This window comes from Dreissena polymorpha, chromosome 1 (genome assembly GCF_020536995.1).
Source record: "Dreissena polymorpha isolate Duluth1 chromosome 1, UMN_Dpol_1.0, whole genome shotgun sequence".
Classification (NCBI taxonomy): Eukaryota; Metazoa; Mollusca; class Bivalvia; order Myida; family Dreissenidae; genus Dreissena; species Dreissena polymorpha.
In genome coordinates this window covers 64,076,498-64,148,586 of record NC_068355.1, presented here as the reverse complement: position 1 = coordinate 64,148,586, position 72,089 = coordinate 64,076,498, and the positions used below count along the sequence as shown (strand labels likewise).

Sequence of the window (72,089 nt, the reverse complement as noted above, 5' to 3'; positions counted from 1 at the left end):
GTATGAAGGCCTGATATGAATGCAACTTTTGCATTATAACGGCAGCCGTTTATTGTAAAAGTTCGTGTCAGGTACATGGCATAATTATTTTCCTACCCAGGTCTCTCTGCAAGTTTTTACACATGCTCCATAATGCGAGTTAAATTAAAGATCAATTTGTGTATATTAAGTCGAACTATTAAAGGTCAATTTAATACATCAAAATGTAGATCCAGTAATAGTTCGTGTGCATGTTCTCCTCATTTTGTGTTGTTGTTTGTTACCTCCGTGCTTTGTAAGCCTTCACTAAATAATGAAAACAACACCATCATTTTTAATGACGTTAAAAAATATATTATTACGACAAAGCGATTCATTACTTAGCTAACTCTTCTTTTTTACATTTTGCTGGACAGGACTTAATACTATCTTTATAACTATCCTTTTTTGCATAAGATATATGTATATTTCCTATAAAATCATTAATTTTTTTTGTTTTATTATTATTATAACTAGAAGTATTTCTATTCGTTGTGAATACTGTTATTATTAGTAGTACTGCTGTCATCATATAATAAATATAATTATTGAGATTATGTTCTCAATTGTAAACTGTGTAAATGACATTATTAATATTTTATGTAAGTCTGTCACCATTACAACATGTTAGAACTTTGCAAGGGAAAGACCTCCGATAATGTTGAAGAACTTCAGGTCCAACCCTTTTACCATTATGTATGTATGGATCAATGTATATATTTGTACAATGTCAGTATTTGGAAATAAAATATGTTTAAAGTAAAGAACACTATAATTTAGAACTTAAACAAAAAATAATCGGTACGTTTTACTTATTTGTATGAGATTTTTTACAACAGAGATTGGCTATATATTTCCGAATGTTACACACTCAAGTACGACACAGACGATTTTGTTCAAGGTAATAGATTGTTCCTTCACTGCAGAATACCCCTACGTCAAGCATGATTCAGCATTCATCCCTACCGATTTGTTAATTTTAGTCTATAAACAACTCTTCTTTTTACACACTTTTACTAACGGCCATACAAACAGGCAAACCTCATCGGTCATGTTGGTTCAAACAGTATTGAAAGAAGCCATGCCAAATTTACATGGTCTGTGTCTCATAGTGCACACAGGAAATCCATTTACATACTATTGTCTTCGGTATTATGAATTGTATTGCTAATAAGAAGAATATGGACTATGATATTATTCTTCGAAAAAACAACGTGCTTCACCTATACAAATGGTTACATCAGACTGATTTTAAAGTATGAAGTGTATGAAAGTTTGTGCCGATATCTTAAGTTTTAAAAAATAAATCATTCAATACATCTGAAATCGTTGCCAAAATTTCAAGTTGCGTGCAGCATAAACGTGTAGATGAATGTGTTACACATCGATTTTGGCCAAGAACACATGCATATTAAATAAAGTAAATCTGATGTTTTTCAAATACCATAAGCGGCATAAACACTGCATTTTATGGACTAGTTCAAATTCGGAATAAACATTATTTTAACCAGTTATTTGAAAAAAGCAACCCTTACCGGTGTGTTTACACCCATTAAAGCTCAATTTTAAACCCCACAAAGTCACGATCCTGAACCCTGAATAACGCGCCTGTTTTATTTTTCAATAATTTCAAATTGGTTTATTTGCTTAATTTCTACATGTAATAATACCCTGTTTCTGAGTAACAAAATGTTATCCTTTAATAAACGCTGTTCATAGCACAAATAACAAACTATATGGATGCGCAGGCTGGCAATAAAAACTACTCTGTCCGCATATGAAATCTTAATCTGACCCATTTCCGTATGACACGGTTCTATTTTAAATCCTATTTAATCAGTAAACACAGTTTTGATAGTAGGGGTATACATATTCTGGTATAAAAGCGAGATTATACGATTTTGTGTATGTGTTAAATTGTAATATATTGATAAAATATGTTACAATGACACAAAAAAGGCAAGAAACAGTATACATTGAAGATGAATTTCATCAGATACAGCAAACACAAATAAGCGCCCCGAGCCGATTGTGACGAGTATTTTTCGTACATATTTTCCTACAATAACCGAAGCATTCGTCTTTTCTGTCTTCTCATCAACCTTTATATATATATATATATATATATATATATATATATATATATATATATATATATATATATAATAAATATTTGACAAAATCGTATAATCTCGTTTTAAAATACGCATAACATAAACCCATGTCGAAGTATTGTATGCACGAATTCATAAATTGAGTGTAATACACGTTTTGCTACTGCAAATTGCTTGTAAAATTAATATATCTATGTTGAGTAGACGTTTTACCCCAAGCTGTATGGCCCGGACGTTTCGCTCTACCAAATCTTCATTGTAATGCTAGTTGTATTTATGTTAATCAATTTGCGATAAAATACTAAACATTTATAACAAGCAAAAACTGTTTATATATGCTGAGGCTTGCTTGAGTAGTTAATGTAAATGATAAGAAACATTAAGGTTTAAGAATTAAAATGTCAATCCATAGTTATTATTGGACATTTTATTTCTTTCAACTCAATACTATAGTAAGACCGGGAGAGCCATCTTAATTAGGATACATAGGCGCTAGGATTAAAAGGAGATATTAAATTTGAGCATGTTATTAAATTCGACATAACATTAAACATAATAGAAAATGTCATATTTGTTTTTCTATTTAAGCTCTTGGGTTTGCATAACCCATGCTTGGAGATTTCAGAAGTGTCAAAGAAATTTTAGGAGGATTATTTTAGCAGCCAATCGCCATCATATGTATCATTTTATTTATGTATGCATAATATATTAAATTTAAAACTATGAATAAATTCTATTAGATGTGTGATATCATAGGTGGCTGTATTAAGTTGTAAAAAAACTTGTCAATTATAGGCCCAGACACAATTAGTCAACATTGCTACTCAATAACTGTGTTAAAGGGACTTTTTACGTTTTGGTAAATTGATAAAAAATTGAAGGTATGATACTTGCGAGTAAACATCAAATGAAAACAATTACTGTGCTTTAAATTATACTTTGTATGCATCTTTTGACGATTTAAAAACCTAAAAAATATACGCGTTACAAACGCGAAACGATTGAATAGTTCGAGAGTTCTGTTGTTATCGTTATTTTTGTGACACTACGGAATTTTATAAGGTATAAAATACACAACTAATTGTATGAGCACGGATGGTCGAGTGGTTTTGGCACCAGACGTTTGCTCCAAGGGTCAGTGCTTCGTGTAAAATTGAGGATAACTTTATTTTCTTTCTTTTATTCTATTCTTGTTTATTGTTATTTATTTAAACTTTTTTATTCCAGTGTTGACGTCTATCAATTTAAAGCATTTATTGAAAAAGTTCCAAACATGCCAATATCTATGAAAAGGTCCCATTAATAAAACTAATATCAGTCTGTTCAATATATCACTCAATTTATAACATGTAATTCATTTATCATAAACTGTTGAATAGATAACAATTAATGTAAAGCGTAAGTGAGTTAAACTATCAAATAAATGTTGTGTACATTGAAATATTTCATATAGTTTGATGGCGCACATAATGAGCTATGCCGTCCATTATCTTGCACAGCATGCTCTTACTTTTGAAACATTCTGTAATAGATATGATCCATCTAGCAGGGCGTGCACAAAAAATGAACCCGGGCTATGTTTAGCTGGCCTCTTTCTCCAACCCGGGCTACGTTAAGCTGGCCTCTTTCTCCAACCCGGGCTACGTTTAGCTGGCCTCTTTCTCCAAGATCAACTGGTAAATGAGCGTAATTATTTCGGTTTTTGCAATAGGTTGATGTTTGTAGACTAACGATAGTAATTAATGAGGCATAATATGTATTCTGTTGAAAAGGACATATTAAAGGGTAATTTCATTTGTTACACAGCTCAAGAGATACATAGTAATTGAGACTGCTATAGTGGACTAATTCATTCATAATTCAGTATGCGCATGCTGCTAATGTCTCCTGCGAGGAAATTCGACTTAGAGTCGCTTTCAAGGCGCGGTCTGACTCATGTCATGCACAATATGAATACCCGTTTTTTTGTCTAATGCAAGAGCGTTTAACAATGAACCGCTTTAATGGCGGTATATGACATCCCTGTTTCCGCCGTCCATTGTTCAGATCTTAGATTCAAGACCCCACTCCGTCCAGTAGGTCCAACTGTATTAAGAATGGTGTGGTAAATTCATACATTAAAAGTTAACAAACTGTTGGAAATATCTTACCGCTAATTAGAAAACGTTGGGCGGATAACAAAGTGGCATACATACAAAATGTATGTGTCAATCATAATAAATACACACATCTGGTTTAAAAATAGACATAACGACATCACATGTTTTAGCGTAATTTTGTTAAATCTACTGCTCAAGTAGCTTGCAATTTTTACACTTGACAATTCCATACACAAATTGCTGTTTTTACATGTGATTCCATATCAGTGTGTAATGTAGCAGGGTTAGGTATAAATGAGAACATGTACTGCCTTGCTATATAATCTAGATTTTATAGCGACGTTAAGTGTATGTATAATTTGGAACCGGGAGGTCCCGGGCTCATTTTTTTTCTGTGGTGGGGTATTTTTCTTACTGATTTAAAATTATAAAATAAAACTTTGAACCAAAAAATATTTGCCGGTTCTTTAATTTCCCTTGACATAAATAGTTTGTCAGAATTATTCATTTCTTCCTGATAAATTCCGTGCTGATTCAATAAAATCGAATTATACAGTCATTCTTATTTGAGTCCGTGCTTATTTAATTCGATGCCTTATATTAGCACCAATGTTTATCGATAGTTGTCGTAAGCTCCTCAGTGCAAGTTGGATAATACACCGTGTGATCATTCCCAGTCTAAAGCGATTCAGTAGTGCAATATATGACTCGTATAGTGGTGTAGTTTGAGCTTATATACGCTTAAAAACTATAACATATATAATCATATTTTCCGATAAACTAAATGCAACTTGTTACAACTGTCAAAAATAAAGAAATTCCACATTATGGATATTAACTCTCGACTTATATCTGGAAAGTATCAAAAGCTTTGCATTTTTGTAATGTTTAATTCTTTCAAGCTATATTGACACAAGGATAAAAGGAAACAGAATGCGGCTGTTCGTGTATTTTTTCATCCTCTGGGTTGTATGGTCTCTTCAATGTATTGGCGTTCGGAGCGATAATGATACACACACGGAATATGATTTGCACGAGCGACTGTTTGCCCTCTACAACTCGAACATAATGCCACGTAATGTGAAGTCATCGGACCCGTTTCAGGTCGGCATTGAGCTCTACATGATGTCGATTGAGGATATAAATGAACTTAAACAAACTATATCCATAATGGCATTTTTAGAAATAACCTGGAAGGACCGTTTCCTAGCATGGACACCCTTTGAGTATTCTAATATAACCTCGATTAATGTAAAGGTAAAAGACATTTGGACTCCGGATATAGTTCTTGAGAGCACACTTGATAAACAGACGGATTTGATAGATGAGGATGGGAATGCGATTATTTCATCTGATGGAAGTGTAATCATATGGCCGTACGACAGGTTCACTGTTTCTTGTAAAATATTTATTGTCCAATACCCTTTCGATGAGCAAATCTGTAAATTTGATTTTCTGTCGTGGACTAACCCGAGTTCGAATCTGGTGTTGAACAGTTCGTCAACGGAAACAAGCAAGAAGTATTATAAGGAAAGCGGCGAATGGGCGCTAAAACGCGGACTAGTTCTAAGCGAACGGAGGCCAACTGGCGATGACGCATGGGATCATGTTGTCTTTACGCTTGAGTTACAGCGAAAGTCTTTGTTTGTGGTACTGAACGTTATGCTTCCGATAGTATTCATTTCGTTTCTGAACACGTTCTGTTTCATGTTGCCGTCGGATGGCGGTGAGCGGATAACGTTCTGCATTTCTATATTCCTTACTCTGGCCGTATACATGACTATTATTAACGGGTCCCTCCCTAAAACATCGGACGAGGTGCCGATATTTGGCGTCTACATTTGTCTTCAACTAATCGGGTGCGGCCTGTCTATCATCGCTACGGTTCTGTCGCTGTACTGCTATCATGAAAGCGAAGACAGACCGGTATGCGCTTGCTTACAGGTTTTAGTAAGGGTATTGTGTATGCGCAGAGGTCATCAAAAATATCAGCAGCACGACATAAATAACGGAAAGGAAAACAATGTTGACGGAAAAATTATAAAGGAGGCTAATGATACAATCGACGACTGTGTTAAACGGAATAGCTTGACGCCCAATGTAAACGTTACGCTACAGCATTCGACTTCGATAACGTGGAGAATGGTTTCCTGTGCGCTGGACCGATTTTGTTTCATGGCCTCAATAGTTTGGCACGTAGTTCTTATTGGTGTTCTGCTATGCGTCATGTTTTTTATAAAAGCGCGGTCTATGAAATCATAGCTTCATGGCGAATTGTCGACGATACCTTCGGGAATTTAACGATTAATATTCATTAAGTGTTTCAGTAATTATTTTTGATGTAGTATTGTATAGTGTGGGTTGGTTGCTATTTAATAAAAGACAATTCATTATGGACTGATCGGGGAAATAATTAAGAGCTAGGTCCTTTTCCCCTAGATATGATAAAACATTTCAGAGGTCGTTATGTGACTAGACAAAGACAATTAATTTAATCATCAAATAGCATAACGGAATTTTAGAGAAATTAATTAATAGCGCGAATATTCAATTCCTGGGTTTGTTGTTTTAGTTTTTTTTCAGTAAATTGTCGGGCGGTTTATTTGACGCTATGAATCAATATATTAGTATTTATTTGTATATTCTTAAAACCTTTTTTACATACTGAGTGTACTTTACATTTGACAGGATTAAACTATGACACATTTTTGTATAAGAACAAGCAACAACAAGAATGCGAAGCGATATGTTTAGATATGTTTTCTGGTTAATCAAACGGTGACCTGTGGACACGGCGAAGTATGTCTTTTAAATTAAAGTTTGCTGGGTTATTACATGTTTTGACAAAGCGGGTTAAACTGCCTTTGCATACAATAGCAATTCTATATAAAGTGAGAAGACTGTCGATGGGCCGGACTTTGAAAAAGATATAGATGTGAATATTTTGGTTTATGTTGTATTTTAATGAACAATAATATGCGGCGTTCTGATGTTATTTAATGTATAAGATTTATATTGTAGAATTTTTATTCTAGCTAATATTCAATATTGCGTTTTGATATTCTGTAAGTAATAGATAAAATGCTTTTGTTTTTTTTTCGTGTTTTTTAATTATAGCACTTAAAATTATCCAATGTCCCATTTTTCCATTTACATATGAATTAATACAGGTATTTAAAGTGTCTAATTGCAGCATTTACTTATGAATGAATACAGATATTTAAAATCTCGTTTCTTATTTTTTTTACACACAATGATATTGTTCATAAATCAAATTCCAAGTATCAAACAATACATACATTTAAGTATACAGTTTTGCTCAGGTAAGCCATACTTTCGCATATACACAGTCTCAAGTAAAAGCTGTACTTTCAGCAAGGCAATATTGCTCTAGTAAAACAATAAATGACTGTTATTTTTAGATCATTATTTTGGCCGATGTTTATATAGTTAAAATCGGTAAAAACTGTCATTAGTTTAAACATTACAAATTGAAATTTTATTTTCATGAGATAGTTGTGTTTGTTGAGAAGTGTACACAGAAGGGATAAGTTTACTTGTAGCACTATTAAAATACAATTAAGCTAATTGTAGGTGTGTCGATCAACAAGAACAGGCACTTAATGGGTAATTGTTTATTCAATAGTGTTTGTTCTTTAGAACGTCAATTACAGTATTATGCAGCACTATTAAAATACAATTAAGCTAATTGTAGATTTGTCGATTAACAAAAAAAGGCACTTAAAGGGTAATTGTTTATTTAATATTGTTTGTTCTTTAAAACGTCAATTACAGTATTATGCGAATCCGACGAGAACTTACAAACGCAATTAATTACTTAAGTAATCAATATCGGGATCGGTGAAATCACTGAGCTCATCATTGTAAAGCAGAGGTTTTGGTTTGACGAGCGTTCTGATGCAGAAGGGTTGTCACATAAAGATCAAAATGAAGTCAATAATGCAACGTCCAAGACGTGAAAGGTATTTTAGCCGCTTTATACCCTGCATTACTTACACAACATTCTTCAATGCCGCCTCTTGCCCTGCCGTAGCAGTAATAATGTGATAAGCGTTTATTACGAATAAATACTCGCTCTTTACCTCAACTAAAACCACGGCACATTGTTCTAGCGAAAGCTGTTCGCCAGGTCATTTGTGATCGTTGCTGGGTGTTTGTACAAATATTTGACTTCTGCACACTTACAGACAAATACGTAAACTAGTTTTTTAAATCCATGTACGAGTATTCCTGGGATGAGTCTTACTGTGTATTGCAAAGGACATATCGTTTGAAGTAGTAAGCAATGAAAATGTTTTGCGATCTAAACGTGTCCCGTTTCTGACCTAATTACAAAGTTATCAAATTTTTAGCTGTATACTGAATGACGTTGAATGCTCGTATTGTGCAACATTTAACATAACTGAACTCTAGGGACGATATACCTAATATCCAGGGCGATTATTATCAGATCTAGTCAACAAAGAACATAGAAATATATTGGACACCGTTCCCTTTTATTTCATCATATCGCACATATTACATTGTTTCACGGTGTAGATGCATATTGGTGGCCTTTCTGTCAAAATGCTGCCTCTCTGTTCATTCTTTGCTGCCGCTCTGTCATAAACAAGACAAATGGGTGATCGTAATTCACAAAACAGGCAAGAAAATCTGAAATTAAAACCCGTAAACACATTTGTTCATAAAAAGAGGTGGTTCATGAGTTGAAGCATATATCCAGCGACAGGTTCACAGTATTCCGCAGGTCCAAACACTTATCACAAACTCTATCGAAGATGGAATGATGAAGAGGGTGGTGGAACAATCGTGCATACATGCCAATTTGATGACTTTTTAACATAGCTTTTCCGTAATATGTCAAATATTTTATGTTTTGATATCATCTTTATGATAAAATCTTTACGTTCAATGTTCGCTATATAGTAATTTTCATCAATTTTACAATGCCTACTTTCGCTTTCGTTGTGGCACGGAAAGCCTCTCGATCGACTCACTTTTCTGGAATGGGAAGTCTAGTCGTCCATATACATTTTTATTTTTTCTCATTAAAATAAGTTTAACACTTGTTAAACATATTGACAGTTAAAATGTAAAAGTTCGGAATATTAAATGTAAATATCAAAGGCGAAAGGGGACTTTAAACGTAACTATTTGGACTAACGCTATTTGCATATTAATGTACATGTATACATCCGTAAGTAATAAAGATCGCGTTAATCATGATGAATTGAAGAAACAATTAACACATATTGGTGGCAACGTGTTTACAGTACTTAAGGTTCATGGGGGGGGGGGGGGGGGATAAAATTCATTAAAACTTCGCTTTGGTTTTTCTTTATTCAATGTGGTACAATATGGTCAAACTATATATCATTTTAAAGCTTAAGACGGATAGAATAACATAAACACATTTTTGACATTCAATATTTGTGTGCTTTATTCATATTTTGGTTTAAGACCAATACATTTTTACACTAATTTACAAAATCTCAATCTAAAGTTAGGAAGGATATGCACTACCTTAAGTTGAATAAATACAAAGCTATATACATATACAAGGTCAAGTTAGCAACATTTCACAGAAAATTATTGTCATAAAACAACAAATGAGTTTTTATTCAACTGCCTTTTTTGGATAAATTTCCTAAACAAAGTTCTAAAAATAACTAAAACGTGACTACTTTTTAAAAATCCAGGTATGGTGGATAATAAGAGCCACAATTCTATTTCAAAGGCTTGACAATTTTGTTATTTACCTCTCAACAAATTGCAAATTTTAAACCATCTCAAATTGAAATAGATTGCAGACGACATATAAAATTCTAAAGGAATATAAAGAAATTGGCAAACTGATTGATTTTATATTTCGATTCCTTCTACCCATTTTGAAAGCGTGACCATCGCTGTGCTCCGTAGAAAAACGTGCAAAACAAATCGGTCGAAACCACGTGCAGTTGGGAGAAAACCGGGTATGTGTATACACATACCTGAGAAAACACATCTTATTTTGACAGTTGGGTGGCAACTAGTAAAACAACTATTAACATTAATCAGCAAGAGATCGCAATAAATAACAGAAATGACCACGTAGAGATAGCATCACTTACCCTATTTCAAATATTTTCCAGCTGAAAATTGTCCCCCACACGTCTTTTTTAGTTTATTTGTATTGTTTTTCTGGAGCCGAAGTGCATCTCACAGAATTTCCATCCAACTTCCGTTCCGATGTATTATTATATATTATCAATAGTATTATCAATAGAATAGTATACCGTGATGAATTGAACGGAGTTACGTATCGATCTTTCTGTCAGTCTGTAAGCGTACTATTTTATGCGCAATAATATAAGTATGTGATTCGACAACGATTGTAAACATTGGTGAAATGCTTCTTACATAGTTATTCTTTTGAGTGTTTATGAGGTCTGATCGTGCAGTTTTCAAACATCAACGGAAAGATTACAATCTAATGCATTTGTCATCGTCAACCGTTTGGAATGTCAATTAGGCGATGAGTGAGTTTTTAGCATGTTTCTCTCTATTTTATTAATTTAAAAATGGCTGCCCCCATGCTAATGCAATGACATGTGTTCGAGTTTTGATATTTCTAGATATGTAAACTTTTTTTACTATTTAAGCGTAACTTGCCCTCGTCAATGTCGATATTAATCACTAGTTATATAGTTTTCCGCCGAAATACGTGGAATAAGTATGATTCAGATTTTTGAAAATAGTGTATATTTTATTGTTAAAATCGCTTTGTATTTTGATTGATTTTGTGGATGTTATGATACGTTGATGTACAAAATTGGTAGCAGTTTGAAGGAAAAACATCCTTTAAAGCATATATGTATACATTGTCAATGTGGCACTCTTCCTTTAGTCAAATTTGAGTTCAATGCTAGGGGTCCCACATTTTTCAAAATGAAGCCTCTACATGAACCTTAATGAAAAACTCAAAGATTCGGTACACTGCCACGAGTTCATGGATTTTCTCGTGCAAGTCAAGTAACTTGTCGCCGGCTTGGCTCAGATTATCAAAAATATTGTTTTCGTCGTTTTAGCACGTGCGAATTAGACGAAAACTACTTTCCCTTGTCAATGTAGTTTCCGATAGGTGGCTCTGTAAGAGAGCGTTTTACTCGTGGCCGAGTAACTCTGTTCAGTCATTCAGCGTTGGGATTGACTAATCGATACATGTGTTAATTTTTTAATTTGTTTTGAATAACAGTAAGAGTAACATTACAAACGTTATTGTTTAAATGTGTAATCTACATGCATTTTACCTGAGCTAATTTTTTTAATTTAGGATTGTGTTTTTCACAACAGGCCATGCGTTTATCCACATTGCGTCCGCATTTATTGTATTCAATTTACACATGTATATTATTTATCCCACTGGGGGATTCGGTCTCCGGAAGAGACGATAGGCGGGGCTGCCTTTAAAGTTGCTTACGAGGAGGGACTCGTTTAGGCATACAGTATGCCTGGTGATGTAGCAGTCTACGTTGATAGGCGTGGCTGCCTTTATAGTTGCTTACGAGGAGGGACTCGTGTAGGCATACAGTATGCCTAGTGTCGTAGTAGTCTGTTGATAGGCGTGGCTGCCTTATAAGTTGCTTACGAGGAGGGGCTCGTGCCGGCATACAGTATGCCCGGCGTTATTGTAGACTATGTTGTATGTTGTAACAAAGCCTTTGTGTGTATTCATGTTTTTTATGTATGTTTGATGACTACGAAATAGTAATACACGGTATCAGTCAGTCGGTCATACCAATGACTTACCAAAAAATATGTTGTATTTTTGCTGTTTTTCCCTATCGGGAGCGTAGTTGTAAAGGGAAGGCCCATTTTATATTTGGTCCTTTATAATTTGCTTTTTACAAGTGGATGAACCAGTCAATAAGTATCATTCCGTCCATGTCCATTGACTCGGACTAGTTGCTTCCTGGTTCACTGAGCCCTGGTATCAAAATTTATTCAATTGTTATCTTTCTATTTTGCATATAGCCAAAAACACTAAATTATGTGCAGAAATATTTAAAAATGAAATGTTTACAGCAAAAAAGGGCACATATACAAGATTCAATTTTGTAAAAGTCGTCTAGCCTATAATACATTTGAATAAGAGACAAATGTATAGACATTAAATTACACTACCGTTTACTATATTTGTTTCATTTTAGTTATTCAATAATTTATTTTGAGTTTGATTTTAAAACTTATGTTTTAACAAATCAAACGCTACACAGTTTGTTTGCAATGTTGAAACTTTAAATAATGGAGTATTGACAACATAATTGATAAAATATGTGGTAAATTGTCATTAAGTAGATTATTCATATATGTTTAATCTTCCTTGACTTACTTTATATTATATATTTTGGGGAGTTCACAATGAAATATGTAGTGTCCAAAATGTAGAAAGTATAAGGTGTTTTGGTGCAAAAGTGTTTGCTTTTGTTCATATGCGCTAGTTACGACATTAACGGTGGTTGTACGTAGCGCAATAATAACGATTTTAATGAACGTCCATTGAGCTACAGGAAGTGTCAGATATTGCTTTTGAATAATTATGTTTATTACCAGTTGGGAACATTCGCACTGTTTTGATACTATGCTGCGAGCGATTGTAACCGAAAGCACATAAGTGTATGTGTGTTTGTACATCAATACAGCATCGTCCGTTGCGTTTACCAATTCAACTGCAAATGAATTCTAGAGCCATTCCATGACAGTACCCGTATTTTAACACAATTAATAGAAACGGTCGTGTGTTATTTGCATCCGTCAATTTTATTTGCAAATCAGAGCGTTATCTGCATAATTCAGCATTAAAAATACACGTAGTTTCGTTTTGTAAACTCAATTTATTTAATTTGCCGTTCAATCTATCACTAAAACCAATTTCTGATCACTCACTCCTTTGTGACTGAACGAGTTAATTGAATAATATTTCGAATGTGTTAGCCATAAAGGACCGGTATACTTCCCGCAAAATACGCAATTATACACAAAGAAAAAGTATACAAGTTTTTTTGTACATATTGATTCAAAAAACGTTCAAAACTTTTAAATAAAAAGTATTATTCATAAATAATTAGGTAGTTGAATTAACACTGCATCGACAGACACACATTGTGTAAAGGGTGATTGCCGTTGATATACAATAAATACGCTAAATGTATTCATTCATGTATAATAAAAACACATAACAATTATTAACATCATCACGTGCGTATCATTTCGTCATGATAAGCAGAGTTGTAAGATTACATGACATGCAGTTGCACGATGCATGTCCATGATTGAACATTGCTGTTTGTTTAATGTCGGTATCTGTTAAATTGCCGTTGTTTTCGACGATGTAAAGCCGATGTTCCTTTACAGTGTGCTTATCTTTTCAAGTGTGACATACATGCCCCTTGCGAAATTATATGTGTCTGTTACCACTTCTTCACTGATATTTTTTTCCAAATGCCATTTGCTAGATAGTGACTATGCGTATTTCTTACAAACTTGACCCAATAATGATTACCATTGATACATATTGTTTACTCAATATAGTCTTCAACAATAAAAACTGACTGATTGTCGACCGCACATAATGATGACCATGTATACCTCGTTCTTACTCAATATAGTCTTAAACAATTAAAAAACTGACTAATGTCGGCCATTTCTATAAACGAAGCGTCTTTGAAAATCACAGTAAATCGCATAGCCATTGATCTGTTTACATGTGTAAAGACCTTTGGTATGTTTGAAGTATACTGTAAAAGGAGATCATTCTGATTAATACTACACGCACCTAAATTAATATCAAACAGTAACACACACGTAAGTGGCAGTGTCTTCAATTATTGGCATGTGGCAATAAAACAACTATCGATGTAACAGGTAGTGAAACGCTCACTTAACCGGTTACATTTTAAGCAAAGATTAATTTTGAACAGTTTAATTACATTTAATTTTAATTGCATAAATATGTTAATTTGCGCTGATTATTTCGATATGTTATTATATAGACTATAGCTACCATTTGCATTGTGCCTTACGCGGTATTCAGTTTCAGGTACCTAAGTTTTATTGTAAACTTCCTAGCGGTATATGTATTGCGTTTTCGTAACATAAGTTAATACTCATTTGATTACACTTTAAAATGTCATAAACACAATACTGTAACCAACATCAAACATGGTGCCGCATTGTAAACAAGGTATTAACGTCAAAATAGGTTTAATAAATGCGATTTAGCCAATATGTGCAAAAAAAATTATGAAGCAAATTAGGAAACAGCTCTTTTTCAATAACACCACGCGCTAAGGACTAAGACAGTAGTTAAAACCTAACAACCACTTGGAATACATGTCAGACGCATCACATTAATATTTTCTGGACCATTATGCGAACAACCGAGAGAGGAAAACATTGCGTTTTTACTTCTGTTGGTGAAAACGTTTAAGAAATTACGCAAGCATTTGACATTACACAATTTGGCATTACACAATTTCAGTGTCTTATTTGCCGTGTCTCAGTGCAACAAGGAAAATCAGAAAGATGACACCATTAAACAATTCTAAATGATAAAACTTTAAGATGCTTCATGTCCGTTCCAGCAATTCACAGAATGAACTGATCGGTGGATAACAATCGTCACTTAAAAGTAAGATTAAATTGTTTAGACTTATGTCGTGTCGGGATGTTGTTTCTGTACGATTCTATGTTCATCTACATACATTAAGTTGTGTGCGAACATATTTACAATCTTATCTGATTACTTACTGACATGTAGGTAATGTATAAGACCAACGCAGGCTATTTTTTGTGACAAGATTGTAGTTATCAATTGCCTTATCCACCAAAACACAAGCGCGCTCCAAATATTTTTTAATGTGTTTATCAAGTCGAAAACAACCAAAGTTTATGTCAGTTGTGGTGGATAACATCAGTTTAAGGTCTTAGTTTACGCATTGTTTAAAATCTAGATTTGTACATGTTTTTGCAAAATGAAAGTTTTACATTTACATTTACATTTCATAAAATACCACAATTGTGCAAACAAGCGTAAAACAAAATGAGGATCCGATATTGACATATTTAAAACAAATCTACAACTACTTTTCTTAATACTACCTTGCACTACAGGACAGCTAAACCATTTTATATTAAAATTAAACACTTTTTTTAAATCAAAGCAGAACCTTTCCTTTTTTGATTAGTTTCTGTATTTTTAACATATGCAAATATTCATGTTATTCTTTCAGGTCTACCGGCGGGAAAGTTCATCAACATTGTGTTTGCTGCTGATATAGGCCAATCCAGGTGAAACACCTTGATGGTCACGTACAATTGTGTACAAACGTCAACATTTCTAAACGAAATCACGATAGACCCGCTTATGATAAGATTATAACCGATAAAGCTTTAACCGTTGGCTTGCATGAAGCTGCGAGCAAACGCGATCAAAACATCACAAGTTCAATTACCGTGACGAAATAAGCTCAGAGGATAGTCTGATATTAAAAGGTTACACATTGGTTATTCAAAAGTCTCTGTCAATTAACTAATGTAAAAGTTCATTCGTCACAGTTGGGAATAGAAACGTGTAAAGGTCCTGCCATTTGACCGATGATCTCACTAATTGCGCGAGATGCGAATTCCCAGTAACCATTCTCAGACAAAAAATCGTTACCGATCCGTTCCTCTGTAACTTATACATAATTATTCTTGTTAATGGTAACTTCTTAAATATTAATTTGATATTGATATTGACTATCTGCCAAACGATCGCAAACAGTGATAATGGAATAGCTATAACACATTTTAACTTTAAATCCTGATATTCTGATATTGAATTATCGCTCTCTTTTTGTGAGCGGTATTTAAAAAAAAACTCCGAGTTTTGAGCATGCGAACAGAGAATGTTTTCATAAGGTATATTACAAAGCAATGGTTTGGTCGAAAAGACAGCAGAAATAGCTGATAAAAAAGCTTATTGAAAACGCATCCAATACGAAAACGTGTACTTAGCACTATTTAAATGTCGCAATAACAGTGCGGTCACATACCTCAGTGGTACCCATAACAAACAATGCATCGTATTCATGCATTGATTTACGACATACATGAACTCATACTAAGGCGCAAATCTAAAGAACCTATTTTCTCACATAATCCCCAAGAACAACCACTGCCAATGACACGAACATATACCCAGCCCCAGGCTACAAGAAACAAGCTCGACGTTTATTATTTACAATAGTAAATATGTACAATTACGATCTAATGAAGATTATTCCTGTTTTTTATTTTAGGAGTGAGACAATGAGAATCATATGGAAGGGAAAATCCGCGAGTACAACCTCGCGTTAGCGCCATTGTGAGTAAATACATGTACCAGCATTCGTATTATGCTCTGAAAAAAGGAAAGTTGTGTGGGTTGTAATTATTGAAAGTGACCTCTCTTACAAAGTAAAGCGACCGATTGTGACACGTATTGCAGGCTGGTAAGTTTTGCACAACACGCGCGAAACACCAGCGATATTATGCTTTCGAACGCTTTACGTATGCAGTCCGATAAACTCCATTTTTTCTCACATAATCCCCAAGAAGAATCACTGCCAAGGACACGATCATGAACCCAGCCTCAGTCTACAAGACACAAGCTCGACGTTATTATTCATAACAATAAATATGTACAATTAAAATCTAATGAAGATTTTTTCCTGTTATTTTAGGAGTGAGACAAGGAGAATCATTATCACCATTCTTATGATCTATTTATTTGAACGACTTAGAAGAACATAATATGTTAAATGGTTCTAAAGAAATAGATATTAGTATGCTAAAATTATTTTTTATGCAGATGATATTGTTATTATGGCAAAAACTGAAAAAGAACTAATAAATGGTATGTCTTTGTTAGAGGAATATTGTGATAGGTGGAAATTATGTGTTTACACAAACAAAACAAAGGTTATGGTTTTCAAAAAAGGGGGTCAACTTAGGAGGAACCTTTAATTTGTGTACAAAGACCAAGCATTATAAATTATTAAAATCAGTTACATACTTATGAATTGTATTCACTACAGGAGGATCTTTTGCTAATACCTTTGAAGAACTTGCATGTCAAGCCCCAAAGGTTGTTTTAAAGGTTAGCTCATATTTAATAAATTATCAAACAATGTCAATACATACCAAATTAGAGTTGTTTGATCAGCTTGTTTTACCAATTTTAAATTATTGGTCAGAAATATCGGGCTTAACTGAGTCAATTGCAATTGTAAGAGTTCACTTTAATTTTTGCAAAAAAAAAACTTTACAATTTAAACACCATATAATTTTTTATATGGGGAACTTAAAAGAACATAAATGATAACTAAAAGAGCCGTTACTGTAATACGGTATTGGTTGAAAATTATTCAGTTAGAAGATCATAAGTATGTAAAATGTATTTATATGCACATATTGAGAATTTAATAAATGAACCAAATAACCATTCTTGGGCAAATCTGTGTGTAATCTGTTGCAAACCTTATGCTTTCAATATGCATGGCTAAACCAAAGGTGTAGGTGATGAAAAGTCTTTTTATCCTTGGTAAAGTCTAGAAGAAATGATGCATTTATGCAAAATTGGATAAGTTACTAGAAGTTTCTAATTTTGAATTGCAACCTTACTGTAAAAAATGTTAGTATAAGTAAGTTTAGATCTGATCTTTGTACATTCCATAGACTAGAAATCGAATCAGGCAGATGGCATAAACCTGAAGCCATACCATTTCAAGATAGAGAATGTCAACATGGCAATGTTCTTTCGGATGAATTTAATTTGTTATTAGAATGTTCCTAATATGATGATATTAGAAAATTGTATATGAATAAAAATTACTAGAAAAGACCAAACATTATAAATTTATTGAATGAATGCAATCGGATAATACAAGTACCAACATAAACTCACCTATTTATGAACATTAAGCATTTAGTCAAAAAAACCTGTATAGATATTATTTTGATTAATTGTAGTTTATATAATTCATTACTCAAACTTGACTTCTCGCTATCTTGTAGATTCACCTGTGTTGTGTTTGATGTTGTCGTTATAACATTAATTGCTATATAGATTCTAAATGCTGTAATCAAAACAAAATCCTGTCCTAGACCTTTTCATGTATTGATACTTTGTTTAAAAACTTTTGAAATTAAATACTGATCATGAGTCATGCCTTTATATACATATATGTTACTATGTTTTGATCATGTATACTCATAGACTGTATGTATATTGTATATATTGAATAAACCAATAACAAAAGCAACGCATCTAAAATTCGAAATCCTTAATTGAATTATAAACTGAAATTAATTAATATACAATAGTTTGATATTCTCATACGATATGTATATAAATCATATATGTACCGGAATTAACCAAAGCTTAATCAACAAGAGACGGGGAAATTGACAAATTGGATTTTGAAATAGACTCTAGGTACAACTGTCTGTAGCTGACTTTCATCAGCATATGCACAATAGTTACAAGCAGTAACAGTAACCGATAAATTGTGTAGTTTCCAGTAGTATTTCTTCTTTAAATGTGATGTTAAAGGAAATTATTTCAAATCGGAATCAATCCAAAATATGTGTTGCAATTAAAATAATAATGTCCGATTTAAATTTGTCACCCATGTCACATATCGATACATATAGAGGGGACACGCGTATATAGTGAGGCTTGTTGTAACTGACACAAAGTGGTGTTTTCGTGTGTTTTTTTGTTATGATATGAGAGATTTTTAAGCCTTCTAAGCAAACTGATAAAACAACCATTCGACATCGATATGTCTATTGGCATTTATGCATGTAGGTAAAAAGGAGCTATGATGTAAACCTAAACGCTATTAAGATTAACTCGGAAATATGCCATCAAAGGCCTGGTTTGTCCGAGATATTTCCGAAGGATAGTAACCCACATGTACCTTATGCACTCACTGAATCCAACCAAGAGTTGCTGCCCATACTGGCATCGGTAAATACAGCGGTGCGGCATATGCTACACAGATTATACGCGGAACAAGTGCTAAAATGATGTGACAAAATTGTTCAACACTTACTCTTTTCTGCCCGTATTATAATTCCAACACAGCAAGCATGGTTGCACTCGTCATTCGAACTTGCGACTTCTACTTACAAAGGTGCAGTTTACCGCTTGAACAACAAGCAGACGTATAGGTATGTCAAACGCTCTTCAACGCAGGCGCGTCAAATTTTATAATGCTCAAAACATTGTAACAAGTTTTAAAGTGATACGTTTAAAATGTAAAACACTTTTTTCGGCACTGTGATCATAAATATTTAATAGAAGGTATTTAATTATAGAATTTGATTTTCGTAACTTAAATGCAGAATGTTTCCCACACTGTTTTTGCTCTTGTTTTGATCAGCATTTAAGTTTGAGAATACATGTGATTTGCGTTATTCACTCATTTCCGTATATACTTGAGCACTGTAATACTATATGCCTAATATTTATTCCACGTGTATACTGTTTTTGTTTTGTTGAACCCTAAGGGATTCAATTTCCTAAACAATATGATTTATTTCATTGTCTATAAATTATAGCTCTAGTTCAAACATTTGTGTATATTGGTTTACTCTGTTTATAATGTAAATGTTAACCGTGTTGATCGCTGGCGAAGTGTAGAAAAGTGTGCTGTGTATACATATAGTATGCTTATGCTTTTTGTTATCTATTGTAAAATTTTGTCTGATTATTTGTTCATCTGTGACTGTATTTGGAGGCAAAAGTTATATATATGATGGCTTTACTTGACTAAAAATTTATGAAAATTTGTTGAACAAATTTAAAAACATATTTTAAGTCATTATGTCATAATGCAACAATGCCATCAAAGTCACTGCCAACGGCGTCCTTATATTTTCCATACTTTGTCAATTGTTTAACAGCTAATTTGAGCGTGCAAAAATAATTCAAAGTCAAAAATGTCTTAACATGTATTATATCGCATTCGACCATTGAAGTGTGTCCGATGTCATGTTGGACAAAAAGGAAACATTATTTTGTAAACAGATACGATCATCAGGATTTGGTTTTTAAGGATGAGCTTCTTAGAGTGTTTCAAATATTTCTGATGAGGTTTTATGGAGCTATTGTCTAGTAGCCCGATATTCGCTTAGTTTAGAATACAGATGCATTGTACAAAAACACATTTAATAGTCACAAATTGTGTATATCCAAACACTTAACAACGACTGACAGCTTTGTGAATAACGAATGCCACTTTGTAAAGACAACATGTGGTTTGGTCCAAAATGTCTTTAATCCCCTATAATAATTAAGAAAGTCAGAAGATATTTTCAAATATTAAGCACTTTTTTCCTAAATCTTGTAGAATATATATGGTTTGAATGAAAATTACTAAATGACGACGTCGAAATATTGATCAGTTGGGTGCATGTTTAGACAGAGAAGATTGTAAGAGTATTAAATTATGGGTAGAAGATGGCTCTACGTATTAATCAAACTGTATTAAAAGATAATTTGGCTAATTAGGAAATTTAACTCTGAACAGCTTGTAAATTATATTCCACGATAAAGATGTCAAGTTACACTTACAATTGTTTTTAAATTAGATTGCATAAAAGCGCGCCTAATACCCACTGATTATCAGTGAAATTACAACTAAGAATGATGATAAGTCCTGCATCATGCTGGATTCGCATGCATGACTTAGATTATGCTGCTTATGGCGAAGTGAACAACATTACTTTATTTAATAAGCCTGTGTTCTTGGCCCTAAATTAAACGCAACCTGAAATCTTGACACCGCATTCAGACGTATTCAAGGATTTATTTTAAAATCTTAAGATATCGGCAACAACTGCAAGAAAAACTGTCTTTAATGCACTTAAGATTTTTGCAAACGTTTTTTAGTAACTTGAGATATTTGCAATGATAATTGTCTTAACGGTGTGTTTAAATTCTGTCTAGCCCGTGTGTAAACCCCTGAAAACCCCGTGCACCCTAGTTGAATTAAGATGTAAATGAGTTTCAAAAGTAACATTTTAATAATTGATATATAGGTATGAACAATTAACGAGTTGGCTTCAAATTAAGATTATTAATTAATATAGACAGCTTTTAGTTAAAACATATTTATTTCTTATGGCATGTATAATATATACAAGTCCTACTCAATATAAGCAAAAAAGGATTGAAACGAATGCATCAAGTTCTGTTAAAGTTTCTCTCCTTAGGATTTATATTTACACATGGAGGTGGCAGTGTTTAAAGACTACAAGTTTCATGATATATGCCAGTAGAAAAAAGACGGGGTATAAACTTTAAAAAGTGAGTTAATCAAAGTAAGATGAAGGATTTTGATTATGAGTCAAAGACAAATAGATGCAACGTCGAGTCGGGATCGGATTGATATGAGAAACGTTTAGATTTAGTGATGTATTGTTGGACACAAAGACAGATTTTAGAGTAGTCATTATCGTTTAGGGAAGCATTGCCAAAAAGAAGCGTATCAAGGTCTACATGACTTACGATTCCCAAGACATCGTTCATTAACTTTGTCCGTATTACGCTATAATATGAACATATGCAGAAGAAGTGGAAGTTAGACGCAATATCTCCACAGCGACAAAGATGAGAAGCAATAATATTTTTTGCATAAAGGTGCTCATTAAGGGAACTGGATTTGGTCCTTAATCGCGTGTGAATGACTTGAAAATGACGTTTACCTATGTAATAGTACGATGGTGTTATAACTTTATTTAAGTTAAGTTTAGATTTAAATGCATTCAACGATTCACTTTTTTTAACATCATCTGGTAAGTTATTCCATTTTCGAATGACTGCGGGTACAAATGAATTGTAGTAAAGGGTTGTTCTAGATTCGGAAGTGCGTAAGTCATTAGCATTGCGACGGTTATAACTAGCAACAGATCCAACATGCTGGGGTACAAGGTCGGTCAAATACTGTGGGGTAAGTGAATTTTGCATTTTGTAGAATAATGTAAATTTATGTTTGTCACGGCGGTCCTGAAGCGGTTCCCAGGTTATTTCCTTATGCAGATCTGTTAATGACACTAGTTTAGATGATCCACAAGCTATTCGCGCTGCTTCATTTTGATTTTTTTCAATTTCGTTTTTTCCGATTGGGTGCAATTGTCCCATATCACATCTGAATATTCAATAAGAGGTCGAATAAACGCTATGTAAATAATTTCAAGAGATTTCCGATCAAGATTAAACCTTAGTTTTCGAATCATATTAATTCGATGTCATGCTTTGTTTGTTATGTATTTAATATGGATGTTCCATTTACAGTCTTTCGAGAGGAAAACCCCTAGATGTTTGTGAGAACCGACCTCTGGTTTTTGTTTAGACATCATTGTAAAAGTACATGGATTTGGATGTTGCTTTCTGGAGAAAGTTAGGGATTCAGATTTTGAGGGATTGAATAATACATGTCAATCTAAAGCACATTTAGATGTGTTGTCGATATCAATTTGTAATATTGTATTCGAGATAATTGGATCATCGATAATAATGTATAGGGAAGTGTCATCGGCAAAAAGGCGAATATTACTTTTGACGTCGTAAACAATATCATTTATGAAAATTAAAAATAATCAAGGCCCTAATATGGAACCGTGGGGAACACCAGCTTCTAATGTTGCCCAGTTAGAGACTGCGCCTGGAAGTACTACGCGTTGACGTCTATTATGAAGATAATTAGTAAACCAGGATAGTAACTTTCCTGGAATGGCAATTGCATTTAGTTTATGGAGAAGACCTTTATGCCATACCTTATCAAAGGCTTTATTGATATAAAAAAAGACAGCTTTTACCTCTAAACCATTGTCGATGGCTTTACAAAACGTATCGTATATAAACGTCAGTTGGTTAGTAGTTGAATCACCTGGCAAAATCCAGACTGAAAAAGCGTAAGTAATTTGTTATTAATGAGGTGATTATATACGTGTTTGAAAATGATTTTTTCAAAACCTTTTCCAAAGTGAAATGGGTCTAAAGTAGCTCACACATTTGGGTCGCCTTGTCTGAAAACATCACAGTTTCAGCTGCAATCGATATTTTAATTATCCAAATACATCGGAAATGCAAAACTTCGCGCGAATGGGACAGTATAATGTTTTACCATTCCGCACGTGATTGCTATGGTAGCGGGCGACAGTGTATTTTTTGCACAGTAAAATATTTCTCGCTGGTGGCACGTGATTGCTAAGTTAGCGGGCGACAGTATTTTTTGGACATTAATTTTTTTCCCGCTGGGTCTGACAGTATTTCTATGTAACGATAGCCATGGGAGTTTAGCATTGTGAATAAAAGTGATGTATAATAATATGCAATATGATTATGTCATAGATATTAAGTATTACGTGCACGATTAGACTGCACGTTATATCTAGATGGACATTTTCAATTAAAAACCTATTAAGGTCCACAATTGTTCACATGCACTAAAAACAGTAAAGCATAACAAATTGACTCCATTTAAACGAATCCTAAATAGGGGATATGTAGGGTCCGTCTACGGAGCCCATTGAGTCTTCGTATAAATGTAGTTAAAACACGTTATGCTTTGATATATGTGTTATATCCCAAAGAAAGCAGCCGTTCAGAAACGAAATTGAGGGTCCGCATTGGGATGCTTTTAGGATAATGCGCTTTATTCGATATAAATTTTAAATGGGTGCGCCTATCGTGCATATGACACAAGCATAGTTTGTTATATGTATAGTTATGATTATGTCATTTAGTAATCAGTAAATAGGAGTGACAATTACTGAACAATACTCTATACTGAAGTTATCACCAATTAAGACACACATTCTTGTGTTACTACAGTAAATAGAATAGGAATGTCAATTAGACAATTACTGTACTATACGGTGGATATCACCAACAAAGACGCACATTATTGTGACGATCGCTCTGGTGTAAAATTCACCGTGCGGGATGATTAGTAAATGAATAATAATTTGTACCATATACAATTTGGATTTTACAGCAAGGCAATAGTCGTTAGTGAACTGTTAAGATAACTGTGAGACTAGTAATTAAGTCAAGTAAAAAAGGACACAAAATCTACTCAAATGTGTTCAGTTGGAACCACAGATGGATTTACCGTTAAACAATACAGAGACAAAAATATTTACGATGTTAAATCACAATGACAAAGAGTATCAAACGTCTATGCAGTATAACATAACACATTACACATATACAGAGAATAGTATTTGTTCATTTATTATTATTTATTTATTTATATTATTTTTTATTTTTTTTATTTTAGGGGGGGGGGGGGGGCATTTTATAAGAAAAGATTGTTTGTAAACCTAGTAATGATTAAATCGTTGGGTATAATGTAGGATGAGATTAATTGCCTTTTACATATTTAAACGGATTAGTAAGATAAAATTTCAGAGACAACATGATTTCCACGTTTTAACGCATCGATTCGGATCAGTTCACATCAACTTAGTTTATGTTTACTGTTCAGCAAGAAGAGTGTGGACAAGCGTTTTGTTGTTATTTACTGCCATTTGTGACAGATGCGTATGCTCGGTTGGCATTGGAACGGAGCTTGCGAATTTGTTGAGCCGATTCAACTCGATGGATGACACGTTTAAGGTCTCTAACCAGGATATTGCCGTCGTGGGTCCATGCGCTTTCTACAAGTTTATCAAGCACTAGTTTGCGCGCATCAAAAAACAATTCACTGCGAAGCTTTGTAAGCGACTCATTAATTAAGTTCCCTTTATAACGATCGGAATATTTGGCTCGTGATCTCACACTGTAAAGTGTTTGCCGGGCTCTGTATGACACAAACTTGACAATAGTCCCTGGCCTTTTGACCGGAGTGTTCAGGTGGTCCTACTCGGTGGGAGCGATCAATCTCATCGACCGACAGTTTGGCGCCAAGGTCTTTCGCCATCGTAACTATAATGTTATCTGTGTCCTCATCTCTGGCCTCCAGGATACCGGTGATACGTAGGCAGTTGTGGCGACTGTATTGCTCCGCTCTGTCTGCTTGGCACGGTAGCTCAGCGACCTGATACTTGAGATGCGTTTTTTTTTCCTGTGTAAGGGATTCAATTATGTCATTGAGTGAGGCGTTAATTCCAGTTATGACCTGTGGTATGAAAGCCTGTACTACTGAATTACCATATCCTCCAGTTCATATTTAAACAGTGCATGCATTTCTTGGAAGATGCACTCCAAGTCTGCATCGCTAAATTGGATTTGGTTGATGATTTGACTATTCTGCATGATGTCAGAGTCAGATATTTTATTCTTTTTACTCTCTGTTTCAAAGTCAATACTAGAAGTGGATTTTGAAAAGACAGCTTTTCAAAATGTTTTAGACAGTGTAGCACATTATACATTATATAGACAGCGATGCAACATGATATAGACAGCGTTGCAACATCGTCAAATAGGCAGCGTTGAAACATAATATAGATAGCATTGCAAAATAATATAGATAGCATTTCTACATCGTATAGACAGCATTGCAACATAGTATAGACAGCATTGCAACATTATGCAGACAGCGTCGCAGCATAAATTGTCCGCATTCCAAATTGTCATAGTCAGCGTCGAAACATAATATAGACGGCGTTGTACATGATATTGACAGCTTTGAACATGATATTAACAGTGTTGTAACATAATATAAACAGCATTGCAACATGATAAAGACAGCGTCACAACATAATATGGACAGCGTTGCAACATGATATAGACAGCGTTACAACATAATATAGGCAGCTACGCAACATAATATAGACAGATTTGCAAAATGATTTAGACAACGTTGCACATGATATAGACAGCGTTGCAACATCATGAAATAGGCAGCGTTGAAACATAATATAGATAGAATTGCAACATAATATACATAATGCATTTGTGCCTATTACATTTACTACAACATTTATTGCCAATAATGCAAAGCTAATTCTTTTAATTAATAACTGATCACAGTGACTGGGCAATGAATAAAAGAGCACAGGGACTGGGCAAATACGAGAATCGGTGAAACTTTCTGGTTTTGTATAAAACAAAACATAATCAAAATATATTTATTTTGTGGTTTTTCTAACAATAGCGCAGAGTTTTGCTGTTCGAGTTTTGGTTAACCTGTATTTTCTTCAATTTTACACGACGACAGCGATAACACGGTTAATTGCTTTATTGATAACCGTTACACTACAGTCACTTATTAATATTTTAGTTAGAAGGTGAGCGGTTCCGTAGTGTAATGGTTACACGCTCGCTTCACATGCGAGAGGCCCAAGGTTAGAGCCTCAGTATAATCAAATGATTTTATTTGTGTTCGATGTTAACTTTTTTTTTGATGTAGACATTTTAGTTTAAATAAATATGCTGTTTTATTGTACCATTTTTAGCTCCACTGGCCAGAGGCCAGCCCGGCTTATGTCATGGTCCTGTGTCCGTCGTGCGTGCGTGCGTCTGTCCGTGCGTTAACTTTTTCTTAAAACATCTTCTCCTAAAGTACTGGTCCAATTCTGATGAAATTTCTCAGGAATGTTCCTTGGGTGAACCTCTTTCAAATTTGTTCAAATTATCCCCCTGGGGTCAAATCTGACCCCGCCCCGGGGGTCACAAAATTGAAATTTTGCTTATATGAGGCCTATTTTGTGAAAATTTTCAAAATGTTCTCGTCCATAACCATTGGGCCTAGGGTTATCAAATTGGGTATGTAGAGACATCTAATAGTCCTCTACCATTTTTTTTTTCAAATTATGCCCCTGGGGTCAAATTTGACCCTGCCCTGGGGGTCACAAAAATGAACATATGCTTTTATAAAGCTAATTTTGTGCAAATTTTAAAATCTTCTTGTCCATAACCGCAGGGCCTAGGGCTACCAAATTCGTTATGTAGTGATATCTAATAGTTCTCTACTTAGTTTGTTCAAATTATGACCCTGGGGTCAAATTTGACCCTGCCCCGTTGGTCACAAAAATGACCATATGCTTAATATATCCGCGGCCCGCGAAATCTTTCCGCATTTTACACTGGTAGATTCTGTCTAAGCATTTTTAAAACGAGCGATATAATTGGCTGCCGTTTCCAATCTTCCATTTAAAATCGGTTTCATAAAATGTGTTTGGTATTTCGTATGCAAATGGCGCCGTTGTGAAGCGAAAATTAAGATTATTGAAATGACAAATATCAATCGAATTAACGACTGACATCATATAGTTTGATAGGAATAATGAAATGTGTTTGCCAACAAAAAAGACTACGGTTTAGATACAAGAAACACATATTTTGTTTAGAAATGTGCACAGTGAATTTGTGTCACGGAAACGAGTGTTGCTGTTTGCAAATTGGGAGTTCAGTCTATTCGCGAAGTAAAACAATTTAGAGAGGATCTTTCGAACATGGAAATAGACAAACATGATTTGATTTATATGATAGTGGATCTGTGTATAATCAGATGCATGTGCATATTCTGCTTTTTTATGTGTGTCACGCTGTTCAGTTAATTGAAATAGCATTGAACTAAGTAAAGATGTGAAATGCAAGATATTGAAAGGTAAACAAATTATATATATTAATTGTCCCCTACCGGTGAAACCGGAGGAGACCTTTGGTTTGCGCTCTGTCTGTCTGTCAGTCTGTCTGTAAGTCTGTCTGTCAGTCTGTCCGTCACACTTTTCTGGATCCTGCGATAACTTTAAAAGTTCTTTATATTTTTCATGAAACTTGAAACATGGATAGATGGCAATATGGAGATTATGCACGTCATTTCATTTTGTTCCTACGTCAAAAATTCTGGTTGCTATGGCAACAAATAAAAAAATAATAAAAAAAATTACTGACAATGGTGGAGTTTCACCGGTAGGGGACAATATTGCTTGGCAATCTCTTGTTTAACTCAGTTTAATACATCATTAACACAAGAAGAACACTCAAGTATGTTTGTTTATATTTAGTCCATTAACTTTGTATAACATTTAAAAAAAATGTATTGTTTTGTTTGTTTTCACCAAATGGTTAGTATTGTTCTTTTATGTTAAAATTCTCAAAATTTGAATGACATTTTATGATTTATAAACATATTGCAAAAAATATTTGTTCAAGATAAACTTAACAACAAATTGTTACATTGTAAATAAGTAATTTTAATATTCAGTAGCAAAAAAAGTAAGGAGAATCCAACTTGAAAAAGATGTATCTATTAAAAGTATATTCTACCAATGCCGTGAACAATCCCCTTGTTTATCACATGACTGCCGCTAAGTAAATTACTAGCAACCTATCAGAGAATAGGTCAGATACCTTATTTCAATATATATATGGCAATCCTAGTATTTTTCAAAAATAAACATGACAGGTTACCAATGTCAGATGAAAAAAGTAAAGAAAAGTTAGGTCAAGCTAATTGTTTGTCACGATATCTCTTTAAACCTCACGCCATATGCAAGTAGTCTTGCCATGATCGAAACATCTTGATGAATTATGATTCAATTTTTTGTCTCATAAACATTTACTTTATTTAACAAACAACCTCTACAAAGTTATCATTCCTACTGCCTTACGGCACCTCATTAACCTGAAAAACTCGTAACTTTATGTTTCCTCAGGCAAATATCTTCTTTGTACAATAAAAAATTTCTTCACTACGTTAACAATCCTGCTACACTCACTAATGCCTTAAGAATGAAGTAAAGTTCAGGTGATCTACGTCATTATGTATTTTGCATATGTCATGAACTATATAAGTAACAGAAACTTTGAAACTTACAAACACTTTTTGGAATTTTGGAAAAAGATTCATGATTGAATGAAGGAACTTTCATTAATCTTGTAGAATATGCGTAGATTTGATCTTCAGCATCTAAAAATATGTGAAATAGCAGTGCCCCAGATAATTATTTCGGTAATAGGGTTTTCACCCACTGATTTTGAAAAATAGGGTGATTTCATTCTTGGAATAGGGTGAAATGAGTTATAAGATGCATACAGTAAAACCATTGCTGCTTTACTTCTGTTGAAGCTGCACACAATTGTATTGATTCAATAAAACTGTAAACTAATATAATTATCTTTAATAAACTGATGTTTCATAACATCTTTAATCCTTGAAACTGTCAATAATATAAACTTTAAACTTAAAAAAAATCGATAACACGAATGATTCGGCACTTATTGACTCTTGCTTTCTTGGTTCGATAAAGTTAGCGATCGACACATATTTTGGCGCAACAATTGCGGACGTCTTTCTCTTAGACATTTTTATTACGCATCGTATTAGAAACTGAAAGTACAGACACTTAACAAATATTTGCACAATGAACGACGGATTAAGTCAGATTGAAAACGCTTGTAACAGTTATGTCGTCGTAAATAATTTTGTCAGCCGCTTTATTTAACTATGGAATCTAGTCCGCAGAAGCGTTTGAATAGCTTTGACTGTTTTATTGCCCCGTCATCCAGGCGCTTGCTGAATAAAAGCGTCGCCGCGTAACAAAAATAATCACAAAAAATACCGAAAATGAGCAAAGTTTTTTCGATCAAAGCTATTGTATCGTACGCATCAAATAAGACGAATGTGCGTAAAAGGCAAATCGGGTGCGTTTTCAATACGCATGATATTGTATTTCTTTGCGTTTTTAAACATTTTAATAGGGTGAAAGACGCAGATACGCAGCTTATCTGGGGCACTGAAATAGAAAGAACGACAATATCTTTTGGAGAGATAAATGTACCTACGTTATAAGCAAATGACCTGTGCGACAATTCCCGGACTTTTTAGTCTGTTTAGTTAACACCGTAGTAACGTTTTCCATATATAAAAAATGCTCACCATTCCAACTTTAAGCGCCCAGTGGGACGAAGGATAGAAGAGAAAGTCACTTGCTTGAGTACATTTCAACCCATGCGCATTGCACGCTTTTTTCGCATAAAAAACAGTGGAGCGATACAGGGCCACCATGGCCCTCTTGTTTGCTTTTATTATGCCCATGAAATATATGTGTGAGAGGGTTGGGGGGTCGTCAACACATTAAAACTTTTACAGTGTTTTCATATCAATGAGTACTCAACCCCTATCGTATATGAGCAACGTAAGAATAAGTTCAGAATCATCTCCCCTTGAAGTTGAGAAAAATATGAAATTACGCTTACAAGATGAAGCGGATTTATTAAAACCTACACAGTTCTGTTCCATTAATGAAAACTGCACACGGATGCCAGTAAAAAAAGGAAACCAATATAAATAAAATGAACTATGAAATATTTGGGGGTTACAACACAAAATCATAGATAATGGTTATTTGGGAGTTATAACACAAATGTTATACCAGTATCTTTTTCTATTTTGTTTAAAATAATCGGCAAATATATTGATATTTACAGTAGAAAAAAAATCGCTCCATGTAACATCATTGAGTGCCTTTTACACTGAAATTCCTGAAGCCCTTTAATGCTTTGCATCAATACTTATCTTGTAGGGGTCAGTTATGTTGTCTGTCCACTTATAATGGTCGAAAAAGATCGATTACAAAGCGGCACATGTGGCGTTAGAGTAATTAAAGGTACATGTATGTTCAATCTGTGTGTTGTTTTATTTTAATTGCATGCAGCTATTGCAGCGGTGATTAAAAAATAAACAGCACCTATTGCTTGTTTTGGTAGTGCGTAATTGACCAGTCGCCAACTCCGCCCACATTTTGTCGATCAGCCAATCAGATATCGATTTTTCACACACCCCTCAGCAACGCTTATCTGGCCGCCATTTTGTCCGACAAGCAAAGCGTGTCGTTCATATGGAATGGACGTAATTTTTAAGAGTTTACACAAATTTTATATCAAATGCATGATCATAACTGTTCGATCATTATTCAATATTGTAGGTGCTATACATACTTTATAAAAGGTTATTATTTTATCTTTATTTATTGAACATATGAACGAGTAATGAGAGAACAAACACAATAAATAGTTTAACCACACCGTGTGTTCTATAGAAACGTGTTATACCGTTTGATGCACAATATTATTAAGCAGTTTGGGCAACATAATAATTGCCACACGTTCTAATTAATCTCAGCGTAATTGTCGATGATTAATAAATGACAGTATGTTGCGTGGATCTCAGAATGAAGGAACATTAAGGCATTGTTAGGTACTGTACACTAGAAAAGAAAACTATTTAATTACTTAAATGATTTCCAATTATATATTTATTTTCAGGGGATCATAAACAAGGGAAATCTTTATAAATTGTTAACTTAAATATTGTTTTAACTAAAGTAAAAACAAAAAAAAAGGTGATTTCAACGCGGCTTAGCCAGCTTAAAGCGACTTCAAGTGTAAAATGTATGGCTTATAATACAATGACAACAACAACATTTATAATACAACATATATTGATACGGGGAGAAATGTGAAAATTGCAATTAACATATAAGGGCCATCTTGTTATAAATAAAGACATGCATAATATGCTAAATGTATTCAATTCAAATGTTCGTGAACAGCAACGTAATACCAACATTTCATTTTTCGATAGTGAAATGTAACAGGTTCGCATTAAAAATGCATATTAGACTATCTGTTTATGAAACCACGAAATTAGGCCTGTATTAAATTATGGTTACAATCAAAATTTAATTTATATCTTAATAAAAAAATCGGTGTCTTTTTAAAAGTAACACAATAAAACAAAGATCTAAACATTTTTAATAAACAAAAACCCCATCATGATATGGATGTGTCATTTGCATTTAATAAAAATATTTTCAAAATTATATATGAATAGCCACCGGATTCACTGTCAGGCGATTTAATACAAGTTCAAAATCAATATAAAATGAATGCTCATTTTTACAACGGATTTTCATCAACTCCCTATATTATGTATAAGAAACGTTTCTGATAGTCAGTCTGCCGTTAACTTATTTATTTTGATTACGCCATTTTTCTCTAAAGCATTTATGATTGTATTAAAGTTTTACAAAGCAGTTTAGTTTACTGTGCGGCTTTAATAATTTATATTATAGAAAAGAGCATGATACATCGTTACAAATATAGTATTTCGCTCACGTAATCCTCTATAATTGCGATCTGCTTGTCGGAGATTTCTTATCACTAGACCACGTGACTATGTGGGCGGAGCGATCGATAATTTGGCGACTGGTCAATTGAAGAACAGAACATAACATGCATTGTATTATAACTTGCACAATCAACATCGTCTGTCTAACAAAACAATCATGGCATGAGAAAAAATATTCATGTCACGTTATAAATCGAATATTAATTTCAGTAAAATAAGGTATATTTATTTCAGCGTAATTGACGTTGTATTTTCAATTAATTGGAGTAAAACCCCTCATTTGATTGCTACCACCAACTAAAAATGTGTTCACAAAATTTATCAAAGGAAACTGAAAAAGTAGAGCACCTTAATTAAATGCATTAACATCCAATAGTCAGAGCACGCTATATACCCGCACCACAGTTTTCTTTAGCTTCTTGGCATGACAGAATGATGCGATCTTAGAAACGACCAGGGCCTGTATATGGGAAATTTGCAATTATCTATGTCTTCGTTAGTGCTACTAATAAATCGTCGCTATCAACGAGTGCAATAAGTAAACGTGAAATATTCCAAAACGTTATAAGTGATCCTGAAACCTCCGACCCACCTACCAAGGGACTCAAACAGCGAGCCATTTGGTTCGAAAGTAGTTGGAAGCAAAATTTTTCATGTTTTACAAAGTTGAAGGAAGTAAATATATATCTTTACTTAACTAAATATTTTGTATACGTAATTAGCAAAAGCAACATAAAATGAAATCGAAAGTGAATAATAATTCAAAAGTTTATAAGACAAATATTGTGTTGCATCAAAGATTAGACAGTACAGATAATACAATTGCAATATGAAAGCATGTCTTAGAGAAACTTTATAAACATATAATAGACTATGAAATGAAGCAGTTGTTTGAAAAATAATCCACCCTTTTGTAGGTATGATGATTGTGCTGTTTGTGACTAGTGCTTTCAGCAGTCGGTATTGCTCAGTCGGTACTTAACTAGACTGTCAAGAAAACATTTACAAACGAAAAATGCTTAAATATCTCTATTATTTTACAAATTACGTGTATTGCAGTCTGCAAGAGGGCTCCAGCAGAATGAAAAGGGTAAAAAAACTGATAATCGTGTTCGTCTGAAGTCTGCTGTCAACCACGCTCTTGTTATGGTCAGCATTGAAGGACCAGCCAATTAGGGAGTGAACTTCGGAAGAATGGTGGATGCTTGGCACCTTGATAAGCCTCGAAGAATAGTTTTTGGACGTTAAAATGTATATCTGTACACTTGTGGTAAAATATGAGCTGGATTAGCGTTTTAATGCTTGCTGTTATGTTTCTTGTTATTTCATGGTATAAAATATTACTTAAATGAAATAAATTTAGGAAAAATAAATACACAATTAAATATTTTGTAGTATTTTAATAGGTCCGAAGTGTTGTATAGTTGATTACAGACATGTAGAAAATTTGATTCTATAAATCTACGCGCAAAATGTGCACCCTTCCGCAATAACCCGCATTCCGCGATGTCTTGCCGCTGCGCCTGGCCAAAATCATGGGGAAATGTCTATATGTAAGTTTATTATAACTGAAACAAATGTACAGGGAGTAAAATATAACTATTTATCTTCAAGATATTATTTTTCTTTGAAGAATAGAACATTAGAAGGATTTAAAGGCTCATAAGAGTACTTATGACTTAGTGAAGAATTATTTTTTGTCATCATTCATATATTTCCTCTATACGAGCTATTGGTATGATCCGTATAAATAACTTTTGTTTAAATGCATGTTTAATTATATGAAACTATCATTTCTCCTATTTTGTACATTTTTATGCCCCCGGTAGGGTGGCATATAGCAGTTGAACTGTCCGTCAGTCAGTATGGCAGTGTGTACGTCCGTCTGTCCGTCCGTCCGAAAAAAAACTTTAACGTTGGCCATAACTTTTGCATTATTGAAGATAGCAACTTTATATTTGGCATACATGTGTATCTCATGAAGTTGCACATTTCGAGTGGTGGAAGTTCAAGGTCAAGGTCATCCTTAAAGGTCAAAGGTCAAAAAATAAATAAAAAAACAAGCGGCGTTTTAATGAAGCTGCACATTTTGAGTGGTGGAAGTTCAAGGTCAAGGTCATTCTTCAAGGTCAAAGATTTTTTTTTTTTTTTTTTTTTTTTTTCAAAGCGGCGCAATAGGGGGCGTTGTTTCTGACGAACACATCTCTTGTTGATAATGCTTCCGTTTTATTTCGCGGGAAGCGTTCTCAATTTTGCCATGTAGAGGAGACTCTTGGCTACTAACAAATCGAAAAAAAGCCCATATTATTATCCCGTCTTATGTTGTGTTTTTTAACTTTATTCATACACATAATGTTACCTGGAAAATAATAAATGTAGGAAACCTGTTTTGTACACAAAAATTCGTTAATTCTAACTATTCATACGTGTTTTTCCCCTCTCTTATGTTAGTTATTTTCATTGTTTATTACCTGCGTACTGTAATGAAGTGCGCACTTTTATATATCTTTACTGGGAATCCTTTTGCATCCCTAGTTTTTGTTTTGATTTTATTTGTAGATATCTTTCCAGTGGAATCGCTTTGCTTACTTTTATTACAAATTAAAGGGGTCTTTTCACAGATGTTGGCATGTTTTCAAGTTTGACATAAAATGCTTTATATTGATAAATGTAAACATTAGATCAAAAAAGCTCCAGATAAAAATCAAGAATAAAATTAAAAAAGGAAAAAAAAGTAGCCGGCAGCAGGGCTCGAACCAGTGACCCCCGGAGTCCTGGAGTAAAAACCAATTAGACCGCTCGGCTATCCTGCCAATATTGTACACGGCTATCCTGCCAAGTATGTACAAAGCTTGTATTTTTTATACCTTATATAAGCAATCTTCGTAGTTTCACAAAGCTTTATAATTTTCATGTTTTTTTTAAATTGTCAAAAAATGCATATAATGGCTATATTAGACCGTGGTAAATGTTCAGTATTACTGTTTCCTCACAAATATCATAACTAAAACGAAAATTTGTGAATCTGAAACAATTTTTTTCAATTTTGTCAATTTACCAAAACGTGAAAAGATCCCTTTAAAGGCATATGATGAATTTCGCTATATTAGACTTACTTTAAGCAAATTACTTGCGATCTGAAAATTGTTTTTTTTAAATTGTAGTGATTTAAATGGTAAATTAAAGACGATTAAAGTTTTGTATTACTTAAAAGAATTAAAGGCTAACACATATCGTCTGCAGGACACACATTTCACCCCTGATATATATAATACCATTTATTCTGAATGGGGATCTGAAGGCTACTTAAGCTACTGTTGCACTTGACATATCTGTTAGCGAATATCGTTTTACGTTGCTTACTTTACATGGCCCCAATACTGACTCCCCCTCTGTTTTTTTTAAGTAATTGAGCGACTTAAAAATGAAGCTTTTATTATACGTGGTGATTTAAACTTAATTATAGATCCTCTATTAGATTACTGCAATTACAAAAAGGTTAATACCCCTAAAGCTCAAACAAGTCTTAGAATTAATTAAATGCTACAATCGTGTGGACCCTTATCGACAACCAGCCCAAAAAAGATTTACCTGGCGTAGAAAAATCTGATACAACAGGCTAGGCTGGATCTTTTTTTAAATCACATTTCTTGCAACGCTTTAAAGCTATTGGAATTGAACCATGTTTACAATCGGATCACTCAATCATCACTTGAAACTTAAGTTTTAGTAACTTTTCTCATAGACCAGGTCTTTGGAAACATAATAATTGGCTACTGTCAGACATCATGTATGTACAGGAAATCAACAAACAAATTGACGTTACTTTTGAATACGCACTATCCATCTACAATTATCAAAATGTCAACGGAAATTCCTGACAGTGAATTACAGTTCACGATAAGTGATCAACTTTTAAGAAACTCTGCTTATATAAAAACATTGTTAACTTTAAAAAAAAAACGGGCGTCCAATTTCTCTCTTAAATACTGTTAATAACATTTCTTCTGGAGTAATAGCTAACAGATTTAAATTATTTATTAACAAGTTAATTCATAACTTCCAGAATGGTTTTATTAAAGGGAGATACATAGTGGAAAATACTAGGTTAATTTATGACATTATAAGTTATGCGTTATCCGTAAGCAAAATGAGATCCCAGGCTTACTTCTCCTCATCGACATCGAAAAGGCATACAATTCTTTGGCCTTGTCCTGGTTCTTTGTACAAAATACACTTTCCCTGTTTAATATCGGTCCAGCCATAAAACGTTGGTTTGAGGTTTAATATAAAGATTGTAAATCAGCCATGTGGTTAGTGTGGTTACTTACCTAACTCTTTCCGTACTGAAAGGGGCTGCAGACAAAGAGATCCCCTCTCATATGATATAGACAGCATTTCAACAGAATATAGACAACATTGCAAAATGATAAAGAAAGAGTTGCAACATTATATAGACACCATTGCAACATGATATAGACAGCATTGCAATATCATATAGACTGCACTGCAACATGATATACACAGCGTTGAAACAAAATATAGACTGATAGACAGTGTTTCCAAAATAATATAGACAGCGTTGCACATGGTTCAAACAGCGTCTCAACATAATAAAGACAACATTGCAATATGATATAAACAGCATAGCAACAATTATAGACAGCATTGCAACATTATACAGACAGCTATGCAACATATTAGAGACAGCATTGCAACATGATACAGACAGTGTTGCAACATGATACAGACGGCGCTTCAACATGATATAGACTGTGTTGCAACATAATACAGACAGCGTTGCAACATTATAAAGATAGTATTGCAACACGCTATAGACATATTTGCAACATGACATGGACAGCATTGCAACATAATATTAAAAGCATTGAAACATGATATAGAAAGCGTTGCAACAAGATATATATTCAGCGTTGCCACAAGATATAGACAGCGTTGCAACAAAATTTGGGACAGAGAAAACAAACCACTGCATTTGTCAACTTAACATTTATTAAACAGTTAATATAATATTATTATGAACACAAACAATAAATCCAAGAAAATAATATGTAAAACAAGAGCACCGCATAACGGGTGCCATGCTAGGCTGCGAAAGCTTGTCAGAAATTTTTATTATATGTCACAGTGACCTTGACCTTTGACCTAGTGACCCAAAATGGGTGTGGCGTGTAGAACTCATCAAGGTGCATCTTCATATGAAGTTTCAAAGTTGTTGGTGGAAGCACTTTGATTTTAGAGGCAATGTTAAGGTTTTTGTTAAAGTTTTATATTAGAGGTCACAGTGACCTTGACCTTTGACCTAGTGACCCAAAAATGGGTGTGGCATGTAGAACTCATCAAGGTGCAACTACATATGAAGTTTCAAAGTTGTAGGTGGAAGCACTTTGATTTTTGAGCCTATGCTAAAGTTTGATATTAGAGGTCACAGTGACCTTGACCTATGACCTAGTAACCAAAAAAAGGGTGTGGCGTGTAGAACTCATCAAGGTGCATCTACATATAAAGTTTCAAAGTTGTGGGTGGAAGCACTTTGATTTTAGAGCCAATGTTAAGGTTTTAGCACGACGCCTACGGCGGACGAGCTGGCTATAACAATAGCTCGGGTTTTCTCCGAAAACAGCCTCGCTAAAAATTACAGAGGCAAAATATATTTATGGCGAAGAAATGCTTGAAGTTATGTAAATAAATAAACATTCAAATACTGGCATAGTGCAGGTAAACTAACAAAAATATTAATGAACAATGAAAACAACAATGAAAAACACGTAACAAAAACTTCTATCATTTAGCCATACATACATACACCTTTCACTTGTCACATTAAAAAATCTGTTAATATTGAGAGATTCGTAATCTTCGTCAACCTGTAAAAACTATTCTGGTATGCTTAGCTTTAATAAGTTATATTTTATCCGCTGATTTTTTTAAAATTTAGAAACGATTTATTCAAAAGAGAGCATCAGTTTTTCAGCATCTAGTGATTTCTAACCAAAGAATCAACAAGTCTATCAGAAAACAGATCGTTCCGATATCATAATGTATGCTGTCTGTCAGTCACCTTATTTAATGACCACACATATATTTTACCTTTATAATCTGTTAAAGTTATAAAGCATATAAAAACTAAAAGACCATCATTTGTAAATATGAACAAGAGGTGACCATGCCAAGACATTTGATTTTTTAATTTTTACCAGTAAATTAAGGTTAATTGAATTTACTCTGCAAGCATGGTTTGCATATAAACTATATTCAAATTGCAGCACTCTACTTTTCTCCAGACTCTAGTTATATTGGTCAGAGGCCACTTTTTTTTAGTAAAAAAGCCATTGGCCAAGTTTGTCTGCGAATGCAATCCCAATCTTGGCCGGTAAGTTAGATGTGACCTACAAACTAAACTACAGCCCTCAACCTCCATCAAAACTCTCAAGGCAATGAGTGGAAAATGTTAATATTCTTTATAAGTTACATGTATGTCTGAATGTAAGCTACCTACACACTGAAAAATAACTCCAATTTATTGAACAGAAAATCTTTGTAATATTTTTATCACCAGTGACCACCTCAAACTTAATCCAACTGCAAACTCATTCTAGGTGTTTCTCTGAGCTAGAGATAGAAGTTGTTACATGTAATCATTGACCTGAATTTCTATGTATAAAAAGGGGCATTATTCTGCTAACTTGCAGGTCAGAGTTACGGCACTAAGTCAGTGATCCCAGACAATTACATCCAGAAGTTTCTATTTATTCTTTTAAAAGCAACAGTGATTTGGAGAATACCTGTAGAAGAAACACTCATATAAAATGATGTTGTATATATGTAACCTTAACCAGAGAATTACAAAGACACCTTCATTTTATTTGTTAAAACTGGATTGCATCAAAAGTCAAAGTTTTACATAAATTATTTTAAACCCGTTTCCTGGGTGGAACCAGTACTAGGTGTTGTATGAGAGATTTCAAGAATTCTTCCTAAGAAGAGATGGAACCCCTGACCTCCCGGTTGGTAGGCCGACACCTTATCAATCACGTCATATCAACCAGTACAAGATTGTAAATAGTCATCTAATAGTACATGTATATTCAATATCATTTGTACTAAATTTTTTTTGAATATGTGAAGCTGTTCATGAGTTATCGAAAAAGCAAACATTTGACCCAATATACAGACAAGCTCAATCCGATATAACCAACCGAAATTGGTTTGTAGCAACACTTAAAAGTGTACACTTAACAACGATAAACAAATCAAGTATGATGAAAATTTGAAAACACAAACATTATCCAGAGTTCAAATGGCATATTTTGTGACTAGTACAAACATAGTATAGGACACTAATGGTGCATACAAATTGAATCTTAACAAGGGCTGTTTGTAAAACATGCATGCCCCCCATATGAGCTGTCAGTTGTAGTGGCAGCCATTGTGTGAATACGTTTTTTGTCACTGTGACCTTGACCTTTGACCTAGTGACCTTAAAATCAATAGGGGTCATCTGCCAGTCATGATCAATGTACCTCTGAAGTTTCATGATCCAAGGTCTAAGCATTCTTGAGTTATCTTCCGGAAACCGTTTTACTATTTTGAGTCACTGTGACCTTGACCTTTGACCTAGTGACCTGAAAATCAATAGGGGTCATCTGCCACTCATCATCAATGTACCTATGAAGTTTCATGATCCTAGGTCTAAGCATTCTTGAGTTATCATCCGGAAACAATTTTACTGTTTTGAGTAACTGTGACATTGACCTTTGACCTAGTGACCTGAAAATCGATAGAGGTCATTTGCCAGTCATGATCAATGTACCTATGAAGTTTCATGATCCTAGGCCAAAGCGTTCTTGAGTTATCATCCGGAAACCATCTGGTGGACGGACCGACCGACATGCGCAAAACAATATACGCCCTCTTCTTCGAATGGGGGCATAATTAAGGATGGTAAGAAATTTAAGTAACTGTTATTATAACCTGTGATGTGGATGATAAGATGTTAAAATTCAAAAGAATGGTAGCATGTTTAACACTTTGCATTTTAGTCATTACAGTACACAAAGGCAAGAGAAATATGAGAACCAGACAAAATTGAATCAGAACATTATAAAAATAGGGCACATGTTCAATATGTGTGTCATTGACAATGGAGTAACACAATTGAAACAATAATTAACTGTAATAAACAAAAAAAACTTCTTGACTTTAATATTTAAACCCATTCCTATTCTTTTATAAATAAGTTCTGAATTATGTTTTCTTTTCCACATAAAAAAGTTGATTCTTTTAATGCTTTACACTGAGAGAACTACAACATGGTGGGGGCATATGGTTAGATTGAACTAAATATATAAATGCATAGTGTTCACATAAATATGTATGTTCATATTTGTATAAGATACACACTTCCTAAAATGAAGCAAAACATACATTTTCATCAATCTGTAACATTTAAATAAACAAATAGTTGAAGAAAAACAAACTTCATGGTTGAGCTATATCACTATATCACTTAACCCATTTATGCCTAGTGTCTAGAAAAAAGGCCTTGGCAAACAGCGTAGACCCAGATGAGATGCCGCATGATGTGGCGTCTCATGAGGGTCTGCGCTGATTGCTTAAAGTAATTTCTGTAAGAAATATTCTAAATATAGAAATAAATATACTAGACATCCTAATTTTGGAAATAAATTGATCCAATTTAGAAGGATGGGAGAGCCCACTAGGCATAAATGGGTTAAACACTTTCAATTAGTGACATGAACTAACGCAATTTACAGAGCAATGCCTAGAGACATTCAGGATAATAACAACAAGGGACAAAATTGTCACAAAACCAGGTTTTCAGTTGAAAAAAGTCTGATAAAGGGAGACAATTCAAAATGTGTATTGTTAACCCCAATGTGTAAAATTGACCTTGATTTCAATTAGAAAAAAAAAGTCTGATAAAGAGAGACAACTCAAAATCAAAATGTGCATTGTTACTGATTGTTCATAGTTACATAGTTGTTTCAAAATCAATCTATTTTTAGTTGTGGCATCCTTGACCTTGGAGATATTGATGTAATTTTTTCGCGCGACACACCGCCCAATAATGGTGAACAAATGTGCCAAATGATTTTAAAATGTCACAATGAATGACATAGTTATGGCTCAGACAAGCTCATTAATGGCCATTTTTGACCTTCAAATGCAAATTGTCACCTTGACCTTGGAGATATTGACACGATTCTTTCGAGTGGCGCACCTTCTAATGATGGTGAACAAATGTGCTAAATGATTTTAAAATCTCACAATGAATCACAAAGTAATGGCCCTGACAAGCTCATTTATGGCCATTCTTTACCTTCAAACTCAAATTGTGACCTTGACCTTGGAGATATCGACGATATTCATTCGCGCTACACACCGTCTAATAAAAGTGAACAATTGTACCAAATGATTTTAAAATCTGACAATGAACAACAAAGTTATGGCCAGGACAAGCTCATTGACTGCCATTTTTTACCTTCAAACTCAAATTGTGACCTTGACCTTGGAGATATTGACGTTATTCTTTTACGCAACACACCGTATAATGATGGTGAACAAATGTGCCAAATGACAATGAACGACAAAGTTATGGCCCGGAGAAGCTTGTTCCGCCCACCCGCCAGCCCGCCGACATCGCCAATCTAATAACCAGTTTTTTCCTTTGAAAAACCTGGTTAAAAATGAAACAAATCAAATACCACTATGGTGTCTGTTTTCTTACCAACCTGATTTTATTAAAATTATTGCTTTAGTATTATTTTTTAGAAAGCTGTTGAAATAAACACATAATTTTGTCAACAAATTTAGTGATACATGAGATAATCAAGCAAGCAAATTAAACTGGCAAACTTGTAATTACTTACTAAATAGTAAACGCCTAAACAATTCAGGTTATAAAAAAAGTCAACTATGTGAACAAGAGCTGTCACCATAGGATGCCATATGCCCCCTATAAACGTTTGATAAAAGTTATGAGCATTTTTCGAAACCTAAACGCAGATTTAAAAACCTAAACACAGACCCTACGTTCAAGGTCAAGGTGTCAAAATTTGTGTGCGTATGGAAAGGCCTTGTCCATATACACATGCTTACCAAAGATGAAGGTTATATCTGAAGGGACATAGAAGTAATGAGCATTTTTCGAAACCTAAACGCAGATTTCGTAACCTAAACGCGGACCCTAAGTTCAACATCAAGGTCACAGGGGTCAAAATTTGTGTGTGTATGGAAAGGCCTTGTCCATATACACATGCATACCAAATATGAAGGTTATATCTCAAGGGACATAGAAGTTATGAGCATTTTTCTAAACCTAAACACAGATCTCGAAACCTAAATGCAGACTCTAAGTTCAACGTCAAGTTACAGGGGTCAACATTTTTGTGCGTATGGAAATGCCTTGTCCATATACACATGCATACCAAATATGAAGGTTACATCTCAAAGGACATAGAAGTTATGAGCATTTTTTGAATCCTAAACGCAAAATGTGACGGAAAGACGGACAGAGGGACGGACAGTCCGATCACTATATGCCCTCCTACCAGGGGCATAAAAATAAACTCATATATTGACTGGCTAAAATAATATTAACAAATAATCTGGTTATAATCTAGTCAAGAGCACAAGAAAATAGTCTTTTTTAAGACATCATCTTTGCTAAATATTAAACAAAAACTCAAAACAAATATTTTTTACAGATTTTTTTTTATGTTACTAATGATTTATTAACGATACCAGACTTATTAACAGTGTTTACTATTTATCATCATTGTAAAGTCCTTAATTAATTTATTGTACAAAATTACTAAAATCCATCTGTCAGTTACAGACATTCAAGTATTTACCTTTGTATGAAAATCACGCTGTAAATTCCACGTTTACTAACCATTCTCAGTAGTTATCCCTTAGGAGCTTTATATATGAACATTGGTAAAATGTATAAGAGCCACATCATGTGAAAATGGGTCTTTTGCCATATAAGGCCAGCAGAGCTCCTGATCTGTCTGTCACAAAGCCTGGTCTGGACCTTCACGGTCCACTGTAACGTCTAGCGATGTTTAGTGGTCTCATTAACTAAAAGGTGGCTCCATGCAAAACTGTTTAAATGGACAGGCTGGTCTGGAGCCAGGCTGGCCGAATATGGGACGAGACCCATTAAGCAGGTCAAATTAAAGAGTTAAACTCTTTATTGCCATCCTCAAATGAAAGCAAATGGTTTCAGATTTTTTTAAAGGGTTTTTAAGCTATTAAACACAAGTAAGCCTAAAATAATGACAAGACATTATATGCAGATTCTTCATAAGAATCTCTTTCTGCAGCTAAATCGTATCCAGTCTTTTGCACTTCAAATAAAATCTCATACAAATGAGTGATACTTTAATTGGTTCTATGTATAGCAGATTTGTTAAATGAATACACTGCATATGAAGACTGAAAAGCAATTTAGTTTAATTCATTGATCAGAACCTGAGAAGAATAAAAATCATACATATTCCTAGAGTCTAGTAGACTGATATGTTCATTTGTTTTATTAATGTTTCACTAGCCTTTTAACAACACTTAAATACATTCTTTTCAAATCAATAAACCCCACATAAAACCTGATTAAAACTGACATTTTTTTATATTTTATAACAGGTAGAAATTATTATTATAAAATCTGGACTGGTTAAGATCAGCAGCACATTAGTAATGTGTACTTTTCATGAACTAGGTTTTTGTTGTTCAGCAGGTACCTCTGTTTGTTCGTACGTAAAAAGAGCAGTGGGGTTGGTGGGTGCTTCTCGCTTTTTTTCACCCTCTTTTTTCACCAACCAATCCAAACCATCTTGGTCAGTGGGTTGTTCTACATCTCCTTCATCTTCATCCCAGTTCTCAGCGGCGGGGAGGTTGTCTTTTTCAAGTTTTGCGGCTGTCTTGATGGCTTTCCTCCACTCTTTAAACAAGAGGACCGTGTCCACTACATACACCGGCCAAGCAAGAAATGTAAAAATCTGAAATGTATAATTACTATATTGTCACATAGTCTGAAATGTATCTTACTATATTGTCACATAGTCTGAAATGTATCATTACAATATTGTCAAATAGTCTGAAATGTATCATTACTAAATTGTCACATAGTCTGAAATGTATCATTACAATATTGTCACATAGTCTGAAATGTATCATTACTATATTGTCAAATAGTCTGAAATGTATCATTACTATATTGTCACATAGTCTGAAATGTATCATTACTATATTGTCACATAGTCTGAAATGTATCATTACTATATTGTCACATAATCTGAAATTTATCATTACTATATTGTCACATAGTCTGAAAACAAACAATATTGAGAGGATTTTAATATCAAAGTTTACTGGTACGATACCTGTAGGTATGATCACCAGGAATTTAATTTTGTTGTTTTTTACTAAATCATATGGATTAAAGTATAAGGTTTGCAAGCCAACATAAACATTGATATTTTTAAACCAGATATTTCTTCTTTTTTTATTTTATTTTGTGGTACATTTCAAAATTAAGTTGAAAATATATACTTTTATATATTTCATTGAGTGTAATAAAAAAACTAAATAATGCTCAACATGTATCATGAGTTTATCTTTATTCCGTTGTATTTCAGTTATTTAATAATTTTTTTAATTTTATTGCATTAACTGGTTATAAATAAAACTAGTATATTTCACATCTTTTCACACTTTTATTGAATTATATTTTGATCTTTACTATCTTTGTGACTAAAGAAAATATTCTTCCCACACTTATGCAATTGGAAATGATAGTCATCAATGTTTGGTTGGATGATGAAACAATTTTTCTCTTATTATGATACATGTATTACACGTTTCTGTTGTTGTTTTTCTCACAATGCAAAAAAGTGGCATTTACCGATAAGTTTTTATTCATTTGTTTCCTTAGTATTCATATTATTTCATATCAAAGAACTACTTCGTCATTATTATAAGGCTCTTATCGATAATTGATTCTTTCCCTCACCCTGTACTGACCAAAAATTGAGCTTAAAATTCTGCTAGATGGTATTTAATGCGTAACTGTAATTGGGCCAAAATGACTGTGTCTTATGCACATGCAAACAATAGTCCTGATTTCCCTACACTGAACAGCGTTACAACCTACACCATGTACTTATTCATCTTTAAAATCTATGATACCATACCACATCTAGCGTTAACATTTTGGCTATTGCTATCAGGAACACAGATTTTTTATGGCTTCACTTTATTTTACGAAACATTTTGCTAAGTATTCACTAAATGTGGCATCTTGATTGTTCACAAGCCTTTCCATTGATTTGACCTAGCTATTGACTACAGGTAACCTAGTTGCAAACTTAGTACATATTTCATTGAGACAAATGTACTAACTAAGCTACATGATGATTTTGCAATAAATGTAGCATTAAGATTGTAAAGAATGTCAAATTTGAAGATGTTACAAATACAACACACACTAATTATGACGGAAGAAAGAGTGATCACAAAAGCACATCATGAGAGCACCAAGTTCAGGTCAGCTAAAAACTCCAAATTATATTTTTGGGTTTCATTTCCTTTGACACACATTAACGATTAAAATTTGAAATGTTTGTTTTTAGGATTTTTTTTAAAATAAGAATTAAAATCATACAACATATTTCAGTAAACCTACCTCAAACATTCCTTCGGAAGGCTTAGTTGACATACGTTGTTTACCACTACTAAGTGAACATACTTATGCCATTGAAGGACATAATTGAATTAAACATTATTTGCCAAGCTGAAATGTGAAAAATAAGAAAAGGAGTAAAGCTGAGCTCTAAAGGATTCGAATGAGTGAGAGACAATAAAAAACAACAACATTTTACAGTCAACCATAATGAAAGATTGAAGCAAAACTGAAACATTGCAACGTAAACCATGTTCAGGCAGTATTTTTAAAAATCTGGTTTAAACTTGTCATTAACCAATCAAACTTGTTTGTATGTTTATTGGGGCCGTCCAACAGATTTTGGCATGTATTGAAGCTTGTCATTAAATGCTTTATATTGATAAATTTAAACATTTAAACTAAAAATCTCCAGTATAAAAACAAGAAAACAATTTAAAACAAGAGGCCCATGAGGGCCTGAATCGCTCTACTGCTAAAACACTGTGCAAGTTTGGAAAGAATAAGATGGAAACTGTGTACTTAATCGCGCAAACAAGGAGAATTTTCTCAAATGCAAGGGGAAATTATTGTGTACTTATTTCTCCGATACTGCTCGTATTCAATAGGGTTCAAGTCCTCATTGATATAATGATACTGTGCAAATTTGGAAATAATTGGATAAAAACTGTGGAATTAATTGCGTAAACAAGCGGGATTTCAAAATTTTCTCATATTCGAGGGGAAGTAATTCTGTACTTATTGCTTCGATAATGCTCTTTTTCAACAAGGGCTGTTTGTAAAACATGCATGCCCCCCATATGGGCTGTCAGTTGTAGTTGAAGCCATTGTGTTAATACGTTTTTTGTCACTGTGACCTTGACCTTTGACCTAGTGACCTGAAAATCAATCGGGGTCATCTGCCAGTCATTATCAATTTACCTATGAAGTTTCATGATCCTAGGCCTAATTATTCTTGAGTTATCCGGAAACCATTTTACTGTTTTGAGTCACTGTGACCTTGACCTTTGACCTAGTGACCTGAAAATTAATTGGGGTCATCTGCCAGTCATGATCAATGTACCTATGAAGTTTCATGATCCTAGGCTAAAGCATTCTTGAGTTATCATACGGAAAACCATTTTACTGTTTCGAGTCACTGTGACCTTGACCTTTGACCTAGTGACCAGAAAATCAATAGGGGTCATCTGCCAGTCATTATCAATGTACCTATGAAGTTTCATTATCCTAGGCATAAGCAATCTTGAGTTATCATCCGAAAACAATTTTACTGTTTTGAGTCACTGTGACCTTGACCTATGACCTAGTGACCTGAAAATCAATAGCGGTCATCTGCCAGTCATAATCAATGTTCCTTTGAAGTTTCATGATCCTCGGCGTAAACATTCTTGAGTTATCATCCGGAAATCATTTTACTGTTTCGAGCCACTTTGACCTTAACCTTTGACCTAGTGACATGAAAATCTATAGGGGTCATCTGCCAGTCATGATCAATGTACCTATGAAGTTTCATGATCCTAGGCTAAAGCATTCTTGAGTTATCATCCAGAATCCGTTTTACTGTTTCGAGTCACTGTGACCTTGACCTTTGACCTAGTGACCTGAAAATAAATAGGGGTCATCTGCCAGTCATGATCAATGTACCTATGGAGTTTCATGATCCTAGGCCTAAGCGTTAAACCATCTGGTGGACAGACGGACAAACCATCTGGTGGATGGACGGACCAACCGACCGACATGTGCAAAACAATAAACCCCGTCTTCTTCGAAGGGGGGCATAAAAAGGGTTTGAATCTTCATTCATACAAAAACACTGTGTAAGTTTGCCAAGAATTGGATGAAAATTATGGACTTTATCACATAAAAAAACTGAATTTTCATTTTTTTCTCAAATTCAAGGGGAGATAATTTTAGACTTACAACTCCGATATTGCTCATTTTCAATAGGGTTTGACTCATCATTAAGATAAAGACACTGTGCAAGTTGGAAAATAATTGGATGAAAACTGTTGACTTTATTGCGTAAACAAGCCTTATTTCACAATTTCTCAAATTCAAGGGGAGATAATTCTGGACTTATTACTCTGCTGTAATCCCTTTTCAATAGGGTTCGAGTCCTCATTAATATAAAAACACTGAACAAGTTTGAAAAGAATCGGATGAAAACTGTGGACTTTATCGGGTAAACAAGAAAACGCACGCACTCACTGACTGACGACGAAAACCACGCCATGACATAAGCTCTTCAGGCCTTCGGCCAGTAGAGCTAAAAAGAAAAAAAAGTAACCCTCAACAGGTCTCGAACCACTGACCCCTAGAGTCCTGGAGTAAAAAGTCTCCCGCCTAGACCACTCGACCATCCATGCTCATGCTTAGAGCGGATGTATTTTTTACCTATATAAGCAATCCTTGTAGTATCCCAAAATAAAACGACAACAACAGAACTTTCCAAATTATTCAATCGTTTTGCGTCGAAGGATGCTTTATAATTGTCAGGTTTTTAAATTATCAAAATATGCATATAATAGATATTTAAGAGCATGGTAAATGGTCAGTATTAATATTTCCTCAAAAATCTCGTAACTAAATTAAAAATTTTGCTAATCTGAAACAACTTTTTTTAATTTTGTCAATTTACCAAAACGTGAAATCTGTTGGACGGCCCCTTTAAATCACAAAAGTATCACATATTAAAGGAAGTATTAGCCACATCATATATAATATGCTATGAAATAGTGCAAGGGCTGTACTCTTTAAAGATCAATACATCATATTCACAGTTGATGTCAAACCTAACTCTTTTTTAAATTGTTTTAATTGCTTTCCCTTAAACATCTTATATTTTATCTTCAAATGAGTCTGCAAAGATAAATGGCAATTAGTTTTAGTATGATGTTGTAGTAGGGTGACGTATAAGGGACACTTATACAAGCCTTGCTATATGAGCTAGCTTTTATAGCCACACGGTAGAGTGTCTGCCTGATTTGGAACCGGGAGGTCCCGGGTTCGATCCCCATGGCGGTCGGGGACTTTTCTGCCTGGGTTACAATGTGAACCAATTTTTGGAGGAAATATTCGCAACATGAACACAACATTCATGCAATATGCTCCATTTGGCCATCAGTTACTTACTGCGCACAATATAATAGAGGTATGGTAGGCACGACCAGCACTGACAATGCCTGCTATCAGCATCATGAGACTGTAGAGTCCATAGTAAATTAGTTGCTGAAAGAAACAACAAACACATGGATGTCAACTGTAAAAAGGAGGTTTGTATCATATCATTAGAATCTTAATTACTGGTACCTGTCATCAATTGAGTTCTATATCAGAGTTGCCTTACCTATTTTTGGTAAAATCTAGAAGCAAGTTTCATTTTAAAGTACCTGTTTTGAACATAAAACAAGAAATTTGTCTCACACTAAGACCAGTGCCAATTTGTCAATGATTTCTCTTCAAGGTCAAAGAACTCTGGAATACTCTATCTACTAAGTATTATACAGGGCAAACAGTCTGCTGCAAACTTTACAGGCTGACATGAAATAAAATACAAATTAGGGTTTGTAGCACCTTATTCACAGATGTCTCTGTTCCTGCTGTACAAATTGAATGCAGTATGTGGCCAGCATAGCTCTAGACAAGCCTGTGCATTGGTGCAGTCTGGTCAGGAACTACTCTGTTGAATAATTTGTATAAGAAACATTGCGCAACTTTATAGCAGACCACAATGCTGAAGCTTTGCTGGCCACATATGGCATGATACATATTTTGCATGATGTGGGTTGTTCATTGCTTGCCATTAATCTGACATTTACCGTTATCCATGTTAATGTTCTAAATTTAACGGAATAACTTGCTTTCATCTCTGCACAAAAACTCAACGGTCAAGAAAAAGTACAGAAAATAAAAACAGTAGCAGCTTGTTTTTAGCTGCCAAGAGGGTTTAGATAAAATCTATCTTAATTACTACAGGCAGAATGACTGGCAAATAACTCATGTCAATATTTGGTGTAAATCATAGCAGTTCCAAACAAGATTTTCACAAGGTTTACAATGCATTTAATGATTAATCTCTTATTGCAGTTTCAAAGTCATACAATATTTTACAAAGACAAATGTTCAGACCAAGTTTCATGAAGATTCGATTAAAAATGTGACTTTTGCACTGTGAACAAGGTTTCACTTTACATGTAGCCATATTCAAAAAAATTCCCAGCCCCGAGGTGGTGGCCATATTTTTCAAAGAACCACATTTAAAAAAGATTTGGCTGAAAAAAAAAAATCTTTTGATTGAGTTTCTTAAAGATTTGAGTAAAAGTGTGTCTTCTACAGTGTAAAAAGGGTTAACTAAAGCAAATAAGAGAAGCTGCCCTGTCTATTGCTGTCATGTTTTATGACAAAACAAAACATTTTTTCAATCTCAGCCAAGACATCATTTGGGCAAATATTCTAGTGAAGTTTCATGTAAAAAATATTTAAACTATGTGTGTATTTTCAGTCTTTAATGTGTAGGGCATCAAAATTAATGACAATAAACGTGTGAATGCCTATTTTTCTTTGGAATAAGTTTTTTTCCACAAATATGAAAGCCAGTTAGGGGGTATATTAAATATTGAACTCCCAGGACAGTGATAATCATCATTATCATCATCATCATCATTTGACTAGTTTGGCTGTTGGGGGGAAATGAGGAACGATGATACAGAAATCCTCCATCAGTCAGGTCGGTTGTGTGCTGCTGAAAGTACATTTTTTTACATTGTCCATGCAGCTTTTCTTCAGACGGCCTCGACATTGACCTCCGTGTCCCTCTAGTGTGCTCTGGAGAACAGTCTTGCATAGATAGTTGTGCCTGGTGACATGTCCAAACCATTGGCTAGCTTTCCTCTTTTGACGGTTGCCAAAACGGGCCCTTGTGGACCAACAAGTGTTGCAACCATGTTCCTGACATGTTGGTATTGCTCTGTGTAGGAAATGCTGAAAAGATTTTGTAGATATTTACGTTCAAATGCCTGTATTCTGCATTCTGTGTCCACATGAAGCATCCAGGTCTCGCGGCCGTAGAGTAGGTTGGAGACTTCAAGACACTTATAGAGCCTTTACTTGGTGGGGAAGCGGATGGAACTGCTTGTCCAAAACCTGCTTAGTCTGACCATTGCTGCGGTTGCCATGGCAATTCTTATTTGGACCTCAGCGGTACTGGTACCATCCTTGGGCAGGGTTGCAGCAGAGTGCTGAAAGCTGGTAAATTTTTCTAGCTATCCCCGTTCATTGTGGTGTCTGCACTGTTTTTGGTCATTCTGTTCATTATGATCGTCTTCTTCTCCATACTGACCTCCATTACGTATGCTCCTGCTCTTTCATAGAGTCTTTTGGTGAGATCTTTAAGTTCACTGCTGGTGCCACTCATGAGGTCAATGTCATCAGGGAATCTTCAGTTGGAGATCTTCCGTCGATGGAGATAGAGCTGTAGCGGTCATGGAGAGACTCGTGCATTTTCTTCTCAAGGAAACGGTTGAATAGTACGGAAGAAAGCAGACATCCCTGATGAACGACAACTGATGTTCTTAAGAAGTCCACATGCTGTCTGTTGAGAAGTACTGTGCTGCTAATGTTTCCAAAGAGTTTTTGAATGACTTGCACAAGCCCCTTATCAATGTTGAATCATCGCATAACAAACCATAGGCCATCATGCAACACGCCGTCGAAAGCTGTCATTCAATGAAGTTGTGAAAGAGGTCACGTTGGTGTTGCAGGGGTTTCTAAATGATGCTTCAGCAGTTGGAGATCTGTTCCACTGAGCTCCGCCCAGCTCTGCTTTAATTTTCAATTGGTTACAAAGGATGCATAGCATTACTTTGTTGTGATGACTCTAATCATTAGTTTGATGGTACAGTAATTTTCGAACAACTTGAGGTTTTCCATTTTAGGTAGGGGCATATTTACTTTACTCTTAAAGATACCTCTAATTTTTTTTTATCAAACTGAGCAAAGATGCTGTAATTAATTGAAAAAAAAGTTGAATATGTAGATTGCATATGGAAATAAAGCGCTCAAAAAATTATGCATTTATTGGTGTTTTCTTTATACATTTTGATAACTGCCAACTTATTATAAGCCTGAATGTGTTTTTGGGAGAAATCATGCTTCTATTTTTAGCCTCACACATACAAATAAATTCATCAGGATATATGACATTCGGACAACACTTCCTAAATAAAAGTACGTATGGATGAGTACATTTAAATTACATAAGACATAAGAAAGTAAAATAAGGTATTATAAAATGGAATAATTTAACATGAATTTGTACTAAATCCATACTCAATTACAGAGAAGCTTAGAATCTACATGCTGATCAATAAGTACCAACACATCCCAACAAAACCCCTTTGCAATAAGGATCAATCATAAGCAGAAAGTCATCCACATTAACAAATGGATAAAAATATTCTAATCCTACAAATAGCGATAATGCAGGAAAAGCTATTCCCTGTAAATACAAAAACATATCTGTGGCATATTTGTATTAGCGGTAACACAACAGTTGAACAAGGGACAAAATTGTCAAAAAAACAGGTTTTCATTGTGAAAAAAAAATCTGATAAAGGGTTACAACTCAAACTGAACTTTTGAAATAAACAAACCAAATTAACCCCCTTTGTAAGTTTGATTCAAAATAAATCTATGTTTAGTTGTAGACCTTGACATTGGAGATATTGACGTGATTCTTTCGAGCGACACACCGTCCCATGATGGTGAACAAATGTGCCAAATGATTTAAAAATCTCACAATGAATGACATAGTTATGGCTCGGACAAGCTCATTTATGGCCATTTTTTACCTTTGAACTCAAAGTGTGACCTTGACCTTGGAGATATTGACCAAATTCTTTTGCGCGACACACTATCCCAAGATGGTGAACAAATGTGCCAAATGATTTTAAAATCTCACAATGAACATCAAAGTTATGGCCCGGACAAGCTTGTTCTGCCCGCCAGCCAGCCCACCGACATTCGCCAATCTAATAACCATTTTTTTCCTTCGGAAAACCTGGTTAAAAAACCTGGTTAAAAATTGAACAAACTTAAAGTCAACTTTTATGGTATACGTACGATGAGTGTCCAGGGCAAACGAGGAGGCAGCTTGCGGATGATCTTGAACAGATGCAGTATGAAGAGTGTCAGGGTGGTAACAAATGCTGTCATTGTCACAACCTGTACATACCCCCCGCCTGCTTGGGTCCATTGGAGCCAGACAACGGCAGTTACAAAACCAGCAATGTCTAGAACCTAAAAGAGTTTAGTATTTTATAGTTTTTCCTTTTGAAATTTAATGAAATATAGTTGCCATTCTCAAAATCTTTGTAAGCAAAAAAGAACAAAAAGAATGGCAATAATACCCTATTTTTGTCAAAACAACACAACTTTTCTAAGGCAAAAAAACGAGCCCTATTCCTTAAATGATAGGAAAAAACTACAAAAATTAAAGAGATTCTATTAAATTTTAATATATCAGAAGCCAATTAAATGTTTATTTAAATACTTACACTGTATAATATAATTAATTCAACTTATGTTAAGCAGTTATATCTTGCTGATAGCAAGTAAATTCAAACTTATTTCCACAGAAAAGAACAAAACTCACACATTCTGTGATCTTTAAAATTCCTCTCCAGGACAAGATGTACCCAGAATCAAACCCCAATTTAATAACTTCAGGTTCTGCAGACATCCTGTCACATTAGAGTGTTTTTGTACTGGTAGACAGGTTAAATACTATGTGGAGCAGTGGTGAAATCTGAAATATACAAAACAAACTTAAGTAAATTTTAGTTGAGCAGCATCATGCGAAAATAGGCCTAAGGACATCTCCATACAGTGTAGCTCCAGATAAGCCTCTGCATCTGTATAGTCCTATGAGGAGTTGTAATATCCACTAATAATTCCAGAAAAACCTTGACTTTATAGCAGTAAAGGTAGCTCCTGACCAAAAATGCAAGGATGCATTGTTCTCAAGCTTGGCTGGCTGCACATACAGGGCCACACAAGGATTTCGCCCTAGTCATGGAAGGTATTGGTATTGGTTTCTTGCTTAAACATATGTCAAATGTCAAACAAACAACTAAAATACCTTACATGGGTGACCTACAATCATTCAACTGTAGTATTTAAAACCAAAACTCAATTTACTTTGGACAGTAGAGAATCTAACACTGGAAAGAACAGATCATTTTGTGTTTACATGGTATTTGGGAAACTGCCCTTTAATTAAGAAGGTCATGATAAAATAAAATGCAAAGAACTATTCTGCAATTTTTTGTGTATGTGGTGATATCTCACCGCTCACTAAAATGACCTAATCCAATATGCTTAGTGGCCACGTGCCCATGGTGTATGTTCCATACAACCAGAGTAATTTCCATACACCCAGAGTAATTGAGTTGTCATATGAGATATAATAATTACGCAGTTAGTAACTGAAGGTGTATCCAGGGATAAACACCCTCAGTACTTTATACCAATACTTGAGCTTTGTTCTCACATGGTATGAAATTACTGAGGGTGTATATCCTTTACACCATCAGTTACTTACAGACTACAGTGTAACTAATATTTTGCCACATATTGGTTAGGGTCGTCGAGTTATTGTGTTTGCGTTATTATGTGACACATATTCGTTTTGGTTGGTCTGCGAGTTTTTGTGTATGTGTTATTATGCGACATGTGCATTTATGTAAGCTTAACTGCATGATAATATAACCACCTGTTAATTTTCAGTTCTTGGAGTTTAATATGATAAACATAATAAAGAGAGATCTTAGCAAAATAAACATATAACCCTTGGAACAAAGTTTAAAGCCAATTAACCAAACCTAGGAACAAACTAATTATAAAGAAAATTAAGAAAATTTTATCAAAATGACAGCATGCTGTGGTAAACAGACTCGCAATATTTATAAAAAAAAAGATTGGTTCTATTGCATATTACTTGAGATTTGTCAATTTAAAAATGCAAAATTCAGCCTTAAGTCACTCTTACTTTGAAGAGATACATTGATAACATAATATTAATCTACACAGTGACACTATATTCAGTCAGTATACATTTATTATAAATGAATATTGTTGTCATAGTAAATATAATTTATTTTTCTATTACAGTGGAAACCCTCTAAACCGGATCCTCTCTATACCGGAATCCTCTCTAAACCGGGCAAATTGTCCAGTCCCATTTTTACCCCTATAAAACCATGCGAAAAATATCTCCTCAAGACCGAAATCCCCTCAATTCCAAATACCGATCATTCTTTGGATCAAAATTGGGTCATTCCATTCGTAATTGTACCTCTCTAAACCGCTCAGGGCCAGTTTATTGCACCTTAGACCTAGTGTCAAAAAGTTGTGAATAGCGGATTAAAGACGCGTGAAATTAATAAAGGTGGTCGAAAAAATTGCAAACTGTAAAAATCGCAAAACAATTTAAAGATACTTGTCCTGTGATGCACATGTACATATCGATCAATGGGGGTGATAAAACTGATTATAATAACTGATAACAAACATAGAGTTCTTTAGTGTGTTTTGTTTTTGATGTAGGAAGCCGTGCTAAATTTTAATAATCTTAATGCTATTTAATTTTGTGTGTTTTATTACAATTGCTTATTTAGTGTCATATAAAATGGTGATTTGCAGAGTTATTGAAGCAGTTGCATTAAGATATACATGTAGATTTTCAAATTGTTTATTAAGATAACTGAGACTAAAAATGTCCGAACCTCCTTTTAAGCGAATGCGCGTGGCATTGTCTCTTCAAGACAAAATCAAATTGATAAAAGAGTCAGCGATGTTCCCTTAACCTACACTAAAGATGCTGTCGGAGAAATATGGGGTAGGAAAATCGGGGATATCGTGCAAAGAAAGTAAATTCACATAACAAATGCATACATGTATAAAATAGTTTGTTTTTTAGGGTGCACTGTTTGATTTATATTGCGACTGATATTGCTGATATATGTAAATAAACTATTCAAATTTGCTGAAAGTGTTTTTTCCACATTAGGCTATATGTAATTGACTTTCTGAAAGTAAAATAGTCAATGTCCCCTCTAAACCGGAATCCTCTCTAAACTGGAATTTCCTGTCAGTACCGGGATTGTCCAGTTTAGAGGGGTTCCACTGTATATGAATTGCAGCCACCTTCAAGTCGATAATAGCAGAAATGTGGCATGATGACAGACAAGCTCCTCAATATTTTGCATGTCTAGGAACCCAAAAACTCAATTCTATTAAAAAACTCCTCCATACATTTTGCATATGGGTCCACATACCAAGTACAAAACAAGGTTGTTAACACAAGCATTACAAATCATGTTAAGTTCTACATATTGGCACCAAAAATGAAGATTTCACCTACTCCATCATCCATGACAGACAAGGATGGTAAAATTCAAGTGGAGTAGAAGCTGCTTCACAGGAGAAATATTACGGGGCGACATTTGACCAATATCAAAATTTCAACATACATATTAGAGAAATCACATATTACCAACAAGGCCAAAAGAACCTTGGGAATTATAAAGAGGTCATTTGAATAAATGGATATAGACATGTTTTACCACTCTACAAGTCATTGAAAAGATCAATTTTGGAATAATGTTCTTGTGCAGGTTTTTTTATCTGATTTTCAGGACAGGGTCTGACCTTTCTTGAGGGGAAAAAATTGCGTGAAATGCCCTATTTGGGGGAAAATAAGGAAAGTCTTAAATAGCTATTAAATCAATTTAACATACAGTTTTTAAAACAAATTCAAGGCAACAGATTATTTAATTATGCAATAATTTTCAATTTTCAACACTGGATCAGGTTAACTTATCTAATTAAAGGTTAAAAAAAAATAATTTTTTTTTTAGAAATATCATTGTTTTGGGAATAATCTCTGTAAGAGGGGACAAATTCGTCTAAGAGAAAGGGCCAATATTGATTATTCGCGGGTCTCAAAGAAGGAAAAAAAACTGTTGTGTGTGGTCGCCTTATAAAAAGACTTACGGGACATTGAAGATATCCAAAGAAGGGCTATCAAACTAGAACCTGGACTTTTAAACCTCCCTTTAATACAAACAAAGGTTGAGGAAACTAGGCCTGTTCACCTCGGAATACAGACGCGATCGATCCGATATGATTTACAAGGCAGTGTATAAATATGACGAGTGGGATAAACTATTTGTTCGGAGCCCTAATGATCTAAGACAACATAATTTGATGTTCAAACCAGCAAAGTGTAACACTAATGTAAGATTCTTAAACTAGGTCTAAATATAGCCATATTAATGATAACTACCTAAACCCTTGGCCTTGCATCTTTTTTTCAACAGAATGAAACATTTCTTTATCTTGGCCCAGACATCATAAGAACAAATGTTGTGAGCAAGGATTGAACTAAAAATGAAACATCTATGCTTTTAAAGGGATCTTTTCACGTTTTGATAAATTTACACAATTGAAAAAAGTTGTTTCAGATTCGCAAATTTTCGTTTTAGTTATGATATTTGTGAGGAAACAGTATTCCTGAACATTTAACATGGTCTAATATAGCCATTATATGCATCTTTTGACGATTTTAAAACCTTAAAATTATAAAGCGTTGCAACGCGAAACGATTGAATAATTTGGAGAGTTCTGTTGTTGTCGTTAAATTTTGTGACACTACGAAGATTGCTTTTATAAGGTATAAAATACGTCATCAATGTATACTCGGCAAAATAGCCGAGAGGGTAAAAGCGTTTTTACTTCAGGGCCTCGGCAGGACTCCAGGGGTCACTGGTTCGAAACCTGCAAAAGGCAAAGTTTTTTCCTTTTTTAAATTTTATTCTTAATTTTTTACTGCAGCTTTTACGATCAAATGTCTACATTTATCAATAGAAAGCATTTAATGAATAACTTCAGAACATGCCAAAATTTGTGAAAAGGCCCCTTTAACAACAAGATTTCACAGTCACTACACACAGCATCATGGATACAAGGAACACTGATCATGTGACTGCCGTTCATAGCCACAGGCAGCAAAGCTGCGGTCCATACAATAACCAAAAAGCACCGAAAAGCACCGAATAGCACTGAAAAGCACCGAAAAGCACTCAATTTCTCTCTCTATATATGCAATATATCGTTTCTAGTGTGTGTTAACGAGTTTAATTAGTAATAAATGGTTATATGATTGTATGTTTATACAACATTGTGCCCAAAATGGTAAATATTGGTAATTACCGACCGAAAAGCACTTCATGTGAAGACCGAAAAGCACTCAATTTCTCGCTATATATATATGAATATTTGCATTTCTATTATGGGTAAACGGATTAAATTAGTTATAAATGGTTATATTTCATGCATATTTATACTACCTTGGGTTTATTATGAGGTATTAATGCCCAAAATTGGATAAATATCGGCAATATACCGACCGAAAAGCACTTCATGTGAAGACCGAAAAGCACTCAATTTCTCGCTTTATATATGAATATTTGCGTTTCTATTGTGTGTAAACGGTTTAAGTTAGTTATAAATGGTTACATTGCATGCATATTTATACTTCCTTGTGTTTATAATGAGGTATTAATGCCCAAAATTGGATTAATATCGGCAATATACCGACCGAAAAGCATTTCATGTGAAGACCGAAAAGCACTCAATTTCTCGCTATATATATATGACCGAAAAGCACTTCATGGTGTTTATCATCTTATACGTAAATTGATGTATATGTTTTAAGTATTTCTAATTGATGTGAAACTCTTAAATAGAAATTGCATCATGACTTTTAGTTTATGTGCTTTGCATTAATACTAGCGATTTTAATCGTTCCATTAAAACCATTCATTGCGCGAGTATCGAGTGTACGCTGGTAACTTAACATGCATTTTATTATGACTATTAATTTACAGCTCAAACACAAATTTAAAAAGGCGCGTGTGCGTTAAATCAATTACAATGGATTATTGAAGATACAAAAAAATCAACATGTACACTTGAAATTCAAAAGCTCTCCCAATAAGTGCAGAAAAAACAACGTGTCAACGTGAAACCTGTATATTTCCCCTCCCTTACCTACCTGAATTAATATTGCGAAAAACAAAGTGTCAGCAGTGCTTCTCGTATGACAATCCTCCCCCAATTAATGCAATAAAAACAACATGTCAATATGGGACCCCAAAAACGCACATGGTTCCACGTGTCAGTATTTCTGTGATGTACACGTGCAATCTCTTTGGGTTGTGATGTAGAGGTAATGTCATTACCGCCGACAGCTACGATGACGATGTCCCCTTTTTCCTTTAACATCTTGCCGTACAGATCTGTGTTCATTCTGTCCGTTCTCAAACCGCCTTGGCCGTACCATTTTACATCATAAGGCACGTGTAGTCCTTTTCTCTCGTCGCAAAAGAAACATAGACGTTTGATGTAACTATCGCCGAACAATACTACTTTAGCCATTGTAGAAAAATATTCTGCCAGTTAGATTGTGCTGTTCTTATTTATATTAGTTGATACTGTTGAGTTAAAGATGTCAGCACAATTCAAGCTGACATAATAATATCAGTTTGTAAGATTTAATTCACACCTCTCGCTTATGCAGTATTCACTCAACGTGCTGGCACAATAGTATCTGTTTTTAATTATGTGTAATTGCATTTGCACCTCTCGCTTAACTCAACGTTCAAAGGCAGGGGCACATTCACACTTTATTAGCGCCGTCTTTAAACCCTTTTAATCTCTAAAGAACAGAATAATTTGAACTTAATTAACAAAATTATTTTAACTAATGCAAGCTAGAATTAATATGTGACTACTTGCTATACAATCAGTATCATTCGAAAATGGATCTTATTTAATTGTGGTTCCTTCTTTGAACTTATGTTGTCCGCCGACTTTTAGAATACATAGTGCCAGTAATAAATGTATTGCTTTAGATTCACATGTTGTTTTTTTAAGATATGAAAGATGCAAATGTGTCTTACTTATATTGTTTTCTGGTCTTTAATCTATCTTATATATATGTGACTACGTGCTAATTTTTTGGAGAAATGAAAGATTCAAATGTGTCTTATTGATATTTTATCCATGTATCATGTGTATTTAGTGACATGCGAAAAATAGATCTTATTTCTTAATTTCCACCTTCACACTTTATTAGCGCCGTCTTTAATTAACTCAGTAAATTAATTAATTTAATAAAAAAAGTGCAACGGTGAGGTGGATCAATTCGCGTTGTTAATTGTTAGTACACACCACTTCAGCAATAAATGAAATCAGTTATTTTGGCTGTAAATCCGATATTTCCAGTACAGTAGCCATGTTCCTGTGTATTGAGATGATGAGATAAGATCACCACAGCAGGTTGCTAATACACAGTGTAGACTGAAATGAAAACAGTTATTTTGGCTGTAAATCCAATTCCAGTACAGTAGCCATTTTCCTGTGTATTGAACTGATAAGATCATCACAGCAGGTTGCTAATACACAGTGTAGACTTCCCCTGTTTTATTATAGTAATTGTTATTTACCTGCTTGGAATAAATGGTGTATTCATTCGGGTCTGATGGCGTTACAATTTCATGAAACAATGGACATATTGGCGTGATGGAACATGATTTATAAATCAAGCTGACAGAATAGTATCAGCTTTTAATTATGTGTAATTTAATACGCATCTCCCCCGTAACACAACGTTCAATGGCACGCGCACTTAACAAAATTATAAAATATCATGTGCATCATTATTTTTCTTTTTTATAGATTATGTACAAATATTATATGTTACACATGTTGTTTTGTGTTGTTTTTTTTACTCAATCAGAAAGAAGTAATATAACATTGTTTTATATAAATCTCGTTAATTTTGCAAAATTCTACATTAAATAAAGAAATATCTTTTTTTTAAAGTATACGTGCTTGATTTATTTATATAAAAAAACAGTTTTTTCTAATACACTCGGAATTTGACATTCAATTTGATGCATTCCACATTTTTTTAAAGCGGCCAATTCTGCGCTCGGCCGCTGATGGTGTATTGTAATATATATAATTCTGATAAGAAACAGTAGCACACAACAGGAATTTGGTTGATAAAAAGAACTGATGTTTTTATTGAAAGTGAATAACAACACCAACTAAAAATGTTTTGAAAATATAAATTTGCCCAGAATAGTTGTATAAAATTATTCATCTAGCGGCCAAGTGCATTAATCCCGATCGCTGTTGGGTATTTTACTGTTTAGTAACACCTTAATACCATCATTTTTAAACTGATATCGGAAATAAAGAAATATCTTTTTTTTTGTTAAGTATACGTGCTTGAATTAATGTTACATCTTTCATTGGAGATACATTGCGGCAGAGTTCTAGTTCGCAGCGTAATCAAGCTCCGTGTAATCGGTATCCTACAATAAATAAGTTTTTAATTATGAGTAATTTAATTCGCAACTCTCGCTTAACTCAACATTCAATGGCACGCGCACTTCACAAAATTTTAAAACATCACGTGTTATTGTTAAGTGTACATGCTTGATATATTCATAAAATAGCAGTTTTTTAAAAACAATTGGACTTTAACCTTTAATTTGATGCAAATGAAAAGAAGAACTGATGTATTTATTTAACGTGAATAATATTATGAACTAAAAATGTTTTGAATTAATGTTAAAATCGGCCCTTATAGTTAACTTTCATGTATATATAGAGAACTTGAGTGCTTTTCGGTGATTCTCTGCTGTCGCGGGAGTGCTTTTCGGCCTTCACATGAAGTGCTTTTCGGTCGGTATATTGCCGATATTTATCCAATTTTGGGCATTAATACCTCATTATAAACACAAGGTAGTATAAATATGCATTAAATATAACCATTTATAACTAATTTAAACCGTTTACACACAATAGGAACGCAAATATTATATATATATATAGCGAGAAATTGAGTGCTTTTCGGTCTTCACATGAAGTGCTTTTCGGTCGGTATATTGCCGATATTTATCCAATTTTGGGCATAAATACCTCATTATAAACACAAGGTAGTATAAATATGCATGAAATATAACCATTTATAACTAATTTAAACCTTTTACACACAATAGGATCGCAAATATTATATATATAGCGAGAAATTGAGTGCTTTTCGGTCTTCACATGAAGTGCTTTTTGGTTAGTATATTGCCGATATTTATCCAATTTTGGGCATAAATACCTCATAATAAACACAAGGTAGTATAAATATGCATGAAATATAACCATTTATAACTAATTTAATCCGTTTACACACAATAGAAACGCAAATATTCATATATATATAGCGAGAAATTGAGTGCTTTTCGGTCTTCACATGAAGTGCTTTTCGGTCGGTATATTGCCGATATTTATCCAATTTTGGGCATTTATACCTCATTATAAACACAAGGTAGTATAAATATGCATTAAATATAACCATTTATAACTAATTTAAACCGTTTACACACAATAGGAACGCAAATATTATATATATATATAGCGAGAAATTGAGTGCTTTTCGGTCTTCACATGAAGTGCTTTTCGGTCGGTATATTGCCGATATTTATCCAATTTTGGGCATAAATACCTCATTATAAACACAAGGTAGTATAAATATGCATGAAATATAACCATTTATAACTAATTTAAACCTTTTACACACAATAGGAACGCAAATATTATAAATATAGCGAGAAATTGAGTGCTTTTCGGTCTTCACATGAAGTGCTTTTTGGTTAGTATATTGCCGATATTTATCCAATTTTGGGCATAAATACCTCATAATAAACACAAGGTAGTATAAATATGCATGAAATATAACCATTTATAACTAATTTAATCCGTTTACACACAATAGAAACGCAAATATTCATATATATATAGCGAGAAATTGAGTGCTTTTCGGTCTTCACATGAAGTGCTTTTCGGTCGGTATATTGCCGATATTTATCCAATTTTGGGCATTTATACCTCATTATAAACACAAGGTAGTATAAATATGCATGAAATATGACCATTTATAACTAATTTAAACCGTTTACACACAATAGGAACGCAAATATTATATATATATATATATAGCGAGAAATTGAGTGCTTTTCGGTCTTCACATGAAGTGCTTTTCGGTCGGTATATTGCCGATATTAATCCAATTTTGGGCATTAATACCTCATTATAAACACAAGGTAGTATAAATATGCATGAAATATAACCATTTATAACTAATTTAAACCGTTTACACACAATAGGAACGCAACTATTATATATATAGCGAGAAATTGAGTGCTTTTCGGTCTTCACATGAAGTGCTTTTCGGTCGGTATATTGCCGATATTTATCCAATTTTGGGCATTAATACCTCATAATAAACCCAAGGTAGTATAAATATGCATGAAATATAACCATTTATAACTAATTCAATCCGTTTACACACAATAGAAACGCAAATATTCATATATATAGCGAGAAATTGAGTGCTTTTCGGTCTTCACATGAAGTGCTTTTCGGTCGGTAATTGCCGATATTTACCATTTTGGGCACAATGTAGTATAAACATACAATCATATAACCATTTATTACTAATTAAACTCGTTAACACACACTAGAAACGATATATTGCATATATATAGTGAGAAATTTAGTGCTTTTCGGTGCTTTTCGGTGCCTTTCGGTTATTGTATGGACCCGCAAAGCTGCGAATGTTTTTCAAAGCGGTCGAATGACTGGAACCATTTTGAAATGATGCATCCATGAAAATAACTAGAATTGAAATTAAATTAAACATTACTTTTAATTTATAAATGCAAAGATGAACGTGTCCTCTAACTGGCTTGGCCTTACAGACTTACCAAACGACTTCTGCTATTCCAAAAGTAAAATAAGGGAGGTAACCTTATTGAGGTCACATAACCCCAAACCGGAACTCCTGTTTTTAGGGTTACATGCAGTCAGTTTGATACTTAGCACACATTGTTGAGTGCATGCTGCCTCGGATTTGTAAAATACATTGCAAATGGTTGGTTTTGGTATCAACTTGAAGGTATATTTGTAAGCAATAAGAAAATAAGCCATTTTTGTGCTCTACTTTTTGTGTTGATGGTTCCCGGCTTCGAAAGTAGGTCATACTATTTGAGCCCAAAATGGTTGTCTGCACAGCTGTCAAAACCGGTTTGCCTATTCTAAGGTAAATATTTTGAGTTTGCGCGTATAGAATTTAATGACATGCATTTTTTTCAAAAGATTATGCATTAATCTTTCCAATGATGTATGATGATATAGTGGGTATGCGCTTGATCATGGTAAAAATTGATATCGAACTTCAACTATTTTATATGTAATATAGAAGGAAATTAATTGCGCATGCGTTACCTTTAAGCACATCCGACCAAGTTAGTCGTCTGCCAGAATTTTGACATTTGACCATCAAAAACTCTCTGTATTGCAAAACATAACTGCCAGATGTCATTTTGACCCAAATAAGGGCTGTTTGCAATTGGGCTGTTGCACTTGGGGTCATAAGGGGGGTAAATGCTGGAAAATCACACCGAAACCTGTTCCGGAGACATATTCTAAGACTACTTAAACACCCGGTATTGTTTTTCAGTGCCATTTTGACATTAATTTGCATCAATCTCAATAATGAACCTAATGCATGTCTTTATTTCATCTGTATTTATTATTATTGTTTACTTTTTGAGCCTTTTTCTGTTAAAAATGCCCGCCAATTTTGGACCTACACTTCTATCCGCCTTCGCCTTCAACCCATTCAGGCAGATCTACTCAGAATAACACTACTTTGCCTTATTTTACCTGTTTGGATATCTCGCTGAGTTCAAGTAAAATCAAGTATTCAGCTGAAAACACAAAAATGATAATAATATTATGCTTTCTTTCCTGGAAGAATGTTGTTGCGATAGACCCTGCATGAAAAACACCAGGGAATCTGTATTTAAGTGACCTTAATATTATGCGTAAACCTAAGTGTGCATTTGTAGGCGGTGTCGAAATGGGTCTATAGCTCTGCCTGAACTGTCGTCCAATTGGTTTACAAGTCCGGCTGAAGTGACAGGCCATCAAAAACTGTACAGTGTGACTGATTCGGAGACGGCCCTCAACACTCGCCCAGTCGTGTCGAGAGGATCGGTGTCTTTGCAGGTTAGTACGCCGTTATTTTCAATTAAATCTATTGTAAAATGATTTCTTTGATATCCTGGCACACTTTTGTCACCAAAATTAGGAAATTTGTGTGTTTTACATTGACTGCAGCTCTGAAACCAAACTTTGTGGCGATAACTTTGCCGGTGTGCCCGACAATGTGATGCCGGCGTGGTGAATTAACCATTTGCAGCAAATAAAGCGAGAAAGACTATTGAAAGCTTACTCTAATTGTATCTAACTTACATTAGTTGGCACCGTAATGGGCAAATGCGCACAAAAAACCTTTTTTGTTTTCTCAGATTACACGGAATTGAGCACCCGGGCCAGACTGACACTTTCCGGAGCCTGCCCTAGACGGAACTCGAGCCGAGGAATCATAGGTCCAGGTGTGACAAAAGACTTAAAGCTCATGTCTGACGATGACTTTTTTTAGTCAGGAAGCCAAGTGTGTTGTTTTTCCATGCAAGCGAGCCCTTTTGTTGGGTCAAATGACATCAGCATTGCTGCTTCTACATGGATTTTACCTAAAATGTGCAAAAAAAATATAAAAAGTTTGTTCGAATCCAGTTCAAAACCTGCTTTGATGCACAAATATTGCCATTGATGATTTTTTTCACTTATTAAGCCATATGTAAGATAAGCTTTGCCTATTAGAATCGAAAGACATGCCTTGTATGGAGTCTAAGTGCTGCATGTATGATGTAACCGAGTTTGGCTTTTCTACCTTAATTCTTGACGCGAAACGCTGTTACGCATGGCGCTTTCAACGGCAACTTTTATGAATTAATCTGTGTGTCATTGTACCGGAACTTTGTGATCTTTCTCAAAACAGATTATACCTGTGGGAAAAGTGCCTTTAATTTAAATTTGAAGGGGTTGGGTTCTCTTAAAGGTCACATAACCCCAAACCGGAACTCCTGTTTTTAGGGTTACATGCAGTCAGTTTGATACTTAGCACACATTGTTGAGTGCATGCTGCCTCGGATTTGTAAAATACATTGCAAATGGTTGGTTTTGGTATCAACTTGAAGGTATATTTGTAAGCAATAAGAAAATAAGCCATTTTTGTGCTCTACTTTTTGTGTTGATGGTTCCCGGCTTCGAAAGTAGGTCATACTATTTGAGCCCAAAATGGTTGTCTGCACAGCTGTCAAAACCGGTTTGCCTATTCTAAGGTAAATATTTTGAGTTTGCGCGTATAGAATTTAATGACATGCATTTTTTTCAAAAGATTATGCATTAATCTTTCCAATGATGTATGATGATATAGTGGGTATGCGCTTGATCATGGTAAAAATTGATATCGAACTTCAACTATTTTATATGTAATATAGAAGGAAATTAATTGCGCATGCGTTACCTTTAAGCACATCCGACCAAGTTAGTCGTCTGCCAGAATTTTGACATTTGACCATCAAAAACTCTCTGTATTGCAAAACATAACTGCCAGATGTCATTTTGACCCAAATAAGGGCTGTTTGCAATTGGGCTGTTGCACTTGGGGTCATAAGGGGGGTAAATGCTGGAAAATCACACCGAAACCTGTTCCGGAGACATATTCTAAGACTACTTAAACACCCGGTATTGTTTTTCAGTGCCATTTTGACATTAATTTGCATCAATCTCAATAATGAACCTAATGCATGTCTTTATTTCATCTGTATTTATTATTATTGTTTACTTTTTGAGCCTTTTTCTGTTAAAAATGCCCGCCAATTTTGGACCTACACTTCTATCCGCCTTCGCCTTCAACCCATTCAGGCAGATCTACTCAGAATAACACTACTTTGCCTTATTTTACCTGTTTGGATATCTCGCTGAGTTCAAGTAAAATCAAGTATTCAGCTGAAAACACAAAAATGATAATAATATTATGCTTTCTTTCCTGGAAGAATGTTGTTGCGATAGACCCTGCATGAAAAACACCAGGGAATCTGTATTTAAGTGACCTTAATATTATGCGTAAACCTAAGTGTGCATTTGTAGGCGGTGTCGAAATGGGTCTATAGCTCTGCCTGAACTGTCGTCCAATTGGTTTACAAGTCCGGCTGAAGTGACAGGCCATCAAAAACTGTACAGTGTGACTGATTCGGAGACGGCCCTCAACACTCGCCCAGTCGTGTCGAGAGGATCGGTGTCTTTGCAGGTTAGTACGCCGTTATTTTCAATTAAATCTATTGTAAAATGATTTCTTTGATATCCTGGCACACTTTTGTCACCAAAATTAGGAAATTTGTGTGTTTTACATTGACTGCAGCTCTGAAACCAAACTTTGTGGCGATAACTTTGCCGGTGTGCCCGACAATGTGATGCCGGCGTGGTGAATTAACCATTTGCAGCAAATAAAGCGAGAAAGACTATTGAAAGCTTACTCTAATTGTATCTAACTTACATTAGTTGGCACCGTAATGGGCAAATGCGCACAAAAAACCTTTTTTGTTTTCTCAGATTACACGGAATTGAGCACCCGGGCCAGACTGACACTTTCCGGAGCCTGCCCTAGACGGAACTCGAGCCGAGGAATCATAGGTCCAGGTGTGACAAAAGACTTAAAGCTCATGTCTGACGATGACTTTTTTTAGTCAGGAAGCCAAGTGTGTTGTTTTTCCATGCAAGCGAGCCCTTTTGTTGGGTCAAATGACATCAGCATTGCTGCTTCTACATGGATTTTACCTAAAATGTGCAAAAAAAATATAAAAAGTTTGTTCGAATCCAGTTCAAAACCTGCTTTGATGCACAAATATTGCCATTGATGATTTTTTTCACTTATTAAGCCATATGTAAGATAAGCTTTGCCTATTAGAATCGAAAGACATGCCTTGTATGGAGTCTAAGTGCTGCATGTATGATGTAACCGAGTTTGGCTTTTCTACCTTAATTCTTGACGCGAAACGCTGTTACGCATGGCGCTTTCAACGGCAACTTTTATGAATTAATCTGTGTGTCATTGTACCGGAACTTTGTGATCTTTCTCAAAACAGATTATACCTGTGGGAAAAGTGCCTTTAATTTAAATTTGAAGGGGTTGGGTTCTCTTAAAGGTCACATAACCCCAAACCGGAACTCCTGTTTTTAGGGTTACATGCAGTCAGTTTGATACTTAGCACACATTGTTGAGTGCATGCTGCCTCGGATTTGTAAAATACATTGCAAATGGTTGGTTTTGGTATCAACTTGAAGGTATATTTGTAAGCAATAAGAAAATAAGCCATTTTTGTGCTCTACTTTTTGTGTTGATGGTTCCCGGCTTCGAAAGTAGGTCATACTATTTGAGCCCAAAATGGTTGTCTGCACAGCTGTCAAAACCGGTTTGCCTATTCTAAGGTAAATATTTTGAGTTTGCGCGTATAGAATTTAATGACATGCATTTTTTTCAAAAGATTATGCATTAATCTTTCCAATGATGTATGATGATATAGTGGGTATGCGCTTGATCATGGTAAAAATTGATATCGAACTTCAACTATTTTATATGTAATATAGAAGGAAATTAATTGCGCATGCGTTACCTTTAAGCACATCCGACCAAGTTAGTCGTCTGCCAGAATTTTGACATTTGACCATCAAAAACTCTCTGTATTGCAAAACATAACTGCCAGATGTCATTTTGACCCAAATAAGGGCTGTTTGCAATTGGGCTGTTGCACTTGGGGTCATAAGGGGGGTAAATGCTGGAAAATCACACCGAAACCTGTTCCGGAGACATATTCTAAGACTACTTAAACACCCGGTATTGTTTTTCAGTGCCATTTTGACATTAATTTGCATCAATCTCAATAATGAACCTAATGCATGTCTTTATTTCATCTGTATTTATTATTATTGTTTACTTTTTGAGCCTTTTTCTGTTAAAAATGCCCGCCAATTTTGGACCTACACTTCTATCCGCCTTCGCCTTCAACCCATTCAGGCAGATCTACTCAGAATAACACTACTTTGCCTTATTTTACCTGTTTGGATATCTCGCTGAGTTCAAGTAAAATCAAGTATTCAGCTGAAAACACAAAAATGATAATAATATTATGCTTTCTTTCCTGGAAGAATGTTGTTGCGATAGACCCTGCATGAAAAACACCAGGGAATCTGTATTTAAGTGACCTTAATATTATGCGTAAACCTAAGTGTGCATTTGTAGGCGGTGTCGAAATGGGTCTATAGCTCTGCCTGAACTGTCGTCCAATTGGTTTACAAGTCCGGCTGAAGTGACAGGCCATCAAAAACTGTACAGTGTGACTGATTCGGAGACGGCCCTCAACACTCGCCCAGTCGTGTCGAGAGGATCGGTGTCTTTGCAGGTTAGTACGCCGTTATTTTCAATTAAATCTATTGTAAAATGATTTCTTTGATATCCTGGCACACTTTTGTCACCAAAATTAGGAAATTTGTGTGTTTTACATTGACTGCAGCTCTGAAACCAAACTTTGTGGCGATAACTTTGCCGGTGTGCCCGACAATGTGATGCCGGCGTGGTGAATTAACCATTTGCAGCAAATAAAGCGAGAAAGACTATTGAAAGCTTACTCTAATTGTATCTAACTTACATTAGTTGGCACCGTAATGGGCAAATGCGCACAAAAAACCTTTTTTGTTTTCTCAGATTACACGGAATTGAGCACCCGGGCCAGACTGACACTTTCCGGAGCCTGCCCTAGACGGAACTCGAGCCGAGGAATCATAGGTCCAGGTGTGACAAAAGACTTAAAGCTCATGTCTGACGATGACTTTTTTTAGTCAGGAAGCCAAGTGTGTTGTTTTTCCATGCAAGCGAGCCCTTTTGTTGGGTCAAATGACATCAGCATTGCTGCTTCTACATGGATTTTACCTAAAATGTGCAAAAAAAATATAAAAAGTTTGTTCGAATCCAGTTCAAAACCTGCTTTGATGCACAAATATTGCCATTGATGATTTTTTTCACTTATTAAGCCATATGTAAGATAAGCTTTGCCTATTAGAATCGAAAGACATGCCTTGTATGGAGTCTAAGTGCTGCATGTATGATGTAACCGAGTTTGGCTTTTCTACCTTAATTCTTGACGCGAAACGCTGTTACGCATGGCGCTTTCAACGGCAACTTTTATGAATTAATCTGTGTGTCATTGTACCGGAACTTTGTGATCTTTCTCAAAACAGATTATACCTGTGGGAAAAGTGCCTTTAATTTAAATTTGAAGGGGTTGGGTTCTCTTAAAGGTCACATAACCCCAAACCGGAACTCCTGTTTTTAGGGTTACATGCAGTCAGTTTGATACTTAGCACACATTGTTGAGTGCATGCTGCCTCGGATTTGTAAAATACATTGCAAATGGTTGGTTTTGGTATCAACTTGAAGGTATATTTGTAAGCAATAAGAAAATAAGCCATTTTTGTGCTCTACTTTTTGTGTTGATGGTTCCCGGCTTCGAAAGTAGGTCATACTATTTGAGCCCAAAATGGTTGTCTGCACAGCTGTCAAAACCGGTTTGCCTATTCTAAGGTAAATATTTTGAGTTTGCGCGTATAGAATTTAATGACATGCATTTTTTTCAAAAGATTATGCATTAATCTTTCCAATGATGTATGATGATATAGTGGGTATGCGCTTGATCATGGTAAAAATTGATATCGAACTTCAACTATTTTATATGTAATATAGAAGGAAATTAATTGCGCATGCGTTACCTTTAAGCACATCCGACCAAGTTAGTCGTCTGCCAGAATTTTGACATTTGACCATCAAAAACTCTCTGTATTGCAAAACATAACTGCCAGATGTCATTTTGACCCAAATAAGGGCTGTTTGCAATTGGGCTGTTGCACTTGGGGTCATAAGGGGGGTAAATGCTGGAAAATCACACCGAAACCTGTTCCGGAGACATATTCTAAGACTACTTAAACACCCGGTATTGTTTTTCAGTGCCATTTTGACATTAATTTGCATCAATCTCAATAATGAACCTAATGCATGTCTTTATTTCATCTGTATTTATTATTATTGTTTACTTTTTGAGCCTTTTTCTGTTAAAAATGCCCGCCAATTTTGGACCTACACTTCTATCCGCCTTCGCCTTCAACCCATTCAGGCAGATCTACTCAGAATAACACTACTTTGCCTTATTTTACCTGTTTGGATATCTCGCTGAGTTCAAGTAAAATCAAGTATTCAGCTGAAAACACAAAAATGATAATAATATTATGCTTTCTTTCCTGGAAGAATGTTGTTGCGATAGACCCTGCATGAAAAACACCAGGGAATCTGTATTTAAGTGACCTTAATATTATGCGTAAACCTAAGTGTGCATTTGTAGGCGGTGTCGAAATGGGTCTATAGCTCTGCCTGAACTGTCGTCCAATTGGTTTACAAGTCCGGCTGAAGTGACAGGCCATCAAAAACTGTACAGTGTGACTGATTCGGAGACGGCCCTCAACACTCGCCCAGTCGTGTCGAGAGGATCGGTGTCTTTGCAGGTTAGTACGCCGTTATTTTCAATTAAATCTATTGTAAAATGATTTCTTTGATATCCTGGCACACTTTTGTCACCAAAATTAGGAAATTTGTGTGTTTTACATTGACTGCAGCTCTGAAACCAAACTTTGTGGCGATAACTTTGCCGGTGTGCCCGACAATGTGATGCCGGCGTGGTGAATTAACCATTTGCAGCAAATAAAGCGAGAAAGACTATTGAAAGCTTACTCTAATTGTATCTAACTTACATTAGTTGGCACCGTAATGGGCAAATGCGCACAAAAAACCTTTTTTGTTTTCTCAGATTACACG

The 72,089-nt window shown here is 34.6% G+C and overlaps 1 protein-coding gene and 1 long non-coding RNA gene across 10 annotated transcripts in view; one reads left to right on the top strand and one right to left on the bottom strand.

Annotated features, from left to right (window-relative positions):
• Positions 1–37,401: 37,401 nt before the first annotated feature.
• Positions 37,402–64,065, bottom strand: LOC127832374 (CKLF-like MARVEL transmembrane domain-containing protein 7). 2 transcript variants are annotated; one of them, XM_052357816.1, is made up of 5 exons: positions 64,027–64,065; positions 53,787–53,939; positions 53,255–53,431; positions 49,268–49,363; positions 37,402–44,453 (listed from the first exon to the last, which is right to left on the bottom strand). In XM_052357816.1, exons 2-5 carry the CDS (start codon positions 53,871–53,873, stop codon positions 44,163–44,165), a joined length of 651 nt encoding a protein of 216 aa, XP_052213776.1. In that variant the 5' UTR covers positions 53,874–53,939; positions 64,027–64,065; the 3' UTR covers positions 37,402–44,162. The 2 variants fall into 2 exon arrangements, with proteins under 2 accessions (XP_052213776.1, XP_052213786.1); XM_052357826.1 differs by having other exon boundaries at positions 63,966–64,039.
• Positions 64,066–65,111: 1,046 nt separating this feature from the next.
• Positions 65,112–72,089, top strand: part of LOC127832386 (uncharacterized) — an 11,667-nt gene continuing 4,689 nt past the window's right edge. Inside the window, exons 1-8 of one of the 8 annotated variants that reach the window (XR_008026820.1) lie at positions 65,113–65,332; positions 65,635–65,721; positions 67,322–67,481; positions 67,784–67,870; positions 69,471–69,630; positions 69,933–70,019; positions 71,620–71,779; positions 72,082–72,089. The exon at positions 72,082–72,089 is cut by the window's right edge and continues 79 nt beyond it. This is a non-coding gene — a long non-coding RNA (uncharacterized LOC127832386). Of the gene's footprint in view, positions 65,333–65,634; positions 65,722–67,321; positions 67,482–67,783; positions 67,871–69,470; positions 69,631–69,932; positions 70,020–71,619; positions 71,780–72,081 lie in introns of all 8 variants that reach the window. The other 7 variants (XR_008026864.1, XR_008026821.1, XR_008026824.1 and 4 more) reach the window with 7 other exon arrangements.

Coding starts and splice junctions, on each gene's coding strand:
- LOC127832374 (XM_052357816.1), bottom strand. CDS start 53,873: ATGTCTGCAGAACCTGAAGTTATTAAATTGGGGTTTGATTCTGGGTAC. Junction 49,364..53,254: donor GTTTGCCCTGGACACTCATC/GTACGTATACCA, acceptor TGTTTCTTTCAG/CAACTAATTTACTATGGACT. Junction 44,454..49,267: donor CCTCTATTATATTGTGCGCA/GTAAGTAACTGA, acceptor TATACATTTCAG/ATTTTTACATTTCTTGCTTG.